At 35.7% G+C, this 72,089-nt stretch overlaps 5 protein-coding genes and 1 pseudogene across 5 annotated transcripts; all 6 read right to left on the bottom strand.

The window, feature by feature from the left end:
- Positions 1 to 34,195: 34,195 nt before the first annotated feature.
- LOC114176429 (fe(II)/2-oxoglutarate-dependent dioxygenase 4-like) lies at positions 34,196 to 36,151 on the bottom strand. Its single transcript, XM_028061472.2, has 3 exons — positions 35,541 to 36,151; positions 35,015 to 35,342; positions 34,196 to 34,775 (listed from the first exon to the last, which is right to left on the bottom strand). The coding sequence occupies exons 1-3, from the start codon at positions 36,023 to 36,025 to the stop codon at positions 34,515 to 34,517; spliced, it is 1,074 nt and encodes a 357-aa protein (XP_027917273.1). The 5' UTR covers positions 36,026 to 36,151; the 3' UTR covers positions 34,196 to 34,514.
- A 2,025-nt stretch (positions 36,152 to 38,176) lies between these two features.
- LOC114178067 (fe(II)/2-oxoglutarate-dependent dioxygenase 4-like) lies at positions 38,177 to 43,238 on the bottom strand. The gene is made up of 3 exons (XM_028063757.2): positions 42,730 to 43,238; positions 38,884 to 39,214; positions 38,177 to 38,622 (listed from the first exon to the last, which is right to left on the bottom strand). Exons 1-3 carry the CDS (start codon positions 43,218 to 43,220, stop codon positions 38,365 to 38,367), a joined length of 1,080 nt encoding a protein of 359 aa, XP_027919558.1. The 5' UTR covers positions 43,221 to 43,238; the 3' UTR covers positions 38,177 to 38,364.
- A 1,586-nt stretch (positions 43,239 to 44,824) lies between these two features.
- On the bottom strand, positions 44,825 to 46,308 carry LOC114175825 (fe(II)/2-oxoglutarate-dependent dioxygenase 4-like). Its single transcript, XM_028060642.2, has 3 exons — positions 45,778 to 46,308; positions 45,363 to 45,693; positions 44,825 to 45,223 (listed from the first exon to the last, which is right to left on the bottom strand). The coding sequence occupies exons 1-3, from the start codon at positions 46,245 to 46,247 to the stop codon at positions 44,966 to 44,968; spliced, it is 1,059 nt and encodes a 352-aa protein (XP_027916443.1). The 5' UTR covers positions 46,248 to 46,308; the 3' UTR covers positions 44,825 to 44,965.
- Positions 46,309 to 48,219: 1,911 nt separating this feature from the next.
- Positions 48,220 to 50,552, bottom strand: LOC114176781 (pentatricopeptide repeat-containing protein At2g13600-like). Its single transcript, XM_028061942.2, has one exon. It carries the CDS (start codon positions 50,407 to 50,409, stop codon positions 48,223 to 48,225), a length of 2,187 nt encoding a protein of 728 aa, XP_027917743.1. The 5' UTR covers positions 50,410 to 50,552; the 3' UTR covers positions 48,220 to 48,222.
- Positions 50,553 to 50,888: 336 nt separating this feature from the next.
- On the bottom strand, positions 50,889 to 51,514 carry LOC146887615 (uncharacterized; annotated as a pseudogene).
- Positions 51,515 to 58,420: 6,906 nt separating this feature from the next.
- MEE14 (maternal effect embryo arrest 14) lies at positions 58,421 to 59,897 on the bottom strand. The gene is made up of 3 exons (XM_028060836.2): positions 59,573 to 59,897; positions 59,289 to 59,362; positions 58,421 to 58,859 (listed from the first exon to the last, which is right to left on the bottom strand). The coding sequence occupies exons 1-3, from the start codon at positions 59,784 to 59,786 to the stop codon at positions 58,548 to 58,550; spliced, it is 600 nt and encodes a 199-aa protein (XP_027916637.1). The 5' UTR covers positions 59,787 to 59,897; the 3' UTR covers positions 58,421 to 58,547.
- Between the last annotated feature and the right edge of the window lie 12,192 nt (positions 59,898 to 72,089).

Raw genomic sequence — 72,089 nt, 5'->3', positions numbered from 1 at the left:
GGATATTAAATGGATTGGATTAGAGAAAAAAGTGGATTGGATAAAGAAAATTGAATTTTTTGCCTACCTCTACCTTTTCATGTGACCATACCACTTTTATGTTTCAATATAGATTAATTAGATTTTATAAAAAAATTACGAAAAAAGAAACATGATATTATCAAATACTTGGAAATAAGTAATAATTGTATAAATTTTAAATCACATTACCAAAGAACAATCAAATAAAAGTGAAAGAATTATATAAAATATTACCCAATTACATATAAATAAAATTTCATTACAACAAGAACATCCATGAATTTTGAAACTATCCATGTCGAAGGGCCTCCATGCGTTGCCTCTGAGCAGCCTCAAAAGCCAACCTTGCAGCCTCCATCTACTGCATGACCAACTGCTGCTGCTCCATAGATACTTCCTGACGCTGCATGGAAGCCTCATGCTACTGCATCATAGCATTACTTTGTTGGGTCAAGGCTGCCACCATAGCCTCTATCGCCCTTGCGATATCTGATGCATCGCCTCGAGGAGGTTGAGGATTTATATGAGGAGGTGTCATATCATTGGGCACACAGAAAAAAACCATCAGTTAAACTTGATTAGACGGTAAACTTAGCTACCAACACTAGGAAGACACAACGAAATCTAAGCAAGCACACAAGTTCACAAACTCTAAGGAACAACTGCTCTGATACCATAAATGTAACGTCCCATTTAATAAATAAGCTTAATTAAATGAAACATCACATAGAATAATATAAAGAGAAATGTCATGGAGTATAAGTGTCACTTCTTACAGATATCCAAAATGCTCGGAGAGAAAACTAAAGCACACCATGATGCCATTAACTAAACAGAATAAACATTTGACAGTATCCAAAATACATGATCATAAAGTAAGATAGTACATATGCCACAATGCCTTAAAAGAGTACTTAGAGTAAGGGGATCCATCCCAAAATTTGCTACACTGCAGAGTTTCTATCACCCTGGTGACCACTAGGGGTTTCCACATCTGCTCACATCAATAAATTGATGATCATTGCAAAAGGAAAAAACCGCACACAAGACAAACACAAGCAAACAGAAAGGGTAAACTAAAGTATAAATCAGTTTAACATGTTATGGCACACAAACACTTAAAACAGATCATAAACATGCAACAAGATAAGCAAACAATCATGTGATAGCAAACAAGTAAGACTCTAAGACTTGATTATCCGGATTCATATAATCAGTCAGATTCACTGGATGCTTGCACTTGTGGTGGCCTCTACTGCTCTGCTAAGCTATTGCCAATGGGTTTCACCCTACCACACACAATGTTAGCCTTCAAACATCTAAGGCCATTATCCTGCCAAAGATTAGGACCTCTTGCTACTCTCACCACTTGAGTTAGTACGCTCTACGTGAGACTAACCGACTCTTTAGAGCTTCAGGATACAATCCTTACTTGAATCCTTTCTTAATTATATACGCTGAGACACCACCACAAAACCTTACTAAGAGATTCGTGGAATTATGTCCATTACATGAGACACCACCACGAGCTCTCACCAAGAGGGTCATGGAATTACATCCATTACATGAAGCACCACCATGAGCTCTCACCAAGAGGTTCATGGAATTATGTCAGTCCCACAAGGCACCACGACGAGATCTCACCAAGAGGTTCATGGAATTACGTCCAACTCATACCATAGTCATGCTTCACCAACCAACCATAGATTTATCATGCATATCAATCTTATGCCCATATTCACCAAATCATCCATTCATGTTTCATATGCATAATCATACCAAACTCATCAATTCCAGCCCATAAACCATTTAGTACATGCATATTCAAACAATCCATGCTTTAAATAGAGCAATTCAATTAATCATGTGACCATCACCAAAAACAGAGAAGAAAATAGCACTTGAACACGTCCATGCCCTATTCTCACTAAAGCTACATGTAACATCCCGACCGGATATTACGAATTTAAATAATAAAATAGGGAAAAATTAATTACGCCGCATTTAATAAAACCTCATTTCCCAAAAACGCGAGAAATTTAAAACTTTATTTGCTATACCAATAATGAAAATCCAAAAAAAGTATTCGTCCATTATAAAATGAAAGTCCAATAACATAAATGTTTACAACTGATTCAAAAACATAAAATAAAATCCCCAAGCTTCCCCGCTCCGTGGCTAAGCCTCACCAGAACCACCTGCAACAACATCATCTGCTCACGTGTACCGCGTACACGATCAACGCCAAACACAAGCAGATAAGGTGAGCTTAACAATTTAATCATATAAAACACATATATTAATATTAATCACCAATATACACATATATTTATATCATCCCAACTCATCATAGAAATTCTCTCCTTTGATTCCACTTCGCATGGCCATAACCATGTTATTTGCGTTCTACATCTCCTAGTGAGTACTTCAAGATGACCTGCTGCCATACCTATCGGTCACAACCGATAGAGCACGTGCGGGAAACCATTGCTATGGATCACACACCGTAACGCCAGGTAGAGTTCCCAAATACAAACATAGTTCGTAACGTCCCAAGACTACCAAACTCGTCAGTCAACAACTAAGGAGGGCAATTTATCTGGACCTATCCGTATTTGCCATAACCAGCACACTCACACTGGAAACACTCGCTAACCCGAGTTACAACTCAAGAGTTCCTTGTGTTCAACCGCCATCCCGAGCCACAACTCAAGAGATGCTATTCTGAGCCACAACTCAAGGAATACCACGTGCTTTGACTCATATCCCCAGCTACAACTCAAGGGATACGTTTTGAGCTCAACTCAAGGAAGACCAACAATCCCACCTTTGAAGCATCACCAGAAGCCTTGTAGATCACGCCTACAGAACCAGCAACCCAACGTTGCAGTAGCAAAATCGCTTGGCGGGGGACACGTACCGTCAGGCGCTGCCAGCTCCTAGACCGCCTAGCAGGGGAGACGTGCCACCAGGCGCCAAACGCCTCTAATGCTATTGTTTCAGTAAGCATCACCTAGGGGAACAACCTTTACCGCCAAGCGCCACACACTTCAATACTCTACTGGTTTTGTAGCTATCGCTTGGCGTTCAAACACCACCGCCATGCGCTACACCAGTACTTACACAGTACTAGTTTTTAAGCACCCAGAACAAGGTAAAAATCAATCCTACTCTTATAAATAAGCATATCCACAATAAAGAATATAGGCTTCCAGAAATCAACATGACTCACATGCCTAATCTCAACTTAGATGGCTTCGTCATACGCGTACACAAGTATCACCCTATATCATATGCATCAATGCAATTAATATTGACACATATGCCTTCACCAATAACTAATTCTCCATATGTGACTAACCCAAAGGAACATTCAAATTGATACAAACTTACTACATAACCCAATCATGCTTCATTAGAAGTTACTAGGAATTATCAAGAGGTTATTCATGCATCTTAAAGACTCCAAAATCAGCAATATTGAGTAACGTATATCTCTAGCTACTGACCTCGAAACCAAATCTCCACCGTTCAAACTAAAGAACCACATGTTATGGACCACCTGTCAAAATTTCATCTAAATCGAACGTTTAATGAACCGGGAAATGTAGTTTTACAAAAACTGTGCGAACTAGAAAAACGATGGCGCCTAGCGCCTAGAATCGTCTGGCGCCTGGCAGTACAAATCCAGCGCCGGGCGGTTCCTGTTCCGCGAAAATACGAAAAACAACATTTTTCGTGAATCAGAACACCACACAGCTCTGGTATGGCGCCTGGCGGCCAATTGGGTGCCGCTAGGCGGTTCCTACACCTGCGAACCTTACCCCCTTCACAACAACTCTAATTTCCATCAATATAAGACTCCATAGGATACGATCCCAGTTATTAGGATTACGATTCATCCCTAACACTTCCCACTCACAAATTCATTCACATTTTCCCCTTAGATTGCTGCCACTATAGAAATTCCCAATTCATCAACCCTAAGATATATTCCTACTGTTTCATCCAATTTAGCCATTAATTAAATGAATATTAATGAAGTTTTACATCCTATCACCCCTTAACCATTAAAATTGGCTTTCCCTCCGATTAGAGTCATCCCACAACACTCAGAACACCAAAATTGAACCAAAATTTGGTTCGCCTCACCTGGTGGGTGTTCATCACCGCCAAGCAACTCAAGCAAAACCCATAAATTGGGTATAAGTCATGCGTCGCCTGGCGGCCAGGGCTGTGCCGCCTGGCGGTTCCACCTCTGGAACCCCAAAACTCCCCAAAAATGATGAGTCGCCTGGCGGCTGTGTATAGCCCGCTAGGCGGTTTCTGGAAATTTTCCAGAAACACAAATTTTATAAATTTAACAGTTTATATACAATCCAATGGCACATGCTTCCATACAGATTAGAGATACTTTTAAGGAAAAACGGGTTCAGCTCCCCTAACCTGGTTTCCTTAGCTTATTTTGGAATTTTTGTGAGTTCCCCATTGATCACCAATGCTCTTCCTTTGACTCTATCTCAATGCAGCTCCTTTCCTCGCTCAATCCTCACCAAACTCTCAATTTTTGTACTCCTCTCCCTCTACAACAATAAAAAATGCAGAAAACCTTTCCTCTCACCTAAATTTTCCCTTATAATAGTGACTTAATGATGGATTAATGTGCTAAAACGAAAATTACATTAAAAGTGGTATAATTGTCATTCAAAGTCCATCATTAGTTGTTTTTCCAGCCTCTTAGGCTGCCTTCACGTGGCTGCTAGGGTTCCCAACCCTTCTCCTCTTTGCCAAAAATAAGTTTAGCAAAAAGAAAGCTTAGTTTGAGTTAACCAAGGTTCAAACCCCTAACCATGCCCATGTCAAACCAATGCACAACCATTTAACCAATTCATGTTTCATGATGATCAACATAATTATATAATTATATTATCACTCAACATGATCAAGCATATTATTAAAAATAAGGGTTAAGTAATTGAGTTAAAAGGACTATATTCATTCATTTTTAAAGTTTAGAGACCAAAATACATTGAAGTTTCGGACAGGGACGAATTCCAATTTTGGATCAAAGTTTAGGGACTAAAAACATACTTAACCCTAAAAATAATAATAGTTAAATAACACACAAATGGCATACATAGGACTTGAACCTAATGCCTCTCATATAATAAAGTACTCTCAACCACTTGAGCTAGTACTTTTCCATGTCATACATGTCAATATTAAATGTCATAAAGGCTCCCACTACCCGTCTTTATTAATTAATTAATTATTTAATTAATTAAATTTCACAGGTCTTACACTACAAGCCCTCGCTCAGGCGAGAGAGGTTCTCTCACTCAAGCGAGCTCCTTTCGCCAAGCGAGAGCTCGAGCAGTGGAACAATGAGGTTTTCGCATGTTCTCGCTTAGGCGAGACCTCCTCGCCTGAGCGAGATGTTTTCTCGCTCAAAACGTGAGCTCGTTGCTTGAGCGACAACGCAAGCTAAAACCTGGGAGGGTTCCTGGTACTCTCGCTTAGGCGAGACCTGCTCGCTTGGGCGAGAATATCAAGTTTCTCCACTGTTCGCACAGACAAGCCAAGAAAACACCAAGAAAATAGTACAAGGCCACATCTAGTTCAATCTCATACAAGCATAAACATCAATCAAGCATTTTAAATCATGAAACAACAGCCAAACATCAACATATTACCAAAATTGCGAAAACCCTAGCTTCCCTTACCTTATCGAAAGCTACTATGAGGGATTTTGGCATGAGCATAAACGACACCTCAACTCCTAGAACAGATTCATGAGCTGGAAACAGTGGAACAAATTTAAAACGAGGTTACCAAGGTGAACCCTAGTTGGAATCACGAAAACAGAGCTAGAAAAGAGAAAGGTACGAGTTGAGAACCAACTTACGTGGAATAAAATGGAGTTCTTCTAGCTCAACGAAGAATGAAAGTCAAACCCTAGCAGAGCTCACGTAGGCAGTTCTAAGAGGGAGGAGGAAACTGATCTGTTTCTGGAAAATGAGACACCAAAAGTGAATTAGGACGGGAAAAGAGGTTTTGGGGACCCTGTAGGCCTGCCTTAGACCCAACAGATTAGGACAGGCCCTTAAACATTGGAGTAAAAAAATAAGTGGGTCTTACAACTTTAACATTCAATAAATATTCAAAATAAAAAATTCATTTAGAGTGAACTAGACCGATGATAAAAAGTTAATTTTTTAATTAAAATTAAAACAATAGTATGGGTCATACACTAACATTTAATAAATTAAAAAAAAAAAGTTCACTTAGAGTGAGTTAGACCAATACTAAAAAAATTAATTTTTTAATTAAAAATTAAAATTTAATCTGGATCAGACGACATTAACATTTAATAAATTTTTAAAAACAAAAATTCATTGAGTTGGTCATGCCAACGCTAAGAAGTTGAATTTTTAATTAAAAATCAAATAATAGCACGGATCAGGCTCACACTAACATTTAATAAATTGTAAAAAATAAAAAATTCAGATAACAAGAGTAACTACTGCAAGAATAACTACTATTATTTCAACATGAGTTCTACACCTCCAGAAAAACGCACATAGACTACTTATATATTCCACAAACTGCACATTCATATTTACCTTAATCTAACCAAATTTCGAGAATCTCCAGATAACCTGTATGTAAGAAGTAATTTTTCCCGGTGTTTATATCAAAAGATTTCGATATAAGAAAATCTTAAATATCATTCCTCATAGGACCTGAGGAAGAAGAAATACAATCAATCAGACATACCCATTAATTGTTTGAATAGTAGACTGCAAAAGGTCCTTTTTAAAAAAAAAAATGTCTAATAATTTCTCTTCCACCAAATCATCTAAATAATATAATATAGGTGAAAAAACTGATATCGGATGAGTTTTAACAAAGCAGTATAAACCAATAGAACATTCAATGAAGATATGTTGAATGGATTTCTTTTTACCTTTTTACGTAAAGAATACATAAGCATAAAACTAATCATATTTCCTCCTCCTTCGTATCAACCTGGAGCCTGTTATGCAAAAGTTTCCACAAAATTAATGTTTTTACGTTAAATCATGCCTTTGATTCGTGACACTACAACAATAGAGAAAAACTTCCTAACTACTTTTTTGATTCACCAACTCCAAAATCTTCCCAGCTCCAATTCAAAATATCATTATAAACAGGCACTTCAAAACTATGAATTTGCTGCATTATTTTATAACTTATTTATAAATAGAAATTGTAAAATAGAGTTGTTGAATAATTTTATTGAGTCACATACAACTAACAAAATATATATATTATTAATTTTATATGATTCTAAAAAAGGAATGAATAAAGTCTAGTATTTTAAATAACCTGCTTAAGATATTTCACTGATCATTTTCATTGACTAAAATCGAGTATTACCCTCTCCAAGTTATAATGAGTTCCAACCTCTATAGGTATCATGAGTATAAACTTCTTCAGGCTACATAGAATATTATTCTCTTTAGGTATCCTTCTTGACCTCCTTGTAAGATAAAGAACTCTCAACTAAAATAAACAGTTACAAGAATCACCCTCACAACACGAAAGTACAATATGGCTCAAGGTTACAACTTCACTTTGTGAAGAATTAACATAAATGTGTGTGTTTAATCCACTGTCTCACTATACACTATTAATATGACAATTTGATAACTTCAACATTTTAATACTTTGAAATCCTTCATTTTTCAATTGGTGTAATGTGACTTTAGAAGGGGAGATGAATATAGTCAGTAAAAAATTTAAACAATACATGCCCAAACAAACAAAAACATAAACTATTCAAAGTAACAACTAGGGATAAAGAAAATATACATGAAGGATTTATACTGGTTCACCTCCATCTAGGGCTACGTCCAATATCTTAAGCAACCTACTTAGGAAATTCCATTAATCAACACCTTTGACTAGACACGAGTTTCACTCCTCACCCGGTTACACAAGTAAAAACCTCTCCAAGCTACATTGAGTATCAACCTCTCCATGTATCCTTCCCAATCTCCCCCTAAGATTAGAAACTCTCAATTGCAATAAATAATAAAAAGACACTCTACAACAAGATTGTACAATTCAACTCACAAGTTATAGCTTCACTCAGCGAAGGATTTACAATATGTAAGCTCTCAACCCAATTCCCTAATCACTAATGATATGACAATTTCTTACACTTTGATGTTTTTAATTATTTATTTTTTTCATTAGTTCTTCTCGTATTTCTTTGCATCCTTTATATAGTTGATGCATTTGTTAGCCGTTGAGAATTTTACAAGACTTCAATTCTGAATCTACTGATGTTCTTCAAGACATATTCTTTCCTTTTATGAATGAGCTTAGACTTGATTTGAATTTTGTTCTTTCTTCAACATTCAAAATTGTCCTATTAAGGAAACTTTGTGCAATATGCTTTTGCATTTGAATTGTTAAAACAATATTTTTTCACATTCAATCAAATAGTTCCTTCATCAATCATTTCCTAATATTAATTTGATTTGAACACTTGGTTCAAAAGCTTTATTCTTTCATAATGTAATCATCACACGATAGTTTTCATGGATGTTATTGCTCGTATAATTACTTTTCTTTTTTTAATACATAGATCAATATATACATTATCATTATCATTATGAATCAGAGATTAAAGCTTTAAGCAAAATAATAAAGTATGTTATAATTCATTTTACTATTTATTATAAAGGTAGAAGAATCGTCTAATGACTTGGGCTATTTAGTGCTCAAACCTGGTAATTACAATTTGTCTACTCGTCTAATACCTGGACTTGTATACTTCATAGACTTATTTAATGCTAAGACTTGGCTTTTCATTTGCCAGACTTCTTGCTTTCGCTAATATATATGATATATGAATGTTAATCATTAAGCATACACAAGCAACAATACAGGTCGTATATTTTGATCTTCAAATCATATTGATCAATTACTCAACCTCATTATATTTGTTAGACGTTCTCTCTTGGTTGTCTAGCACAAGTTCACTTTTAACTAGAGACTCTCACCTGGTAATCTCTTTCCTGATACCCTAACTTTTTCACATATTACAACTACAATCACCATCCTCAATTGTCCAGGTCTCACACCATTGATAGGAGGTTATAGGTTATTTAGGCCTTAACACCACAACTATCAAGCGTTCCCATTCATACATATAAATCTATCTCTATACATATTTAATGTCATGCATACATCTTACTAAGCTATTTTTCTCATATTGTCTATATAATGCTTCTTTATAACATTTCAAGACCAAAAGTATCTACTAGACGATTACATGGTCTAATGTTCTACTAGACGAATACATGGTCTATTGTTCCATTTTGACGACCCTAGTCAATAGTGGCCCACTAGCTGACCCTAATATTTGATGCCCATTAGACAACTTAAGCCTCCAATTATCCATAAGACTACCCCTTCATTATCTTGTTACACCTTGGAATGATCCTTCCAAACCATTCTAACATTTCTCAATACTTCCTGAAATATTTCACAACAAGCATACAATCTTTCGCAAACCTAATTTCATTTTACAGAAACCATAGGTTATCATCAAAACAATGTGAATACCATTTCATACACTCAAACAACCAATAACAGAACACATGCTCATACATTTCACCAGACACAAAGTTTCCCTTACCTAGAAGTTAGTTATACTAGTTCTACTATCCCACTCTTAAAACCTTTTCGGCTTCTCAAAGCACCAAGACAACCACCCCTTGTCCCTTGAATCCTCTATACTTGATTGTCCATAAAAAAGTATACTCACTCTCAAAGGACTTCAATTCTATCCAGAGCTTTTCCAAAAAAACCTACTATAATCAAACCTCGTTTCTCGCTTATACAAAGGAGATCCATGCAAAACTCTAATCTATTCCTACGACACATGATAAAATTATCCTTTCTTTCTTATGACACTTGTATTCCACTTACTAGCTCACCCATGCAACACACGTTCCAAAACCATCGATGATGCAATCCTCCGCCTCACCCAAAATCAGTCCATCCTTACCACCTCCCAAAATGAGCTTCACTCCAATCTCGATTCCATCCTCCCCTAACCTTCTCAGGTCACCCTTTTTGACCCACAGCCTCACTCCTACCCCTCATGAAGCTCGATGTCCCCCGCTTTGATGGTCACGAAGCAACCAGTTGGATCTTTAAGATCAACCAATTCTTCGAGTATCATTCTACACCCGAAGAGGATAAACGTAAGGTGGCTTCCTTTTACATGGATGGTGTCACTCTTAGCTAGTAATAGTGGGTCCACAAAAATGGCATGATTCAGTTTTGGCCAACTTCCTTTAGGTCCTTGAAACCTGTTTTGCTCTATCCTACTATGAAGACCCTTGTAGCCCTCTTTTCAAGCTCACTCAATTCTGAATTTGAAAGATTGCCTAGTCGAGTTGTGGGTATTTCCTCTTCATCTCTCTTAAGGTGTTTAATTTCTCCTAAGATCAAACGAGAGCTTTTGGCTTTGCAACCACTAATCTTTACGCAGACTGCTACATTGGCTAAGCTACAAGAGGATAAGTTTCATGATCTACACGAATGCCCTAGAAATTGCTTTTCGTTTCAACCATCACCTTCTCCGCCATCCCGTCACCATCTCAAGGGCACCCTTCTCCCATTTTGTTACTCACACCTCCCAAGACCAACTACAAGAAGCTCTCACATGAGGAAATGTTAGCTCGTCGTGAGAAGGAATTGTATTACAACTATGACGAAAAGTTTCACCCTGATCACAAGTGCAAGGCTTTTTTCTTCCTTTTGGTTGCAAAGGAACCTGAGGATGACAACAATACTCCTTTGGACTCGTTGGCAGATCCTAAACCCCTTCTCGTTAACAATGAATACAATGAGCTCTCTTAAGCCTAAATGAGCTCTCCCAGTTGGGTATTACTAATTTTAAATAAATAAAATAAAATAGAAAGTCAAACTACATAAATTATAATGTCTTTCCCTAAAACGTGAAAAAATTAAAATCGTACAACAATCGTCATTTACAATAATTGTAAAATTAAACTCCAAGTCTTACACATTAAAAATTGTTTTTAAAACCAAATTACAACATAACTAAAATAAGTAGAAATCATAAAATTCCATGCTAGCTCACTCTGATCTATGCCCTACCAACACCACCTTTAACATCATCTCCTCCTGTGTAACGTATTACACGATTATTGTCAAACACAAGCATATAGGATGAGCTAACAGTATGAAGATATATATACACAACTTAAATTTATAAACATACACTCATAAAAGGAACTCTATCTTTTGATTCCACACCACATGGCCACCACCATGTTATCCATGGTTTGTATCTTTAGATGGTAACCTTAAGATCCCCTTTGCTCCCACACCTACAAGCCACAACTTGTAGAACATGTAAGACCCGTGAAATTTAATTAATTAAATAAATAATTAATTAATAAATGCGGGTAGGAGAATTAATTATGACATTAATTATGAGTGGAATGATGTGGAAAAGTACTAACTCATGTGGTTGAGAGCACTTTGGTTGTGTGAGAGGACTTGGGTTTGAGTCCTATGTATGCCCTTTTGTGTTATTATTCGTTGTTATTTTTAAAATGTGATAATCATGTTATGAAATAGTATGACAATTGAATTATGATTGTTAGCATGAAATCTGAATTGGTTAAGTGGTTGGATATTGATTTGGGGAATTGCATGGTTGTGGGTTCAAGTCTTGGAGAACTTACATTAAACTTTATTTTTGGTGTTTTTGGATTTGGGTTGAATATGAAAGGGTTGGAAGGAAATCCTAGTGGTATGGAAGCTGAGGGATGGCTGGAAAATAGCCATAATGAGTTGGTAAATGACAATAAACACCACTTAATAAGTAAATTATCGTCTTAAAGCATTTGGCTAGTTTTTAGGCATACTTTAAAAGGTAAAAGTGAGGTAAAGGGAAGGGTTTTGGCAAGCTGGAAACTATACCTAAAGAGAGAGCGAAAATCAGAGAGTGGGAGAGGTTCTGGTGTGATTTTCTAGACTGAATTGAGAGAAGGCTAAGGAGCCAATTGGTGAAGGGAGGATATTTACTCGTCAAGCTTTAAGTGGAGAACCACCAGGTTAGGCGAGCTGGACTTCGTTGTTTTTTTTATGTATTTGATAATAATGTTTGATGTATGATAGAATTGAATGCTTGTATGCTGCTAATTTCGTGAAATTCTGCGTTTCTGGAAATTTTCCAGAAACTGCCTGGCGGGTGATGAATCACCGCCAAGCAACACATCTATCTGGACTAGTTTTGTGGTTCTGGGGAAGGGACCGCCTGGGGGCACATTCCCGGCCGCCAGGCGATGCATAGAAAAATCACCTAAATGGCTGGGTGTGGATGAAGTGCCTGGCGGTGGCTAGTGAACCGCCAGGCGACGCGAGTTAATTCAGCTCGTTCTTGGTGTTCTAGGGTTCTGGGCTGTATCTGAACGTTGGAGAAGCTATCTGAGATCGTATAGAAGTGATCTTGATATTATTTTATGTTAAATTAATAGAGTTGGCAGACATGAATGGATAGAATAGTGGCAAAGTGTTGAGGGTTGAACACTTGGGGCTTGAGGTTGTGATTATTGCTTACGACCAGAATGCTTGAAAATTATTAATGATGCATGTATAGACTGTGTGGTATTATGGTCGCGAGAGGTTTGCGAGAGAAGGGATAGTACTAATCTGGAAGGGAGAAACAAAACAGAAGAAAAATGTGGAAGTAGGCAGGTGCGAAAATTCTGGAATTCTCCCAGACGTCTGATGCACCGCCTGGCGGCACGGGGATGGCCGCCAGGTGCCAACACAATGAATATGTTTTAAGTGGTTTTCCGTGACTGTAGCAGTGTTTTTGGAAATTCGACGTTTGGTTTTTGGTAAGTCAGTCTCTGGTTTAATTGCGAGGGGATAGGGTATTGTGATTTCACTAAGGTAATGTCACTTTTCTCTTACCTTATAAGTGAACTCGTGAATGTATAAGTTAGAGTTGTGAATGGTAATTAGACTCATGGGAGTATGTTAGCTCATGGGATATTTTAGTGCGATCAGGGCCTCGTTAACTGGTGTAACAGTATTGAATTGGAAAGACGTGAATGACACTCAATCATAGGTGAAAGTCTTGGGTGGAATTGTTTTATAGAGAGTTGTGGTAGGAAGGGAGAGTGATAAATGTTCGTCCAAGTAAACAGTATCATGCACTGAGTTAGAAGTATAATAGGTTGATGATGGGTGCGAGATTAAGATGCGAAGAGTACCTGACCAAAACCAGTACTGCATAAGTACTAATATAACGCCTGGCGATAGAGTTAGGTCTGCCAGACAATAACGAGGCAACAGTGAGGTTCTGGTGCAGGAGGCGCCTGGCGGCGGGGAGGTTCCGCCAGGCGGTAGCGAGAAAATCGTGGTTCATGAAACAGCGTCCGCCTGGCGGTAGGAATGGTCCCGCCGGGCGGTAGTTGTAAGTTTTATGGTTCTTGAGGCACTTGGCGCCTGGCGGTACGTGTCCCCCGCCAGGCGGTCTGGAAGCTGAGGCGCCTAGCGGTACGTGTTCCCCGCTAGACGGTTTGGCTACTGTAAGTTCTAGTTATTGGACTTTGTAGGGTGTTCTACAAGGCTTTTGGCGGTGCTTCAAAGGTAAGATTGCTGGGTTCCTCAAGTTGAGCTCAGAACGCATCCCTTAAGTTGAGCTCGGGATAGGGGTTAAGCACGTACATTCCTCGAGTTGAGCTCGGAATGGCATCCCTCGAGTTGAGCTCGGGATGGCAACCCTCGAGTTGAGCTCGGGATGGCGGATGAACATGAGGAACCCTTGAGTTGAGCTCGGGTTGGCGAGTGTTACCGGTGTGAGTGTGCTGGTTGTGGCCAGTACGGATGGGTCCAATTAGATTGCCCTCCTCAGTTGTTGACTGACGAGTTTGGAAGTCTTGGGACATTACGGACTATGTTCGTAATTGGGAACTCCACCTGGCGTTGCGATGTGTGATCCGTAGCATTGGTTCCCGCATGTGCTCTGTTGGTTGTGGCCGATAGGTTTGGCAGCAAATTACCTTGGGATAATCACTAGAAGAGGTAGAACCCGAATGGTTTGGTTGTGGCCAGACGTTAGAGAATTGATTAAGAGATAATACCTTGATACTTGTGGAGCTTATATCTGTTAATTGGTTATATGATATCTATTATGATGTATGTTGTTTTCATGAGCTCACCCTATCTGCTTGTGTTTGGCAATGATCGTGTACGCAGTACACGTGAGCAGAGGATGTTGATGCAGGTGGAGCCGGTGATGCTTAGTCGCGAGTAGGGGTTCTATTGGGGGAACTTCTTATATTTACTTTATTTGCTTTTGGAAACTGTTGTAAACCCTGATGGGTGAAATTATAATATTGTTATTTTGGTTTATGGAGTGGATGTTTATAAACTTTATCCGATCATTTAATAAAATTTAAATTTCCCGCATTTTTGGGAAATGAGGTTATTCATAAATGCGGCAGTATTATATTATTATTTGTTTTATATATTTTAAATCAGCAATATCCTGACGGGATGTTACAGAACACGTGCGGGAAAACTGCTACGGACCACACTCTGTAACGCCAAGTGGAGTTCCCAATACGAAGCATAGTTCGTATTTGTCCCAAGACTACCAAACTCGCCGGCTAACGCTGAAGAGGACAATCTTTCTAGGCCCATCCCTACCAGCCACAACTCGCACACTCACACCGGCAACACTCACAAATCCGAGCCACAACTCAAGGAATGCTCGTGTTCATCCGCCATCCCAAGCTACAACTCAAGGGATGTCAATCCGAGCCACAACTCAAGGAATGTCACGTGTTTACTCTCTATCTCAAGGCACAACTCAAGGGATACCGTTCCGAGCTACAACTCAAGGAACTCTCCAACAAGTCGATCTTTAAGGTATCACCCAAAGTCTGGTAGACAATGCACATCTAAAGCACACAAGCCACAAGTCGTGTAAAACTCTAAATCTCCTTTTGTACATGAAACCACTATTCCAAGCACACCATACAAATACTTGACCATGGACCTGGGATATACATGCTTCCACGAACTTGCTCGCTCACGATCCTGCCTCTTCGAACCTCTCCACCCGTAATCCAACTCTACGAACCTCCCCGCCCGTAGTGCAACATATGTGATTCAACAACTATGAACCTCCCCACTCGCACCATCCCTCAAGTGTGAGCACGGAATATAGGAACCTCCCCATTCGTATCCTCACACGAGAGCATCATAATATGAACCTCCCTACTCATATTATCACGTGTTCAACACCAGTCATGAACCTACCCGCTCATGGCACTATCAAACATCTCTTGGTTCAAGTCCACATCACAACCATAAAATATGCAAGCAAAAAGAGCACATTGCCCTTTGCGCTATCGCCTGACGTTACCTATAAGCCGCCAGATGAAATGCTAGCGCACATCGCTTGGCGAAACCCTCTCGTCGTCGGGCGCCAAACAAAAATAGAGTCATTATCTTAGTGGCTATCGCCTGGAGGTTCATTCCTCACCGTCAGGTGCCACGCGCTCCAAGGACTTCCTTGGTACTCCTATCGCTTGGCATCCACCACTATGACGCTAGGCGTTATACCAGTAACAACTCGTTGCTGGTTTAGCACCCCAAAATAGGTTAGATTCAATCTTCTTACAATTATGCATGTCCACAATGAAGAATATATATATTTTTCCAGACTTAACTTTGATAGCTTTAACATACTTGTACACAAATATCACATATTAAACATGTATTTGGCCAACATACCAAATCAATCAATTCCACACCCATAATATTCCTCTAAGTAATTCATGCCAACTCTTGAAATTATTCTATCATGCACAATTCACATATTAATTCAATCACAATAACCATCCATAATTATAACCAAGAATTACACCTCTATAATGTCCCAAGTATAGTCAGTTAACTTATTTACAAAAACAAAGTCTCAAGTCATTTCATAACAATCAAGTACTCTCAAACACGCACTCTACAACAAGTGTTGTCCATATTATTTGAATACAAGCCTAAGTTTCAAGGAGAAAAGACTAAGGTTGTGAATTACATCATGGCTTAAATGGAGAAGGACTAATATAAGGGCCCAATGCTTTGTAAAATTGGCTGACCAAATTTTGTCTTAGCTTAACCAATTAACGGGCTTTAGTTTTGCTTTATTTTCAAGTTGTAAAAATTTGAACTCATCACACACCCACACTTATCCTTTTGCACTCCTGGGCAAAATTGAACAATTTCAAAACTTTTTCTGAGGTCTTTTATTCCATATTTTCAGTGGATTAAAGAAATGAATACCAATGGAAACAGATCAATCTTCTAGAAAACATGTTGTCATGCACAAACAAATGGATAAAATTCTGTTTTTCACACATGAGTTAATCTTTTGAGTTTACAAGATAATCAAATATGAAAGAGAAACACTCAAGTCAAATGTATATTTTCTCACCAAGATTCGGTCAAGTGTTTTGGCTTGTGTTTTCACTCAAAATACCCATGCAAGTAAATACTCTCAATGCTTAGCAAGACTCTAATATTCACAGCTTTCAGAAAACATGCATTCAAAAATCATGAGGACTTTTCACAGGTTATAATGAGGCCAAGGCAAAGGTAGGAAAAACTTTAGGATTTGTGTGTTTTTGAAATAGTAAGGAAGAAAGAGTTATGGAGCACAGTTTCAAAAACAATCTTTACTTCTTCTTCTTTTTTTTCTCTTTTTCAGACAGCAATCATTTTTCATTTCAACACTCTGTCATCAACAATTATTTCCTTTTTGCCATTTTTACAACTTTGTGGGGGAAATACTCACCCCCACACTTTATTCCTCAACCAATCTCAACATAATCCACTAGCTCCTTCTTTCTCCCTAAGGTAAGGAAAAAAATGGTCTTTTTCTTTTTAAGGTTTAACAGTATGCTCAAAACAAGAAAAAGAGGTTTAAGCTCAAGAGGCTACCAATGGATCAATGTTATGGTTAGCTTATTTGGCCAAGTAGCTAAAAACAAGAAATGCCTCAGTCATATCAAATCATGCATGTTCACTTAAGATGCAAAACAACAGAATCAAGCTAAACATTTGAGTACCAACAAGACATGAGCAAATCACACAAGAAAAATAGGAATGACACATGGTAGTTCATCCTTACAATAAAGCTCAAAACTCACAAGGTCAAAAACTCTTTCACAAAAGATTTATTCCAGAAACTCTCAAATCAACTCAATTAGTAAATCACAGAAACAATCCATTCATAGCACATGACTTTTATTTTCCCAGAATTATGATCGTTCCAATTAGTAAATCAAATCCAAAAATCCAATGTCAATATGTTTTATTGAAAACAGAAACATTTTTTTTTAATAAAAACAAACAGAAAACAAAATTAGAAAAGAAAAAAAAACAAAACAAATAGAAAACAAATCAGAAAAGGGGGAAATCTCCCCACACCCCCACACTTTATCCATGCATTGTCCTCAATGTATTCAATATGTATAAAATGCAAAGAAAAAGTATGAAGTGTACTTACCTCCTCAAGGTGGAAGGTATGAGGGAGAAGTCAAGTTCATCCCATCCATCGTCTTGTTCAGCATATCTTGATTTTCATTGAATATCCGAAGACGATGCCCATTAACTTTAAAAGTTCTTGCTGAAGATTCTTCCTTGATCTCCACTGCCCCATAAGGGAAGACTTCTGTAACAATGTATGGTCCTTCCCAAGTAGAACGCAACTTACCACTCATGTGACCAAGCTTGGATTTGTATAGTAACACCTTTTGGCCTACCTTGAAATCCTTTCTAGCCACAAGCTTTTGGTCATGGAACTTCTTGGTTTTCTCTTTGTAGAACTTTGAATTTTCATAGGCTGTAAGCCTAATCTCCTCTAGTTCTTGCAACTGAAGTTTTCGCTCATTTCCTGCTTCTTCCAAATCCAAGTTGCATGCTTTCACGGCCCAATAGGCCCGATGTTCAATCTCCACAGGTAGATGACAAGCCTTTCCAAAAACCACCCTGAAAGGTGACATACCTATAGGTGTTTTGTAGGCTGTCCTGTGTGCCCAAAGTGCTTCATCCAATCTTGTGGCCCAACCCTTTCGACTAGGCTTCACTACTTTCTCTAGTATCTTTTTAATCTCTCTGTTAGAGATCTCTGCTTGTCCATTGGTTTGGGGGTGATATGGTGTAGCAATGCGATGTGTCACCCCATACTTCTTCAACATGTTCTCAAGTAGCCTATTACAGAAATGAGTCCCCTGGTCACTGATGATGGCTCGTGGTATCCCAAATCTGCAGAAAATGTTAGACCTGACAAAACTCATAACAACTCGAGAATCATTAGTCCTTGTAGCTATAGCCTCCACCCATTTGGAGACATAGTCTACAGCAAGCAAAATATAAGAAAACCCAAAAGAAGGAGGAAAAGGACCCATAAAATCAATACCCCAAATATCAAATACCTCACAATATAGCATGGGTTGTTGAGGCATTTCATCCCTTCTTGTAATGGATCTCGCTGCCCTTTGGCACTGCTCACAATTTTCATATACCCTTTGTGCATCTTTAAAAATGGTAGGCCAATATAATCCACAATCCAACACCTTCCTACCTGTTCTTTGTGTGCCATAATGTCCACCAAAAGGAGACGAATGACAGAACTCAAGCACATGAGGTATCTCGATATCTGGAACACACCTCCTTATGACTTGGTCACTACCAATGCGCCATAAGATTGGGTCTTCCCAGATATAGTATTTTGCCTCACTTTTTAGCTTGATTCTTTCATATTTGGAGAAGGAAGGAGGAATAGCAGAAACAACCAAATAATTAACAATGTCAGCAAACCAAGGTTCAGGAAACATATCTTTCACAGCAGTCAATGCTATGAGGACTTCATCAGGAAAGTCATCCTTAATAGGAATGTTATCTTCTCCATTTTCAATCCTGTTAAGATGATCGGCTACCAAGTTATGTGCTCCACTTCTGTCTAGAATCTCAATGTCAAACTCTTGGAGCAGTAGCATCCATCTGATCAACCTTGGTTTCGAATCTGCTTTCTTCAGAAGGAATTTTAATGCTGCATGATCAGTATAAACAATTACCTTGGAACCAAGTATATACGGTCTGAATTTGTCCAAGGCAAACACAACAGCCAATAATTCCTTCTCAGTCGTGGTGTAGTTAGCATGCGCTGTGTCCAACGTTCTGGAAGCATAATATATCACATGTGATAGCTTCCCATCTTTTTGTGCAAGCACCGCTCCTACTGCAAAGTTTGATGCATCACACATCAGCTCGAACGGTAATGTCCAGTCAGGTGGCTGGATGATAGGAGTGGTGGTAAGCGCCTTTTTCAATGTATCAAACGCATCTTTGCACCTCTCTCCAAAGTCAAATACTACATCCTTTTGCAACAAGTTGGAGAGAGGGTTGGCTATCTTGCTGAAGTCCTTGATAAACCTCTTGTAAAATCCTGCATGTCCAAGAAAAGATCGAACCTCTTTCACAGAAGAGGGGTAAGGCAATTGTGAAATAATATCAATTTTAGCAGGATCTACAGATATACCATTCTTGGAAACAACGTGACCTAAAACTATACCTTGTTCCACCATAAAATGACATTTTTCAAAATTTAGAACAAGGTTAGTTTCTTCACATCTCTCCAAGACTCTAGCAAGATTAGACAAGCAGTGATCAAAAGATGAACCATATACACTAAAATCATCCATAAAAACCTCAATACAATGCTCCAACAAATCTGTAAAAATACTCATCATACATCGCTGAAATGTTCCAGGAGCATTGCAAAGGCCAAATGGCATTTTCCTATAAGCATATGTACCGAATGGACAAGTAAAAGTAGTCTTATGTTGATCCTCTGGGGCAATACAAATCTGAAAATACCCAGAGAATCCATCAAGAAAACAGTAATGAGACTTACCTGCCAATCGATCTAGCATCTGGTCCATGAATGGTAAAGGAAAGTGGTCCTTCCTGGTGGCCTGGTTTAGTCTTCTATAATCAATACAGACCCTCCAGCTATTCTGAATACGAGTAGGAATCAACTCGTTCTTCTCATTCTTGACCACGGTGATCCCAGATTTCTTGGGGACCACATGTACAGGACTCACCCAAGTGCTGTCAGAAATGGGATATATAATACCTGCTTGTAGCAACTTGGTGACTTCTTTCTTCACAACTTCCATCAGCTGAGGATTCAGTCTCCTCTAAGGTTGCCTCACTGGCTTAGCATCCTCCTCCAAGAGTATTCTATGCATGCAGAAAGAAGGACTAATACCAGGAATATCTGCCAAAGTCCAGCCTATTGCTCGCTTGTGATCTTTGATAACCTGCAATAGCTTTTGTTCCTGCTCATCAGTAAGCAAGGCAGATATAATAACAGGGAGTTTCCCATCCCTTTCAAGATAAACATATTTCAAATGAGATGGTAAAGGTTTCAACTCCAAAGTGGGTGGCTGTTCCACAGATGGCAACATTTTACTGCCTAAGGTAATTTCAGCCACCTCAGCATCACACTTGGACGCCACAGAGGTATCAAATAGTGAAACCGCGTCCTCAACATCACCTGTTTTACAATTTTCTCCTTCGTCTAAAATTGAGCCCGAAATATTCGAAAAAGAAAAATCCAAAGAAGAAGAAAAACCAGATAAAACGTCCAAAAGTCCAAAAGCATAATTGTTCACTACATTACTCAATAAATCAATACAAAACAAAGAATGGTCTTCAATTGGGTGCTTCATGGCTTCTAGCACGTTGAACTGCACCTTCTCATCTCCTATCTCCATAGTTAAGGATCCTGCATGCACGTCTATCTTGGTACGTGCTGTCATCATGAATGGTCTTCCCAAGATGATTGTGGTTGAACTCATTCCTTCATCATCCTTCATGTCCAAGATATAGAAATCTGCAGGAAAAATTAACTTGTCCACACGGACAAGCACATCTTCTAGCACACCTGCAGGGTTAACTGTGCTACGGTTGGCCAATTGAATGACCACACCAGTAGACTTAAGAGGTCCAAGATGAAGTGAAGTAAAAACAGATAAAGGCATTACATTAATAGAAGCTCCTAAATCTAACATAGCATTGTCAAACTTAGTACTTCCTATAATGCAGGGAACAGAAAACATACCTGGATCCTTACACTTTTGCGGCATTCTGACTGCAGGCTTCTTAATTAAGCTAGAGACATTTCTTCCCATGTTCACTACCTCTTTGTCCATAATACGCCTTTTATGTGTACATAATTCTTTGAGAAACTTGGCGTATTTAGGAATTTGTCTCACAGCATCCAACAAAGGAATGTTTATCTCCACTTTCTTGAAAGTATTCAGGATTTCTTTGTCTAACTCCTCCATCTTTTTAGTTTTTGGTTTCAAACGGTTTGGATAGGGAGGAGGAGGAGAATAAGGAGAAGGATTTTCAGAGGAAGTATTAGGGGATACCAACCTGGAGTTATCACTGGGTGCAGACATCTCAGATGTTGCTTGTGTTGCTTCATCTGATCTTCCTCTTTCATCATTAGGTACAACTTCATTGTCCTTATCTTCATCTTCTTGGGCATCCCCAAGACCTTGTATTTGCTTACCCGATCTTAAAGTAATAGCACTTACATTTCTCGGGTTGATTACAGTTTGTGCAGGCAAATTGCTTGAGCCTTGTTGAGACTTCATCTGATTTAACTCATTTGCCATTTGTCCAATCTGGTTTTGCAAGTTTTGATTGGTTGCTTCCATCGTTTGTTTCAACTCATTGATTTGTCCCTTCATCATGTCAGCCATCATTTTCATCATTGCCTCCATGTTTGAATCACCAGAGGTTGCCGCTGGTTGTGGTTGTTGCCTCTGTTGAGGTGGAACATAGACTTGTTGGTGTTGAGGCTGTTGATTTCCCCATTTCTGGCTGGGATATTCCTTCCAATCTGGGTTGTACTTGTTGGAGGACAGATCATGGTTGTATTGCTGCCGAGGTGGTCTATTATTGCCATAGATGTTTGCAGCATATGCCTGAGGTTGTTCATTGTCTAACGTCCCTGTCTCTTTTAACATAGAACAAGCCTCTGTAGGATGATTAGTAGAAGCACAAATTCCACATAAAGTAGAAGGGATAGGCTTTTTCTGTAAGTCTGTCAAGGTCCTTACCATGGCTGCTAAGTCATCCAACTTCCCTTCTAATTTCTTGTGATCTGCAACATATGAAGCTTCTACTCCATGGGTTCCCTTCAATAGAGTTATAGAATTACTCCTTGTGGAAAATTGTTGATGGTTCGATGCCATAGTTTCAATCAATTGTCTTGCATTTGTTGGCGTTTTGTCCATCAATGACCCTCCACTTGCAGCATCTATCATTTGTCTATCCATGATACTCAATCCCTCATAAAAGTATTGAATGAGGAGATGCTCGTTTATTTGGTGATGAGGACAGGAAGCACACAACTTTTTGAATCTTTCCCAATACTCGTGAAGACTTTCTCTTTCTTGTTGCCTTATCCCATAAATATCTTTGCGAATAGCAGCAACTCTAGATGCTGGAAAAAACTTTTCCAGAAATAATCTTTTCAGAGTCTCCCAGGTATTGATGGATCCTGGCGGAAGGCAGTATAACCAATTCTTAGCGGCATCTTGCAATGAGAATGGAAAAGCCTTAAGCTTGATATGTTCCTCTGTCACTGTTGTAGGTCTCATGGATGAACAAACAACATGAAATTCCTTCAAATGATGGTATGGGTCTTCTCCTGCTAATCCATGGAATTTGGGTAAAAGATGGATTAACCCAGACTTAAGCTCACATTCTCCATCTGGATATTGGATGCACATGTTTTGTGTAATTGCTGCATCCGGTGAAGCCAACTCTCTTATTGTTCTTTCTTCCATTCTATCTTCTTGAATTTCTGGTTCAGGTGATGGATCAGAAGATATGTTAATCACCAGAGGTGATTCTAGTGGTACACTTTCAGTGGTAGGTTCAGATGATGATGGTGCTCCTTCAGTAGAACACCTGAGTTCAAGTCTCCTACGTGATTTACGCAAGTTCCTTTCAAGTTCTGAATCAAGTTGATAAAATTGACCCGGATTGGCCCGAGTCATGCACTATGCAAGTCCACCTGAAAGTGTTTCCCTGTGTGTTTTTTTTTCTTCCTATTCTTGTTTTGGAGAAAGATTTCAAGAAAGAAATGAGTTAAGATGTCGTTGGGTCTACTCCCAGGAAAGAGAGGTGCGTCACAATGGACAACTTAAATACCAAGTCTTTCCTAGACAGAGTTTTCCAAACTAGTCTCAAAAATTTCTTAAAAGAAATTCTTAATCAAAACAAAAATAGAACTTTGCTTGGAGTATATTAACAGAAAACTAGATACTACAAAATAACAAACTATATCAAACGTATATGCGTAAAATAAATAATAAAGAAAAATAAAAAATAAAAAATAAAATAAAATAAAATAAATAAAATAAATAAAAACAGAATCAAAATAAAAGAAATACTAACCGTATTCCCCGGCAGCGGCGCCAAATTTGATATCGCTGTCGTTAGGCGATCAAATTACCACTACTTTAGCAACTTCAGTATTGCCAGTTTGTAGTGAAGAAAATAGTTAGGGTTAAGATAACCCTGAGTCGTCTCACAACGAATACGGAATTGATCTCAAATATTTGATTCTCAAAAATGCAATTTAAAACTAGCAACTATAAAAATAGGGGGGGTTTTTTTATGTAAAGAAAATGACACGGAAGATTGTAAACACAGTAATAGTAAATAGGTCAATTCCACTGCTTTTTCTAAATAAGATTCTTCATTGGTTATCTAGAGATTATTGTTAAATTAATTATTGTTGTTGATTTACAAATCAATCAATGTAAAGACTCAATTCATTTGTTGGCATCCTCACTTTTAATCAAAGTACAGTCTCAATTAAAAGTGAGAATTGTTAGATTGTCCATAGTAAATTCAATCAAAGTACAGTCTCAATTAATTTTACTATGCCTAATCATGTCTATTCCTTTGTTTCTTTACCAAATAGAAAACTTAATTAATCAAAGTAAAGTCTTGACTAATTTTAGTTAAAGTAATTACCTCTAATCAAATTAAAGTCTCAATTATTGGCAAAAACTTATTTAATCAAATGAAAGTTTCTAAACAAAATCAAAGTAAAGTCTCAATTTTATTTAAAAACCTCTTAACTCATATGATTAGCATGCATGTAGATTTAAAATCATTATTCTCTATTCGATTAAGAAGCAAAGGACATAGATAAACAAAAACCACAACAATAATCAAAATAACAAAACATATAAATTCATCTAACCTCAGAATCCATTTAAGAAATTACAGTGGAATCAACCCTTAAAAGCTTAGCCCTCCATGGCTTTGATGGAATACATGATGATATGAAAGAAAGAAAATAAAAGAAAGAATGAGAGATGTGGTGGAGACGGTATCTGCCAAAACCAGAGAGTTCTAAGTGTCTAAGTTGTGAGTTGTAAAATTGTCAGTTTCCCTCTTCTGCTCCCTTAAGTCTCTTTATATAAGGTTCCACTGGACTTTGGGCTTTATCTGTCAGTTGCTAAAATCTTTTATTTTTATTTAATTAATTAACAACTCAATTTCTGTCCAATTTCCAATTCTGCCCCTCTTATTTAAGCATTTTTACAAAATTGACCAGAATTTGACTGCTGACTTTGACCAGTTGACCAGAGTTGACCAGTTGACCAGTTTGACTGTCCAATAGCAGCCTGACACGTGGCGCAGAGTGTCTCTCTCCAGAACTAGGGTTTCACTCTCACACTCTTCTCCTTGGCTGCGCGGCTGACGGCGGCTGCTCCGGCTTCTTCTCCGGCGAGGTGGTGTTCGTTGTCGCAGCGGTGGCTGACGCGCTCGCGGGAAGAAGAACTCGCGGTGGTGGCAGTCGGAGGCGCGACGGAGCTGCGGAGAAGCTTCGCGGAGGTTGTTCGTGTGCGCTGCAGAGCTGCCATGGTGGTGCGCGATGGTGTTCATGGAGGTGGCGTGAAGCTGCGTAGATGCAGGTGTAAGCGCGGTGGCTGCGTGGACGTTGTTGCAGAAGGTTGCGAGAATGGAGAGGATGGTTCGTGACGGCGGCGCGAAGGCGAGAAGATGGTGCTGTGTGCGGTGGTGCGCGAGGAAGTTTGACGGAACTGCGGAGAAGACGGAGGCGCGAATGGAGGAAGATGGTGGCGTTTTGCGCGAGTGGCCGCGGAAATGGAGCACGCGATTTGTGGTGGAACTCCGGCGAGTTGACGGTGGTGGCCGCGGGAGAAGATGGTGGCGCGAAGAAGACGGAGGCGCGGTGGTGGTAGGTGCGCGAACTGTGGCGGCCGGAGATGGCGGCGGCGGCTGCCATGGTGATGGAAGGTGGTAGGGAAACTAGGGTTAGGGTTTTGGGAGATGAAGATGATGACGTGGCAGAATCTGATTGGTTAATTTGGTGAGGTAGGATTATGACACGTGGCTTGTTCTGGTTGGCTAATTTTAAGAGGTGGGGATTGCCACATGGCATGATCTGGTTGAGTGGAGTTTAAGTGGTAGGAGGGGTGCAACTTAGTGAAAACTGGGGGTGCAGAACAGGTTTTTGGTGGTCCACTTTAAAAGGAGTGTGCAAGTAAAAACTGGGGGTGCATTTAGCTCCTGATTTATTCTTTTTCAGAATTTCTTGATTTTGGACTTATTTTGTAACTTTGAACATTTTAAAATCACACTATTAATTGACCAAAAATAAATTTCAGCTGCATTAACAAACGTTAGAATATCCAATAATATTTTATGCAACTAAAATCAATTTTTTACGCCACTTTTACCAAACTTACTCAATAAATCCAATAATCACAAATCCTAATTAAATCAATCTTTAAGAACAGAAAAATCAATTAAATCCCCAAATTTAAATATTAAATGAGGGCAAAAATTTGAACTCATCAGGCTCATTTGCCAACTTAAGAATAAGCCTTTAGGAGACCAAGAGGATGAAATAGCTGAATGATTTTTGGGTGACTTTTGGGCTGCCAAATTTGTAGTTACAATCAACCACTAAGTAGTGAGATCATAAATATCTTAAGTGAGATGTAATTGCAATTTATGGGTCTTTTGTAATTATAGTGGTTAAAGCTTCTTTATAAGCTGAACCATTTTATCAATGAAGACAAGTTAAGTTTTATTCAGAAAATTAGAATGTATCTCTTTTATTTTAGCGAAAGTGATTCTCCTAAGTTCTTGAGTGATTCAAGAAAATTTGGCTTTATCAAAGGACTTTCCACCTTAGTCTGTTGCCTCCCTTAGAAAGAGTGATTATTTCCTTCCACCTTTCATATTCACATATTCTTTAACTCGAAATCAAAAACTCACTTCTTTCCTAATTTATCACAGAGTCATTGTAATATCCAGACGAGATTTTAATTTAAAATAATAAAACAAAAACATAATAATAATACTTCATTTATTATAAATTGTTTCCCAAAAACTGCGGAAATTTAAATCTTTATTACACTGATAAAACCAAATCCAATCCAAATATTTATTAAACACAATACCTTATCAACTTAGTCTTATTATAAAGCAAAGTTCTGTAATTCAAATGATTACAAGAAAATCCTTAAAACTCATAAAAATGATAAAATGTTGCCATAAAGTTTCCAAACTAGCCCACGCTCCGGTTCTACGCTCCACCAATACCACTTGTAACATCATCTGCTCCCGTGTACCGCATACACGATCATCGCCAAACACACACAGATAGGGTGAGTTAAAGGAATATAAACATATGCAACAATTTATATAACAAAACACACACATTAAAGGAACTTCATCCTTTGGTCTCATCACACATGGCCACCACCATGTAATCCATGTTCTACGTCTTTGGTTGATAGTCTCAAGCTATCGTTGTTGTCCAACCTACAAGCCACCACTTGTAGAACACATGCGGGAACACTCGCTATTTCGTGCCACAACTCAAAGAATGCTCGTGTTACCCTCTATCCTAGGCCACAACTCTAGAAATAATCCAGCATCTGACCCTTGAGATATCGCCTAAAGCCTCGTAGACCACGCACATCCAACACAAGCAAAACATAATGTCTGCTTCATCAAAAATTGCTGGCTCTCCACACGAGTCGCCCGACACAAAAGGCTTCCAGACCGCCTGGCGGGGCACACATGCCGCCAGACGCCAAGTGCCTCTGATGCTACTATTTCTACAAGCATCGCCTGATGGGACAACCCCTAACGCCAAGAGCCACACGCTTCAATTCTCTACTGGTTTCATAGCTATCGCCTGGCGGTCAAACACCACCGCTGGGTGCTACACCAGTACTTACGCAATACTGATTTTTAAGCACCCAGAACAAAGTAAAATCAATCCATTCACATTTTATTTATATATTCCCCCTTTAAAACCATGTTAGCATTCAATTCTAACTTATGAATAACGCATGCTCGAACAAATATAAGCAGCAACACTCTAACAATTTAAGCACATGATCCTATGCACCAATGCAAATTAATATTGACACATATGCATTCACCAATAACCAATTCTCAACATGTGACTAACCCAAAGGGACATTCGAATTGATAGAGACTTACGACATAACCCAATCATGCTTTATTAGAGGTTACTTGAAATTATCAAGAGCTTATTCATGTATTTTAAAGATTCCACAACAATATTGAGTAACGTATATCTCTAGCTATTGACCTCCAAATCAAATCTCTACCGTTCAAAGTGAAGAACCACATGTTATGGACAACCTGTCAAAATTTCACCTAAATCAGACAGTTAACGAACCGAGAAATGCAGTTTTACGAAAATTGTGCGAATTAGAAAAACGATGGCGCCTAGCGCCCAGAAATCAGGAACCTGGCACCTGGCGGTACAAAACCAGCACTGGGCTGTTCTTGTTCCGCTAAAAAACGAAAAACACCATTTTTCGTGAATCAGAACACCACACATCTCTGGTATGGCGCCTGGTGGCCAATTGGGTGTCGCCAAGCGGTTCCTACAACTCTTCCCTTGCGCTTGCGAACCTCAGCTTTTCCCAGTTTCCCCTGGCATGCGGATTTCCATCAATTCTCACGCAATCCAGCTTCTAATTATAATGATTCGTATCCTCCACGCATCCATTATAATGCAAGACTAACAAGTTATAGCTCCCCTAACCTGGATTCCTTTGCTTAGTTTTGGAACATTTTTCAAGGTCTTGTGCACCACAACACAATCCAGCCCTTGTCTCCTTCCAAGATTGCTTCCAAACCTTGCCATCCTCTCCAAAAAAAAAAAACAAAAATACTCTCCCTTTGTAACCCTTTCCTTTGGCAGCTCCAAAAACCCATCATTTTTCCCTCAATTGGTCATTTAATTAGGTGTTAATGAAGGTTAATGTTCCTAAAACGAATATTGGCATTTAAATTAGCTTAATGGTCATTCAATGGTTGTCTTATGATGATTTTCCATCCTTCCCTTGGCTTCAAGGTTTCTTGCTTTTGATATTCATGCCAAAACTAATTATAGAAAAAATAAAGTTTAATGTGAAGCTACCAAGGTTTGAACTCATAACCATGCAACGTCCAATCGATACACAACCATTTAACCAATTCATGCTTTGTGATAATTCTTATCACTAGTGCAGTAAGGGCTTTTTGCCCCGGTTATTTTTCACATTTTGCCTCGGGTCTCGAACCGAGGCATATTGGGGCGAGGCCAAAATGTACCCCTTTTGGCCTCGGTTATCACCCGAAGCCATATACCCATTTTTATGCTTCGGTTGTTTCAAAACCGGTGCCATATACCCAGTTTCATTCTCCGGCGGCGATCCACTCTCCACCACCTCATCTCCCGCAATCATCACTGATAGAAAGGCAACCTTTCTTCCAAAACCGCACCACCCATTTCCGCCTCTCCTCCCCTCGCCCCACCTTCTTCAAACCCACATCAATCAAATGCGCCACCCAACTCCACACCCAACCCCCACCCCTCACCCACGCCCAAGATCGCGTCTTCAACTTCGTCGCCGGCCCCGCCACCCTCCCGGAAAAGGTTCTCCTCCGTGCCCAATCCGAGCTCTACAACTGGGGCGGATCTGACATGAGCGGAGTATTCGCACCCTCCTCCAGATCCCGTCGGAGTATTCTGTCCTCTTCCTCCAGAGCGGCGCCACAACCTAGTTCGCCGCTGTGCCGCTCAACCTCTGCTCCCCTGACGACGTCGTCGACTTCATCGTCACGAGCTCCACCAGGAAGAAAGTGGCACACAGGAACAGTTCCAGGCTTAACCTTAAGCCACTTTTGCGAAGAGAGAGAGAGAGAGTGCGCGAGAGAGAGAGCGAGGGGAAGGAGTTGCAGAGGGGAAGAAAAATGGTTCGCGAAATTCGAACCCTAAATAAACCCTATGGCTTCGGTTGTTAGGGGAACCGAAGCCATAGACCCCCTTTTGGCACCGGGTCTCCTTGGACCGAGGCCAAACAGCCAACGTCCAACCACTTTTTGGCTTCGGGTCTTACTGGATCGAGGCCTATACCACCATTTGGCACCGGTTTTGGGCAAACCGGGGCCTATACCCCTTTTTGGCTTCAGGTATTTGGAGAACCGAGACCTAAAACTTGGCTGAAATTGCAAAAATGCCACCGCACCATTATATGCTTCGGTTCCTGACCAACCGAGGCATATAAGGCGAGGTAAAATGAGAATTCTGCACTAGTGTATAATTCTAAGGTTTTATTATCACTCAACATGATCATGCACATAATTAAAACAATAACAATTAAATAACACATAAATGACATACATAGGACTCGAACCTAAGTCTTCTCATACAATCAAGTACTTTCAACCATTTGAGCTAATACTTTTTCCACATCATAACAATCTCCATTAAATGCCATAAAGGCTCCCCTACCCGTATTTATTAAGTAATTATTTATTTAATTATTTAAATTTCACGGGTCTTATAGTTATAACCCTCGTTCTACGCATCCAAAATTAGTGTTTCTTAAGCCTAAATTAAAGTTCAGAACATGAACTTTCACATCATTTTGGAATCACATTAATTGGAGTTCTACAACTCAAGATATCGACATTTCAAATATACTGTCCAGAATGGAATCTCAACATCTTTCTAATCCACCTTTTCACTAAGTTTCCAAGTTTCCTACAGGTTCTAACCCTAAATATCCTAAGTCAGTCCTTGTGAAAATGAGGTTCACATTACACCCCCTTTGGACCTCAGGATATTTCAATCCACCAGCTCAAACGTATTTTCCAGACCAATTTGGCTACTACTTATTTTCACATATAGATTTTACCCAATTATTCCCCATCTCAACCACATACAATTACCCCCCCCCCCCCCCCTCACTTATATCCCCACCTCTCCTCCTTGCTTAACAAATACCAATCACTTTCCTTTTCCCTTATGTCTTTACAACCACCTTGCCCAACTGACCATCATATACACAATTTACCCAACTCTTCCCTTATCAATGCGTGTCCCTACTGTTACCCCCATTTCCAAAAATGTGATATTGAAAAACAAATTGATGAACTCCTCCACATGGGACTAATACAGCTAAGCCACTACCTTTTTCCTCTTCAGTTCTACTTGTAAAAAAAAGATGGTACTTGGAGGTTTTGTGTGGATTTTCGAGCCCTAAATTCTATTTCTATGAAAGATAGATTTCTCTTACCCATTATTGACAAACTTTTGGATGAATTGGGAGGTGCTAAGTTATTTTCCAAGCTGGACTTCGTCAAGGATTCCATCAAATCTAAATGCATGACGCTAATATCCATAACACTACATTTCGCACCCATAGGGACTATTATGAGTTTCAGGTCATGCCCTTTCGTCTTTCCAACGCCTCATCTACATTTCCAAGCAACGATGAATGAATTGTTGAATCCCTTCCTTTGCAAATTTGTCATCGTTTTCTTCGACGATATCTTGGTTTATCACCTTGGACACTCACTTGAATCATCTAGAGAGCACGTTTCAGACCTTGCTTCAGGATTAGTTTTTTCTCAAAGGTTCCAAATGCCTCTTTGCTTAGCAGTAACTTGACTATTTAGGTCATATTGTATCTGCTCAAAGGGTGGTAGCAGATCCTTCTAAAATTCAAGCAATGGTGTAGTGACCATCACCTACTTCCTTTAAAGCTTTACATGGCTTTCTTTGTTTGACAGGGTTTTATCATTGTTTCATAAAGGATTATCCTTTTATTGCTACTTCATTGATGACCCTTCTAAAAAAGAATCGCTTCAATTGGAGCCCTATGACCCAATATGCTTTTGATTAGGTAAAACAAACAATGACAAAAGCCCCGGTTTTCGCTCTTCCGAATTTCATGATTTCATTTCAACTTGAGACTAATGTATTAGGTTCTGTTATAGGTGTTGTTCTAATGCAACATGATTTAGCAAACCTTTCTACGTTAGACTACTTTGTTCTTCCACTTATGTTCGCGAATTACAAGCCATCACTTCTATTATGAAGAAACGACACCATTACTTATTGGGCCATCCCTTTGTTATTCTTATGGACCACCGTAGTCTTAAGGACCTAATGTTCCAAGTGGTTGAGACTCTAGAGTAGCGAGTTTACCTTTCCAAATTGTTGGGGTATGACTATACTATACAATATAGAGCCCGAAAACATAATGTGGTTGCAAACACCTTCTCGTCCTACTAATACTAGCCAGGGTCGCTTTTTCATTCTTTTTATGCCTCACTTCCTTTTCCTGGACAAATTACGCCAATCTCTTCAAGATAGCCCTAAATTTGTCTCACTATTGGCTAATATACGAAGCAAGCCACTTTTCCACTTTACAACATCCACAATGATCTTCTGTTGTATGATGGCAAGATATGGTTAAATCAGGACAACCCTTTTATCCCTCTTCTTTTAAAGGAATGCCACACTACACCCTTGGGAGGTCATATGGGACTTTCCAAAACTTTGGCACATATTTAGGGCAACTTATTTTGGTAGGGCGTGTGTTTAATGTTTCATACTTTCGTTTCTCAGTGTTCAACTTGTCAACATACTAAGTAAGAAACTCATAAACGAGTTGGTTTATTACTACCCCTATCACTTCCTCATGACACTTGGGAAGATCTTTCCCTTGATTTCATCACGGGATTACCTCCTTCCTGGGTCATTCTATAATCTTTGTAGTTGGTCATTGTTTCTCTAAAGGTGCTCATTTTGGTACCCTTCCCACTCATTTCACTACATTTAAGTCGCCCAACTCTTCATGGACATGGTTTGCAAGCACTATGGCATCCCACACAGTCTGGTTTCTAACCGTGATCCAATTTTTATCAATAGATTCTAGCGTGAATTATTTCATCTATGTGGTACAAAGTTGTGCATGAGCACATATTATCATCCCGAAACTAATGGGCAGACTGAAGTTATAAATCGCACACTAGAATAATATCTTTGTTCTTTTGTTCACTCCCACCCTTCCCACTAGGGCATTTACATTTCTCTTGCTGAATGGTATTATAATACATCGATCCACTATGCTACTGAGACCTCTCCTTTCCAGATTACATTTGGCAAACCTCCTCCATCTATCCCTTTTTATTTAACGAGTTCTTTTGTAGAGGTAGTGGATTCATTGCTTACAACTCACCAGGATCTCCTTGCTCAATTGCACACGAAGCTTGTGCAAGCACAATTGACCATGAAAGAGATCGTAGACCGTCATCGCAAAGATGTCTCTTTCAACGTGGATGATTGGGTCTATGTTCGTCTATGACCAAATCGACAACATTCTCTCCATTCTCTTGTTGATTTCCCTCCCTAGCCAAAGGATAATAAGCTCATTATTGAGCCACTTGCATTTTTGGACACCGATATGGACTCTTCAATTTCTCCACCTACAAAGTTTGTTTTAGTCCAATGGAAAGGACTTGCACCTGAAGACTGAACTTGGGAGCGTTGGCTAACCTTGTTTTTGACTATCACCTTGAGGGCAAGGTGTCTTTTGTAGCAGTGGGTATTGATAGCAACGACCCTATAAGCTTTGGTCCAAAGATGTGTTGGATATGATTCCAACGAAGAAAATATGAGAAATGGGCCAAGATGCCAAAGTATCTCTATGACTGTCACTAAGTAGAAATATTTTCAAGTGATTTAGTATTTCTTAATTTGTTATTATTTCTTATATTTGCCGACTTGTGAATTCTATTATAGATTCATTTATGTACGTCATATTTTCTGTTTCCATAAATCACAAATAGTCAATCATTAACAACGTGATCTTTGTTAAATACTCAAGGCATGAACTGAATGAGAGAAGAAGAATTTTCATCCTCTTTCTTTGTTATTTGTAGGAGCTCCTTTATCCTTGATATCAAGGCAGCTTATACTTATCAGTTTCTCTTCTTAGACTCTTGATCTATCTTAGAATATCTCATTGTCTACAACTCACTTACCTCGTTTACGCCTTATCGGTCACAATCTCTACTATTTTTATTTTTTTTCTTATACCTGACTCCTCTAATCAATCACTTCTGCTATTTCCTTGTTCTTTAATAGTCTATTTGGAGTCATACGTCTTCATACTCGTCTAATCCTGTACCATATAATCCTTGGTCTTACAGAAAAGGAATAACAAGGAGTAATTGGTATACTCGTTTGTAACCAAAGGTTTTATTATAGTAGAACATTATGACTTAAGAGAGAATTAAACAGTCAGAGTTATAGATAAACTAGTATAAATCTATTGCGTTGATATCCTTTTAATTCTTTATCTACTGGATAACAATTTGCGATAAAATGTATAGTGGTTACATCATATTCCTTTTTCTAGTATCTGTCAGCTACTTTAATAAGGAAAGATGTTGTGTTTTGAGAAATTTTGTTAATGTGGTTTTCAGGCGTAGAGAGAGTTTACCATGAGAAACAATTTTTTAAACTTAAGTAAAGCATATAGATGATTATGTGAATCATTACCAACTGAAATTGCTCTTAGGAGAATTAGTACAACAATAAATCATTAAAATAATATTTCTGAATAACTGAAACTTCTCTTAAGATAATTAGTACAACACTAAATCATTAAAATAAGATTTCTGAATAACTGAATTTACTTTGACATTTACAACAAAAATTGAGGAAGCTCACGCAAGTAATTGCTTTTCCTGTCAATACAGTCACAAACATTTTTCCAATCACTTGCACGTAATGCTTGTCATAAGACACCAACACCTTCCAAAGTAATTTAGTATTTCTCAGGGCTTATGGTTTGGATAACATTAGAGAATGCATTCTATATAATGGAAGGTAAATATGGTTTTGTTACTCTACTAGAAGTATTTACAATACATATAAACTTGAAGTTCACATATTCTTCAATTTATGAACTTGGATTCAGTCACTTGGAAAACTTGAAATGATAAATTTGGAGGTTTTCAACATTGGATTTGGAAAAATTACTACGCATTCTTGCCGTACGGAACTTGCCCCAGTTGAGTGATCTATATTTAGGAGGGTTTTTATCATCAAGCAACTCTTCAAAGGGCATCACATCAGTATAGAGTGCAGGTTTTAGAAAGAACGGAACTGAAAACCTATCTTTCTCAGAGTTCACCACAACTCTGTGCTCCACACTTTCATAAGCATCATTGCTCCAAATCTACATTCACAAAACATAGAACTTATCAAACTAAACACTCAGTCTGAATATTCTACGCTATCAGACTAAATTGGAACATTTTTAATGAACTTGTCAGACGAAACTAAAACATACAAGATGACATGACAGACGAATCAAACAGACAAAACGAAAGTAAAATCAAACGAAATGAAAAACAGAAGAAATTAGTAACCTCAAACAGAGAGAGTGAAAATATTCCCTTGAGAAAACTTTGATACCTGGATCATATCACCAACATTAATGATGAATGAATTGAAAATGGGCTTGACTCGAATCCACTCTCCATCTGATTTTCTCCTTACTTCTAGACCACCAACTTCATCTTGAGCAAGCACAGTCAAAACACCAGTGTCCTTGTGGTGTCCAAGGCCAAGAGCCAGATGAGGGTAGGGGCAAGGTGGATAATAGTTGAGTCTGATATTGCTGGTGTTATGTGTGAAGTATCTGCGAAACCTATTTGCCTCTAAGCCTAGGCTCAGGGCAACAAGTTCCATCAACTTGTAAGCAAGTTTCTCCACTTCTTGTGCATATTCTTTGCATGCTTCTCTGGCATCACATCAGTGTTTCTCTGTTAGTATATGATGAGAGTTTAGATACATCACATAAGATCTTAGAGCCAAATTTAATCCTCACCTTTGTAAAACAAATACAACATAGAGACAGAATTGAAGGTGTAGATTTTTTACAGTATATGAAATTAAACTCAAATTTAATAGCAGAAATATATTATGGGCATTGAATTACTTGAAATCTGGAGGATTGTGAGGCCAGCGATTATCCCATTGGAACTGAAAGCTTTGCTCATCATCATGTGGAAGTAAAGGTGGTATAAAAGTGGGTTCCTGCACATTGAAATCGTAGATTTCTTTCCAGTCCCTAACATTTTTGGTATGTTCTGCTTCAAAGTACCCCAACACGTTAACTGCGTCCCTTCTCACCTTCAGTTTTTCTTCCAAATCAAGTGAAAAAAACTTCCTTGCAGCCTCTTCAATCCTCTGTCTTTTATCCAAAGGAACCTTATGATTGATCACCTGAAAGAAACCCCACTCCTTGCATGCACTGCCTATTTCTTGGACTAAGTCTTGGATACAAGAAACTGGGATGGTGTCTTCTTCGGTTTGGTAGTTTATGGGAGACAGATCAATCAGAGGGATGCCTTCGGCCACGATCACTGATGATTTTGGCCTGTGTTCTGGTGCCTGAACAAAAGCAAAGTCTATCTCTCCCATGTTGCTTGTTGCTGTAAATTACAGCCTGTATTGTTTTATTTTGTTTGATCCAAAGATGTCTGATACTCAATGTTTTGTGTTGAGATTGTATGCATTGAACCTGGACTAGTATGTTATGATACCACGCCTCTTGTGTTTGTATACTAATAAGGCTGTGTTTAGTTTTCAGTGGTCAGAATATTAAAAGAGAATAAAATAAGAAAAGTTACTTTCCTGCTGTAAAGTTAATTTTGTAGGGTTTAAATGAGTTTTAAAGTAAATTTTTGAAGATGTATAAGACTAATCCAAAATTTATGTGCAAAATTTGTTATTGGTTAGAATTATTGTATCATTTGGCGTCAAAGTGATATTGAATTACTTATTAATGTCTTTGAGATGTATATGGTTTAGCCTCGGAGGTATGTTGAAAATTTCATATTTTACAAACTGGTTTTATAGTGTTAAATTAAATTTAAAAATTCACTTCTTAACATCAAATGTTACTATTATAAACTTATTCCCAAAGTGAAATTTAATTGAAGGTATGTTTGTCGATAACAATCCTTTCTTGCTTTTTGTCATATTTTCCAGAGGTTTGAAACCTAGGAAACTCTAATATGGTGGTGTGACCATGTTTTCTTGCTTTCGACTCAATACGGACACACACACAATCAGAGTGCGTACGATGCAGTGTTTGATACCTTGTTCGTAGACACGCTTGAGTCAAAATTAATTTACATAATTTGAACTTAATTTTATAAATCGATTAGGTATAAAAATTATTTAAATGATATACTTTTATTTTATTTTTAAATTATAAATATTAAGTAAATTTTGTATGCTTAACTTTTTTTACTATAATAAATTAAGATGAGTATATCTAATGAAACTATCAAACAAGAAGATGAAACAAAACCTCTTTGGAAATACGTTTCAAAGATGAAACAAAAAAATTGGCATGTCAACTTAGGATAAGTCAACTTTAGTCAACAAGTTGACCTTAGTCAAAAGTCAACAAGTCAACCATGATTTAGTCAACAAATTGACCCTAATTAAAAGTTAACAAGTCAACCAATGTTAAGTCAACCAAGTCAACTAAGAGAAATTCAAACATAATTAAATCTAAAACAATGGAAGAGATTAGGTAACTCCCATATGGATTCTCCTCTTGAGCCACCATCCTTGATAGAGGTCAAGCCTATATCAATTAGTATCAGTTATGTCATGCTAGTTAGAGTTGGCTTTAAAAGCCAATGCTTAACAAATTAGCATCCATGATTTTAGGATGGCATACATGTATGACACAAAGCTGACACTTTGAACTATTTAACTTAGGCTTTTTCTTATTAACGTCGATAATTATAAGCTGACACTTTTTTATTTCCGCAATATGTTATATTCAATGTTATAACTATAAAACTATCTAACATAAGAAGAAAAAATAAAAGAAAATGTTAAAAATATTTCACCTAAATATCGTCTTACTTTACATCTTATAATATAAATGAAAATATACAAAAATTTAAAAAACAAAATTCAATTCTCCCTTTTTATAATATTTACTATTACAAAAATTCAAATTTCAAACTCTTAATGGAAAAATGGTGAATGGAATTGAATGTGTCAGGTAAGACGTCTTCCACGTAATTAAACTTAAATATTTGAAAAGAAAATGTTCTTACCGCGCACAATAGTCCCATATTGCTTACAAATCGAGGCCTAAGGCGATTTAAATATCCCTTCCTCCTTCCACCTTTTGAGGCGCCTTTCAAGGATAAAATTGTGACGGGCAAGCTCCAAAGCAGAAAAAATGTACCTTGGATGTATGGTGATTGATAGTGATTCTATCATTGAGGCTTATGTTCCTACCATACCCAATCATGACGGAGTCATGCTCTAAGGAGAACAATACCTTGGTTATATGGTGATTCTATCACCGAACTTGGGACCGAAATAGAAAACATTATCATTAATAATAATTTCATTTAAGTATAATATAACTACTTTTAGTGAAATATACTTAATAGATAATTGATGTATTTGATCCTCCAAACAAGGTTGGAACAAGACACACATTAATTAGTACATCAAAACTTAAAAGGGTACTAGGTAGTTGTAAAAATAAAATCAAGGTGATAATCGTTAATTGTGAAAAAGTCCAAATGCAATAGATAAACATGATAAATGATACTTGATTCTTTTATTCAATAATACTTCATATATGAGGCACACTAGGAAATTTATAAGCAAATTTGATTACATCCATTCATTTCCAAAATAGTGTTTTTATCAATGGTTCTACATATTATACCCAATTTCTAATTTACATGCATAAGATAAATATTATCGTTAATGTGCTATCATTTTATCTTATAATCGTAAATTTGAATGTTATCCACCTTATGTTTCTTGAAATTAGTGTTGAATCTATGGACAAGAAACTTGCCCCATTTGTATGTCCTATATTTGGAAGGGTTTTGATCATTTATCAACTCGTCCAAAGGCTTGACTTCAGTTTCTTGTGCAGGGAAGAAAAAGAATGGAATAGAAAATCTTTCTTTCTCTGAGTTCACCACCACTCTATGCTCTGGACTCTCATACGCATCGTTACTCCAAACCTGTACAAACAACTCCAAAACATTTAGTTAACATTTCTCTTTATTAAAAAAAATAGATTTTAAACTTAACTCATGATATTGATCAATCTTACAAAATTAACTTATAAAGTGAGATTTACACTTAGTTATACTTATCTCTACTCGATTTAAAATTTTTAATACCCTCTCTTATGAAAGAAAAATATAATTAAAACACATTTTTCAATAAAAAAATTATCATCTTATGTTATATTTATTAACTTTAATAGCAAACTATACTACCTGAACAATATCACCGAGGTTGATAATGTAAGCATTTGGGATGGGTTTAATTCTTATCCATTCTTCATATGCTTTGTGTTTCACTTCAAGTCCTTCAACCTCATCTTGTCCAAGAATGGTTAAGGCTCCAGGATCTTTATGACGACCAACACCAAGGGCTAGATGAGGATTAGGGCATGGAGGATAATGGTTGAAACGAATAAAACTAGTTTGATCTTTCATAAAATATTCCTCAAACCTTTTTGCTTCAAGCCCTAAACTCAAAGCTATAAGCTCCATTAACTTAAATGATAACTTTTCCATCTCTTCAACATACTCCTGGATTATATCCCTGGCCATATTCATGTTCACACAAAATACAAGAAAAAAAGAAACTTTAATTTAACTAGAATTTGACATGAAAAATAATAATTGTTAGCAATAAAAAATGTTATATTTCACTACATGTAAAAAAATTCTAGAAGAAAACTCTAGAAATGTGGAGATAATTTCAGGAACTTTCATAAATATTTATTAAAAGTCATGGAAAAAATACTAGAATAATTAAGAAATTAGTAGCCGCCATTTGTATTGTGGAAAAAACTTAACAATGTAGAGACTTGGAGGTTATGAATGGATGAAATGGCCCTTACCTAAACATAAGAGTTCTTCCATCAGTATAAGAAAATGCCTAAATATAACCAATTTTAGAAACAAAAAGTAATTAATCACTATAGTGACAAATTTAGATACAAATTTTTAAACTAAGATTATTGGTATCTAAAATAGTCTATATTATGAATAAAAAATTATAATTGGATTGTGAATTAGTCGCTAAATTGGTCACTAATATTAACTACAAAGGTTTTGCCTACCAAAGAAATTAGTGTCTAAATTGGTCACTTATTCTAGATATAATCAGCATAAAAAGTCTTGTACTTTACTACAAAATTGTCATCCCTTTAACTTTCTATGTCAATTTTAAGTATAATCACTATAGAAAGTCTTGTACTTTATTTTAAAAGTGTCAACGCTCCCACTTTCTATGTCAGTTCTAGTGATACCTGACATAGAAAGTTTTGTCATATTTATAATTTGTTACCATTTCACTTATTATGTCATATGGATTATAATTGTCATAATAAGTTGTTATAAAACCCAATTTTTGCACTAATAAATGGATATGACTTGATCAATGCTAAAGAAGATGACTTGTTTAGTACTTGTTGGGCTTAAGCAACTTACACGATCGTCCACATGTTTGAAACATGAAAATATATCAATATTCAATTTTGAATGTTATAAAGAAGAAGTAAATCCAAAAGTGTGGATCAAGAAAATGGAGAAAGAAATTAAAATGATGGAAAAGAATGATGTTGGATAACTCATAGATTGTCCACACTAAAAAAATGTCACTAGATTTTGATGAGTTTATAAAACAAAAGTTCAATTATGATGACACCATACAAAAGAATAAGGTAAGATTAGTCTTTAAGGATATTCGCAACAACCAAGGTTTGACTACAATGAAATCTTTACCTCAATGGACCCTAAATATACTTAGAGATTTAATAGCTTTTGCAACACGAAAAGGTTGGAGCATACACCAATTGATGCCAAGTCAAACCTTTTGAAATGTGCTTGAGGAAAACATAGGCTTTATAATCAAAGGCAGCGAAGCTAAAGTATTTAAACTAAAAAGAGTTTATATGGAGTAAATCAAGCAACCCCAAAGCATGGTAAAGCATAATTCATTGGTACTTTACCAATTTTGCTCATTCTTATTACTTGTGAATCCTTAATTGATAAAGTATGATAGAGCATTATAAGTTGACAATTAATAAACTTGTTATTTCATAGTCACATAACTAGATATCATGGATCCTTCAAGCCTTTTGTGAAGATTCATGCAAAGAAAGTTAACTTCATGCTAAAGTTATTAAAAGAATTTTAAGATATTTAAAAGATAAAAAGGAGTTTAATATATGGTACAAAGTTGACTAACTACTCTGATAGAGACCGGACAAAGTCGATAGACGATATGAATAGTACATTAGTTTATGCTTGTTCACTTGGATCAAGATTTTTCTCCTTCACATTTAAAATCAAGCAACTAAAGTAAGTGTAGCTTAATCAACATTTGAAACAAAGTATATGGCAATTATATAAACTACAAAATTCACAATTTGATTGAGGAGGATTGAGGTAGGTTAATTGGTTAATATGTTTTGAATTTTTGTTTTTGTTAAAATTTATAATTTCAACATATATTTTGTTAGATACATTAGAGTAAAATTTTTAAGAGACTATATTATTTAATATTTAAAGAGTTTAATGATTTAAGATTTCAAGTATACACATTAGAATAATGAAGTGCATTGATTAATAGTTATAATATAACTACCTTTTAATAACTTTTGTATTATGTTGGTTTAGAAGTTCAATGTACGTAATCTGGTACCGACCAGTAGAAGATTAACCTACATTGGGGTTGGATAGACATGTCAAAGTAAGCCAATCCGACTCACACGGGTTGGTCCACCACGAACCGAGTTGAAAATGAGTGAACCCAACCCGGCTCACTTTCTGGTGAGTCAGAAATTTTGTAACCCGGCTCAACCCACCACGGGTTGGTGGGTTAAGTGGGTTGACTTACCAACCCACCTAAAAAAAGGTTTTTTTTTAGTATTTAAATATTTAAATAAATTTTTAAATAACCCATGAGATAACAATCATAGTAAAATCAAGAACCAATATTTTGATCATGCTCACCACCAATATATGAAGAATTATTTTCAAGAAAATATCCATTAGTCTAAGAAAGCATGACTAATATTACAAATTTTCTGTCATGCTATTCAACAAAATATAAATAAAAAAATTATACATTTTTTTCATGCTAATTTAGAAAAAATTGTTTATAAGACGGTTACTTGAATAATTTACTATAAAGATTATAGTTAAAGATTAAAGTATCAACATATATATATATAACTTGAGAATCAAATTAATTAAACATTCAAACTATTCAAATATAATTAAGTAACAAACTAGCATTTAAAAATATGAAATTGTGAACACATATAATAGGAGTAATAAATAATTACTAAAAAAAATAAAAAAATTTAAAAAATTTAAAAAAATTAAAAAAATTTTAAAAAAATTTAAAAAATTTAAAAAAATTTAAAAAAATTATAAAAAAATGTTTGTGGGTTAAATGGGCCAATCCACCTTCAACCCAACTCGAACCCGTTTAACCCATAGATTAAGTGAGCCAGATTAACTCACGGATTGAAACCCATTTTGACATCTCTAGGGTTGGAGCCTATTTGAACAATTAAAAGTACTCTCAACACAACTATGTTTCGGTTAGATTAAATCATTATTAGGTTATTGTGTTATTGTACTCCCATGAATATTCTAAAAAAAACAATTATTTTTACACCCCCACTTTTACTCTCTCCTTCATTATGACAATTATAAATGATAACAAGATAATATATTAAATTATTTAATTAAAATATAGGTTAAAACTAAAAAATTAATATAATCAATTATATTCTAAAATGTTAAAAAATATTTTTAAAATTTAACTCAATCTTATAAAATTAACATGGACTTGTATATTTTGTAAACTGATGATATTATTTGTAAATGTGGTGGGTCACTTTATCATCTCAACCATTAACAAGGTGAGTGAAGAATTTTACTGACGACAAGGCAACCAAAGGTGTCCTAAATATTACTCTAATATTAGCCGTACAAGAGGTTCCTTAGCCATTCCTATCAATCTTCTCAAATTTTTTCCATTTTATTCAATCTTTCTTTGGAATTCACCCTATTTTACAAAGTGAAGATATGAATTACCTGAAGTTGGGAGGGTATGGAGGTGATGTATTAGTCCATTGAGTGAGTCGATCATCGTGTTCATCAGCACTGAGAGGAACCAAAGTGGGGTCTTTGGCTAGAAAATCAAACACTTCTTTCCAGTCCCTAACGTTCTTGGTATGCTCAGTATCATAATAACCCACGGCACTCTTCTCATCTCTTCTAACCTTCCTCTTCTCCTCCAGAGTCTGACCAAAGAACATCCTCGAACCTTGCTCAATGTTTTGTCTGAGAGTGATGGGAACCCCATGGTTGATTACCTGGAAGAAACCCCATTCCTTGCATGCACTTCCTATCTCCTTCACTAACCCTTCAATGGAAGATGGATCTGAAACTGCGTGGTTGGTTATTGGGGAGAGATCTATAACAGGAATGTTTTGAGTTTGGAGGGTATGCAACTTTGGCCTGTGTTCCAGGTCTTGGATGAAAGCAGGGTCTACCTCTCCCATTATTGTTGTTGCTCTGATCATAGAGTTCTTTGCCGACTGCGGATATATATATATATATAAACAAAACTAAAGTAATAATAATAATAACGTTCTAATAAATTAATTAATATTTTAATTTATCACTTCTAACTTTTCACTCAACTTTTAAGAAGAGTTGCGAGAAGTGTGAAGAGAAAGGATTGGGTTAGGATAGGAAAATCCAAGAAACAGACAAACGATGTGTCTGTCAGACCCAGTCATCCTCTGATCTCTTCTCCTACCTAATTTGTTCTTTCTCAGAATTAAAAAAATAATTGTGTACGTGAATTATCCCACAGCAAGAACACAATAAATAACGTCAAAATCCTCTTTACTGTTACTAAGCTTGATGTAGCACCAAGAAAAAAACTAACATTTCATGCTTCAATTCTAAACTATTATATCAAATTCTGGTTGGCCTAGTAGTCATTGATGTACCAAAATTTGGCTTTTGTGTTGGACGTTGTCGGTGGACAGATAAAGGGCGTTTAATTTGAAAAATATTTTCTATTTATGTTTTTGGTTTTATTTTTAATTACAGAAGTATTATTTTTTCAACTTTACTTTTAATTTCAAAAGGCTTCCATAAGAATGACCGATCAATATTTTCTATATAAAGTTTTTGAAAAAATCAAAATCAACATAATCATTTTGAAGATAAATATGAAAATAAAAAATGTTATCCTTTGTCACGCTCAATAGTCTCATATTATTTACGAGTTGAGATTAAAGATAATTTAAATACTCTTTCATTTTTTTATACCCAAACTCCTTTTTAAAGACAAAATCATGATGCTCGAATGCGGGATAATTGACTTTAATGACGATTAGTTTATGGACTTCAGACCGGAACATACTGTGAGGCCGAAAACGAGGTTCTACAAACAAACTATCGGTTCCCTTAAGTCCTCCATAGAGGATGAACCCTCATTCTCCATATACCTCATTCTTCCTCCTTCGACTCCTCTTTGAGGTGCCTTTTAAGGACAAAACTATGATAGAACTCTAGGTTCCAAAACGGACAATACATCAAATACACAATGATTCATCCTAACGATGACATTCGATGGACTTGAGATCAAAATATGTTCTATGTAAGACCCGTGGAAATTAATTAATTAATTAATAAATACGGGTGGTGGGAATTTTGATGTCATTAAATGTTAATTGGTATGATGTGAAAAAGTACTAACTCAAGTGATTTTAATTAATTGTATGTAAGGACTTAAGTTCAAATCCTATGTATTCCAGTTGTGTTATATTTGGTTTGTTATTATTTTGATAAAATGTTTGGGCGTGTTAAGTGATAGTATAATAATAGAATTATAATAATTATCAAGAAACATAATTGGTTGAGTTGGTTGTGCATTTAAATTGTGAATGAGTGGTCATGGGTTCAATAAATTTTTATAAAAAAGAAAACATTATTTGTAAAAATTGAATCTATTATGTTAATCATGAAAACTGAAAATGGATGCACACTAAAATTGAATCTATTATGTTCGGTAGCTATTACGGTGAACAAATAGTTTACATCATCGACAAGGCCCTGTAAAACGATACTTACTCAACACTATAAAACTTGAAACAGTAAAAACAATCAAGGATCCATGCAATTTCAATATTTTTCTTTTATTATATGCTCCTTCCACACATAACATTCACTAGTTCTGTTTACTGCATAATAAGATCAGAGTGCAGAAAATCAGAAACATTCCAGGGCCTCGGATAAGATATTTTGTTATCCTTCAAGTTATCTTATAGTGATAAATCTGAATGTTCTCCACATTTTGTTTCTTGAAATTGCTTCCCTTTCTACGAACAAGAAACTTGCCCCATTTGTATGGCCTATATTTTGGAGGGTTTTTCTCATCAGTCAATTCCTCCAAAGGCTTCACTTCGGTGTCGTGTGCAGGGAAGAAGAAAAATGGAATGGAAAACCTTTCTTTCTCAGAGTTAACCATCACTCTGTGTTCCACACTCTCATACAAGTCATTGCTCCAAACCTGCATTAACAAACTATAACTATCACCTTCTAATGTTTCATAAACTACTGCATTCTGCAGATTCAATAATATTCAACACTATTAACTTCAATGAAATTTCAACATCTTCCATATCTTTACACAGTTTCAGCAACCCCACCTGAATGATATCACCAACATTGATTATGTATGCATCTGGGGTAGGTTTCACTCGAACCCACTCTTGATCTGCTTTGCGTTTGACTTGAAGTCCACCAACCTCATCCTGTGCAAGAAGGGTCAAGGCTCCAGCGTCCTTATGCCGACCAACACCAAGGGCTAGGTGAGGACAAGGGCATGGAGGATAGTGGTTCAGACGAATAAAACTGGTTTGATCTTTCATGAAAAACTCTTCAAACCTCTTTGCCTCAAGGCCTAAGCTCAGAGCAATGAGCTCCATCAACCTAAAGGACAACTTTTCCATCTCTTCGATGTACTCTTCGATTATATCCCTATCCATGTACACATATTCACATCATTTATACGCAAGTACTTCACTAATTTGACAGGTTTTATACAAAGTGAAGCTGAATTACCTAAAGTTTGGTGGGTACTGAGGGGATTGATTAGTCCAGTGAGTGATTCGATCGTCATGTTCATCAGAAGTGACAGGAATGAAAGTGGGGTCTTTGACTTGAAAATCAAACACTTCTTTCCAGTCCCTAACGTTTTTGGTGTGTTCTGTGTCATAGTAACCATATGGAGAAAACTCATTTCTTCTAACCTTCCTCTTCTCCTCCAGAGTCTGACCAAAGAACATCCTTGAACCTTGCTCAATGTTTTGTCTGAGAGTGATGGGAACCCCATGGTTGATTACTTGGAAGAAACCCCATTCCTTGCATGCACTTCCTATCTCCTTCACTAACCCTTCAATGGAAGATGGATCTGAAACTGAGTCGTGGGTTATCGGGGAGAGATCTATCACTGGAATTTCTTCAGCTTGGATAGTATTCAACTTTGGTCTGTGTTGTGGGTCTTGGATGAAAGCAGGGTCTACCTCTCCCATTGTTGTTGTTAGCTCTGATGATTGAGTTTTGTGCAGAGTGCAGAGTTTATGAATATTGTATCTGATGTTAAAACAAAACTTTAGTTTTTAAGTATTAAATGTTTTGTCATAACCTATGAAAATTACTTATGAAAAAGTCATCTGAAGTTAGTTAGAATTCACTTAATCATGACTAAATTTGCTTTTTTAAGTTGAACTGAATTAAATTGGATTATGACACAATGTTTAATATGTTTGAATAGTTTGTAAAATGGATTAGTTAGAAAAAAAACGGTATTCTAAATCGGTGTGGATTAATTTTTGCTTAATTGGTTTAATCAACAATTCATATAAACTTAGCTTAAATCCATTCAATAACTTATAATTCGACTCAATCTTAAAAGAAAAATTATAATTTGAAAAATAAAAAATTTGTAGAATCTTGGCATCCGAATGTTTTGGCAGCTCTAAGTTAAGTAAACAATAAGAAATGAAATAATTTAGAAAATAAATGCTTTGCGGAGATAGTAAGTGTTTATGTGATTGTGATGGCTTCTTGCAGTGCAGATACATTGAATCCGGACAGTGTGCTTCTCGTTGTTTTCTGTGAAAAGATAACGAAAGGAAATTATTTTAGCCTCAGAGTTTGCCTCTAGGGTTAATCTTCTATTAAAAAAACCTAAGTCTAAAAAAACCAATCCTAATTTTATATAGAGGGATCTAGTTATTATTGCATGTTGTTTTTTATCGTGTTTATAGAATAATCATAAAATTTTAAGATGGTTTATCGAATACTGTTTAGGATATTTTCTAAAAATATGGTAATAGATCATGTTATTCTATTATTTTTAGGTTTATTAGCGAATTGTCAACATTAGATACTTCTGTTTATTAAATAAAATATTAATTAATTAAAAAGTAGGTATTTATGTCGGGGGAAAATTCCTAAATTAAAAATTCCATATAAAACCACGACTTTGTTTACTGAGGATAATTTCTTAAAATGGTTTTGATGAATGCATCTCATACACAATGTTTATGTGTAATATTTGTATGCAGTTATTAATATATTATTTTTAAGAGAAAAAATAAATAAAACTATTAGGGTTTATTGTTTGAGATTAAGAAGAAAAGTTGCGAGAAGAAGTCTGAAGAGAAAGGATTGGGTTAGGATAGGAAAATCCAAGAAACAGACAAACAATGTGTCTGTCAGTCCCAGTCATCCTCTGATCCCTTTCTCTGGCCTATTTTGTTCTTTCTCAGAATTTAAAAATAAAATAAAATATAAAAAAAACACTTGCGTACGTGAATTATCCCACAATATGAGTTCTAATCTCAATCTCAACCCATCATATTACGGAATTTAACAATACGACACAGTAAATAATGTCAAAACCCTCTTTTCAAAGTGCAACAGAGAAACACTATGAATAATACAATATGAAAATAAAAATTATGTTCTACTTCTACTATTAAGTGTTATGACATGCATCTCTAATTTTTTTCCTTAATATACTTTTTCTGAAAGTGGAGTAATAATACCATGTGCTTTGACATTCCATTATTATTAGGAGAATAATTCTTTTATGCAAATGGATGCTTGTTTTCATTAGTGAAACTCATAATAGAAATGTACCTCAGCTGTTAATACAGCAATACGTTTCTCACTACTACACAGACTCTTCTACATGTAAGACATAGTAGAATAAGATATAAAGCTTTACATTCAAGTTCTTATGTTACTCTTCAAATGTTTTCAAAAAATCATTCATGTTAACTACCTTCACAGGGTAAAATGAACCTATGCATTGTCCAACTTCAAATCCAACAGGCAGACTATTGTGTGAAGGGAGTGTTATTGCTTTAAAACCAAAACTGGGCTTGCACCAATATTGGACAAACAATTATGCTTTTCGGGAGGTTGTGTATGCCCAGAAAAAATTAGGTCAATCTTGAAGAAAAATCAGATCAGAAAGAATAGGTGGTCTCAGAATTGTTACCCAAAATTGCTGCTATGAAGAAAATTGAAGGGTATAATAGAGTTAATGGTAGATGTTATATGATCTACAGTTGCATAAATAACATCAGAATAAGGATGGGTTTTATCTTCTACAGAGAATAGATGAATATCGTTATTCAATTCTATCCAGCTGCACCCTGGATCTTTTCTTAATTCCAAACTCTGCAATCTTTTCCTAAGCTTTGTCTTCTGTCCCCATCTACCTAGTATGGCATACATGTTGGAGAGAACAACAAAAGCAAAAGTAGGGTTGGGATCCATACTGAACAACTTCTCAGCAGCTCTCTCCCCCACTTCCATATCCTTCCAGAACCATGAAGCATTAAGCAAAGCTCCCCAAATTATTGCATCTGCTTCAATCGGCATTTTTATGATAAACTCTTCGGCTTCTTTTACGTGGCCTGATCGACCAAGGAGATCCACCACACATGTGTAATGTTCTATTGTCGGGGTTAAGCCATAGCATCTTTGCATTGTGTGGAAAATTCTCAAACCTTCGCCAACTAGACCGGCATGGTTACAAGCAGAGAGAACACCAACAAAAGTAGCTGCATTTGGAACAACTCCTTGATGTGACATTGAGCGGAAGAGTAAAACTGCCTCAGATCCCAGTCCGTGATATGCATAACCATTTATAAGAGCTGTCCATGCTGCTACATTGGGTGAAAAAATGCTGTTGAATGAGCTTTGAGCATCAGCCAAGTGACCACATTTGGAATAGAAATCTACAAGAGCAGTCCCGACATAAACATTTTCTTGGAATGGCGTTTTGATTAAGTGAGCATGAAGTAACTGTCCCTGTCGAAAAGAACAAAGACAAGAGCAAGCCCGAAATAAGACAGAGAATGTTGATCTACTGTAGTCAACTGACATTCTGCGCATAGCCACATATAAATTCAATGCCTCCTTGTGCCGACCATTAATGATATAACCCGACATCATTGAGTTCCATGTGACGTAGTTCCTTTCACCTTTAGTTTTGTCAAAAAGCTTCACGGCTTCAACAAGTTCTCCACTTTTGGAATACACAGAAATCATAGTATTTAAAGATGTTAAGGTCTTGGGACTCATTTTCTCAAAAATCCTTTTTGATTTTTCGAACTGACCACTCATAGCATAACCTTTGATCATCAAATTAAATGAAACAGGATTTGTATCTCTCAAATCATTAAAGACAAATTCAGCTTCTTCCATCCTTCCTTTTGAGACAAGGCCCCCAATCAGTGAGTTAGCAACATTCAAACAAGCTTCTCCCTCCATGCTCTCATAAACTCTCTTAGCATCATCCATAGCTTCACAATCACAATAAAACTCAGTAAGCGCACCACCAATTGAGTTATCAAAATCAAACCCACCCTTAATGCAAAGCCCATGAACAACCCTCCCTACACACAGATCCCCAAGTCTAGCGCAAACCCTCACCACACAATCCAAAGTGAACTCATTAGGCACCACCTCAAAACTCCTTCTCATACACCCAAACAAATCCAAAGCCCTCTCACACCCACCTTCCCTCTTAGCATACCCTGAGATCAATGTAGTCCAAGCCACAACATCCCGGGTCGGCATTTTCTCAAACATGTCCGTAGCATCATCCATCATGTCACGCTGCACATAACCCGCAAGCATCAAACTCCACAACACTTGGTTCCCATCTCGCAGCTCCTCAAAAACCACATCAGCTTCTCTGATACCACAGCATTGCACACAAAAATACAGCAAAGCACTCCCCACAAGGCCAAACCTCTCATAACCAGATTTCAAAAGCAGGGAATGAACCTGCTTTCCAAGAAGCAAGGACTCAGAACGCGCACACGCGCTCAACACCGCAGAGAAAGAAACCTCATTGAGCGTGACACTGGAGCGGTGCATGAGGGAAACAAGGGTCAAAGCCTCTGGGTACCTCCCCCATTGGGAGTACCCAGAAATCATGGTGTTCCAGGAAGAAACTGTTCGGTGTTGCATTTGATCGAACAGGTGGCGGGCTTCTTCGAGATTGCCCATTTTGAAGCGTTGAGCGATGGAAATGTTGGTGGAGATCATGTAGCCAACATGGGGCTCCGAAGATTGCGACTGTGTCGTGAAAAGTCGGAATCTTTCTTTCCGTTTCCAACGGTTGCGCTTCCAGGTGCCCACAAAGTTGATACGGAGAAACAGAGGCATTGTGTAGAAGGGGGAGAAGTAAGCATGGCCTTGGTGAAGTGAAGGTGCAACTGCGTCAAGTAAATTATGGAAACAAATTGGGAATTATTTATGGTAAACTCTCTTTTATACCACAAAAAGCAAAAGGCAAATTCTATTCTAACATGAACTGCTATTACTGTACAAGTTAATCATGGTTAAACCCATTACAATATTAAATACTTACATAGCTCTTTCAAGTAAAATTAAAACGACACTTTTAATTAGTTGTGGATTTGAAAGTGTGGAAAAGAATGAATTTGATGGAAGGGAGGAAACAAATATATTGTTTGTATTAAGGAAAAAAAAATTGAAAATAAAGAAAAAGGTATAAGATTTGTAAATAATTTAATCGTTGTGATAAATAAAAAAAAAGTTATTTTAATAGATTAAATTATAAAATTATCACCTTGATACATAAAACTAATTTAAATTAAAATATTTATATGGTGTGACTCTCTTTATGGTAAACTCTCTTTTATACCACAAATACAAAGGTGAAACACATATTCCACTACTAATACAAAGGTGAAACACATATTCCAATCACATACAACCATTATATTTTGTGTTGGAACACCCTTTCTTCCAATAAATCTTGGTTGTTCACCAGGGGTTACCACACAAGGAACATGTGTACCATCAATTGCTCCTATGGTGTTTTTGAAAAAAAGGCCAATATCGTTGATCATTGTGAATTTTTTTATAACTATCACGAGATAAATGATCTTTTGGTTTGATATACTCCATTGACAATTTAAGGCAATCAATTAACACCTTATGAAAGTGCCTACTTATTGTCTCTCTAAAGTGTTGCCACCATTTCTTCAACACCCATACAATTAGTGGGTGTTAATCCATGATTAGCTAAATTTGTACATAGTTAATGAAAAGTATGTTTTTCCATACGAAACATCTCATAACAACGAATAGGATGACCTTGTAAGATTTCATGCTCCCATGAATGACCTGTGTGATTGTTAGTTCTACATGGTTCTTTACATAAATATTTTACTGAGTACTCACCCACAAGTGCACTCACATAAGATGCGTTTTCCATTAGGTCATCATCATCATCATCATACATGGTTCTTTCACCAATTGATACTTTTTTAATTGGCTAATGGACCTACAAGAAAATATTAGACAAAAGTGAACATATGAATGTCTAGAGCTGTCAAAATGGGTTGGAATTCACGAGCCAACCCGGCTCACCACGGGTTCAGGCCGGGTTGGGTTGAATTTTTTTTACAAATTTCAATACGTGTTGATTTTTGACCTGACTCACCTGGAACTCACCGGGTTGGGTTCAGGCCGGCTCACCACGGGTTCAGGCCGGGTCCATGTTTTCTACACTTTTAGAGCCTTTATTCATGCTTATTGAGTTTGGGATTGGCACAATTTCTTAATCTGTGTGTATGTGAAATTGAAAGAGGATGTTTGTTATGCTTCATGGCATAATGAAGCCGTGTTAATTTTTGCATAGTTGGTTAATTTGGGTTTCATGAGAGTAAATTGGATAAGATTATTAATTTGGTAACATGTGATTGGTGGATTTTCAGTAGAATCAAGGAATCAATACATTTTGAATTTTGTTCAATTAAGTTTCACTATTAGATTTTAGTAATTTTGTGTTGAAATTGAATCTGCCAACCCCCCCCCTCTTGTCTTATAGGCGTTGTGTTTGTTTGGAAAATAAAGCTTTGAACAAGAACATTGGTCGTTGAGAGACGACTCTGGTTGGTTACCACATATTGCATTTATCTGTTTTAATTTGGTGGGGTACGACCTCTATCACCTGGCTAGATCAAAAAGTTTGAAATTATGTGCTTTTTTTTTGGTAAATTCGTGGTGCACCTTGGAAGATGAAAAGTTGAGGTAGATGCATTGTATACTACCAAAACTACCTTATGACTTCTTTTTATTACTTTGCCTTTTAAGGGAAAATAGAGAGTTTTTGTCTAAGTTAAAAATTGGGGTTTTAGGGAGAGAAAAAGGAAGAAAGCAACGCAAGAGTGAAATCAAGGGAGGAGTAGAGCAAAGCTAAGGTGATTTTATTGTAGGAATTCTGGGTAAGGGGAACTACACCATGCATCTAAGTTATTTTCTGTTTATGTGATTGCTTGGTCTTGGATACGATAAGAACGTGTTTTACTTGGAGGAAAAACAATAGGAATTTGTGTTTTGGTGTAAGAACTTGTTTTATGGACGTGTGTTGGGCAATAAGGTTTCTCCATGGAAGTGTAATGGAAGCTATATTCATTTTTTGTTTGAATTGTGATGAGGTATGGCATTACGTGGTATTCCTTCTATTGTGGATGGTTAAATTTGATGGGTTAAGGGATAAATTTTAAGAAGACAAATTTTGACACTATTTTGTGAATGAATCAATGGTGCAAACTAGGTTACTCTTTTTTTTATCATCTTGAAGTTTTGAGAATGTGGTATACGCAATGATTATGATTGGTTTATTTCTTCTTTTCTTGAAATTGTTATTTTTGGTGATAGAGAAGGAGGCCATTGGGTGGTAAATTGGTTGAAATATTATAATTTTTGTGTGTTGATATCTATGGTTCTCAAGACATGACAAATTTCATGAAGCATGTTGGTAAATTTTACTTATAACAATTTTTTGCTGGCTATGAATTTTGGCATTTGGGCTTTGGAATAATTTTTTTAATATCTGATAATGAAAGTTTAGGGAATGGTGTAGGAGAGAAATCTAGTTTTTTTTTTTATGGAAATTGCATTGGAGATGATAATTGTTTTGGAGTTAACATTGGTCAAATTGGGTGAAAGGTTTATGAAAAATATAACTTAATGTGCAAATTTTATCTTGGATTTTATTGGTGTAGTAAAAACAGTAGGAATTCATGATGTTGTGTCAATGAGTGGTTGAGTAAGTACTTGGTTGAATTGGTGTGTTGCAATGGTGAATTATATGCATGAAGTGGAAGGTTGGGAAGCTAAGAATGGGATATTGTGAAGTTTTGTGTATGGTGAATGAATTGCGATGTTGCTTTATATTTGTGTGCCTTTAAAATGACTAAATGAAGTGTAATTACGCTGTTTTTCATATTTTTGGGAGTTTCTACGGGTCACCGAGTGCTAAGCGACATGTTTTAGGAAAGGTGTTGTGTTGATATTTTGTTGTGATAAATTGTGATAGACTCTATTTGCAATATTTTTTATGTTGAGCATGATGAATGATGTATGTTAAGAATAATGATGAGGATTGTATGATGTCAATGTATTGTGATACATGTGATGATGAGGCCTTGATGTGCATGTGTGTTTATTAACCATGCATGTGGATAATCATGAGCTTGTTGATTGATGTGTGATCATGATAAGATGGTGTATACTTGGATATGAATGTTTGGGAAGGTATCTCTGCATAAATTGTACTGGAGGTGCACTTTGTCGGAGCTCTCGATAATAGTAATGGGAAGTGGTGCACTTCGCGGGGGCTCGATAAGAGTAATGAGAAGTTGTGTACTTCGTCGAGGCTTAATAAGAGTAATGGGAAATTGTGGACTTTGTTGGGGCTCTTAATATGAGTAATGGGAAGTGGTATACTTTGTCGAGGCTCGCTATGAGAGAATTGGGTAGTGTCATCTTTGGTAAATTGCATATGAGATTTGGTTGGGTGGTTAATGATGAGATAATGCCATTTCGTTTAATATTACTTGGTGGTAATATATTGATGATTAATGTGGTGGCTTTGAGAACATGTGATAGTTGATAGCTTGGATGAGTTATGATATATTATGGTAATTCTTGGTGAGTTGTATGTTGATTTACATTAATATGTGATATGTTACATGTTTAACTCACCCTTACATATTGTGGTTGTGGTTTTCACCTACGATGACCGTGTAACTTGGATTATACGAGAGTAAATGATGTTGTAGATACAATTGGAGAATCTTAACCTTGAGGAGCTCATGAGGATGTTTTTGGGAGCTTTTTTGTCTTTCATTTGAAAACATTCCTTCGAATAAAATTGTAATAATTAGTTGTTGTGAGGTTTAAACTCAGAGGATTTGTATTAAGTCTTGTTTTGATGATTTAATCTAATTGGTTGGTTGAACCATATTTTGTTTTGATGAATAAAGTTGTTTCAGATTAATCTTCTGACAGGTGTTATTTTGAGTTAAAATTATTTTAAAAATTATTATTTAATAGGATCGTATTAGTGTTGTGTTTTGAAGTTTAAAAAAAATTTTTACGTGGCATCCTGAAAGGGGTGTTACACAATACATGTGAGTGTACCTAATGCACTTTACTCTTCACACCAATTCTAGCAATGAACAACACACAACACCACAACCTCCACCATAGGTTTTCATCAAATGCAAAAACAACAAACTCTCAATCACTACTCTAATCACACATCAAAGGACAACACAACTCGTCTTAGTTCAAAAATCCACAAAGCCAACCACTCCATTCACAAGATTTTAATGGAAAATTCAATGATTGTGTCATGTTTAACAAAGGATCTCTACAACAAGAATATCTTCAAGGAATCTCTAAATTTTAATGGTGTTAGTGTAGTGCATGCATGCAAAATCTCTACTATTTTTACCAAATTTGGCCTAGTAGTCTTTGTGGTGGGTTGACCAGATTGTTGACGGTGTGTCTGGGCCCCAAATCACCATAAGGAGAAAATCCACCTGCAAAAACTCTAATGTTCAAGTTAGTAAGAGATTTAAAAGTAAGTATATGAATAAAATGATTACGAGATTCTTATATTCCCTGTGATAGGATGTATTTATAGCTTTTTAGGCCTACCAATAATAGGTTAATGGGCTCTATTATTATTAACAAATTTTGTTTATATAATAAATAATAGGTTAAATTATGTTTTTGGTCCTCATTAACGTAGCATAATATTGATTTGATTCCTTTATTTTTATTTATCTCAATTTGGTCCCTATTTTGAAAAATTTGATACAATCAAGTCTTTTCTGCCAGTGTTGTAGTAACAGCTTTAAAGAGGTATTACGTGTCAGTTCTTGGATTTTTATTTATTTATTTTTTTAAAATTAAAAAAAAATAAAAATTTGCCACGTATCAAGCTGACATTGTGCTACGTGATAGTGACAGTGTGATGTGACAGTGGGCATGTCACGTGTCACTAGTACACCAGGTGTCATTTCCTTATTCTCAATTTGGTCCTTATATTTTTATTTGTCTCAATTTAGTCCCAATTTTTGTAAAAGTTGAGCAATTTTTTCTCTCTCCAAATTAAAACTAAATTTAATTTTTATATGAATGGTACGCAAATATTTCTATCAAAATTGATATTTCTAGTAAATATTTTTAACAAGATTAAGTTTATTTAAATGTACATTTTACATTAAACTTTATTTAAAATTATTTTAAAGTTGTTAATAAAAAATAATGCTAATAGAAAAAAATTTAAATAATTATATTGATATTTTATTACATCATACCTTAATATATTTTTTATTTGAATTTATATTTCAAATAATTGTATATTTTTAAAATGTATAAAGTTCAATAATTTTCATACAAATATTTAGGTTAGTGTAAAAATAACAATTATATAAATTCAAATGTAAAATTTTAAAATAATTTTAACAAGTTTATATAACAATTGAAAACAAATAAATTTAAAATTTGAAAACAATTTTAAATAAAATTGAATGTGAAATACAAATTTAAATAAACTTAGTTTTGTTAAAAATATATAATAAAAATATCAATTTGAATAAAGTTATTAAATTTAATAGAAATATTTGTATAATATTCATATAAAAATTAATTTTTTTTTTCAATTTGGAGAGGTATGATATTAGTGACACTAGCTCTCCTGAGGTTTAGAAAACTACAAGTAACACCTTTAGCAAGGTTTAAAATCCCAAAAATACAAAAATAGCACAGTTAAAAACATCTATTTCGGTAGTGTTAGATCATTATGAATTATTTAATTTAACAACCAATATTCATACACTCAAAAATATCTATAAACAAGATTAGTCAAATATAATAATTTAAACATATTGTCACATAATACAAAAATAATACCTAATCCATTTATCAAATATCTAAAAAGATGAAAAATAGTGATCATATAAGATTGTTTGTTTCTTATCTTTATAATATTAATAGAAACTTATGCAATAAATCTACTAGTTTATGTGGACTTTTAGACATCATTGTATTTATACTTATTAACACTCTGTTAAAGGCTATGTCAAATTACGTTAGAGACAAAAAAAAATGTATTTCAAATTGGATACCTCACTGATACATATTATACAAGTGTCGTAAAATACATGTCAAACACAAGGACAAACCATTTTGTGAGATGTGTCCGAGCTTCATAAATTATGCCAGAGCTTCTATATGTATTTGTAAAGCAATTCAAATTGTTTTTGCTTGGCACCCTCATCCTAACCAAGTTCTCCCTTACCAAACTAAGACCTTTGGTTCAACAACCTATGTGAATGTTGTTAGCATAAGTGACCTTAGTGTATGGATTTGATGGAGCTAGTGTAATAAATCATGTGAGATTGATAAAGACTTAACGAAGAATTGAAGTGATTGGTAATTGATCAAGCTTAGGGTTTGTTAAATCTGAAAATGATGAAGATCACAAAACTTAAATATTAGACTCAACTCGTAAACTTATGAGATAGGATCTTAATATATTAATAAAGAATTTGACATAGTATAAGTTTATAATACAAACAAATCTTAAGTGTAAATATTTATAGATAATGATATTTTAATTTTTTTTTTAATACAACACTTTAATCACCCTTCAAATCTAAGGATGATTAGAATAATAGTTAAAAATAAGTTAAAAAAATGAGTTAACATTTCATTATCCAATATTTATTTGGGTTAAGTATATTTTCAATTTCTAAACTTTGACACAAAATTGAAATTCATTCACGTCCAAAACCTTGATATATTTTAGTCCTCAAATGAATGAATGTAATCCTTTTAACCTAATTATCTTTAATGTTTTTGACACATCAATTACGTTTTCCATCAAATGTTGTATCAAATGTTTTGAACAACTCAATAAAATGTTAGTATGAAATATTATTTAACAAAAATTTAATGTAATTAAATTTAAAAAATTATATATTTTTATTTTTAAAGTTTAAGAATCAAAATATATAAAAAGAAATAAGTTCAATTTAATTTCAAAGTTTAGAGAATAAAAATAATTTGATCATATTTATTTTCTCCAATTTAAATTGCATATTATTGAACTACTTTTAATCAAAGAAAAGTTTTATGCTAAAACAAAATTTACAAAATATTTTGAATATATTTTGATAGTGCATATGTTAACTTCAAATTGCATTTGACTATCTTCATCAAACGTTCATTTTAAGAAAACCTCTTCACATTGTATCCTTCAAGTTGAAACTTCATCTGCCACTTACATTAGATGTTGGTTTTGAAAAATTCTTCAGGAATTTTATATACACATATCAACAATTTCTTTATACTCTAAAGGATTGAATGCATAACCAAAGAACTTGGAATAAATTGAATGATTATTGATCAGAAAACATCTCTCACAAGACCACCAGCTTCTTTTGGGAAGACTTTCCATACTAAAATGACAATAAAAATGTATATCAAGTCTACACAATCAACTTAAACAAACCATCACTAGAGATATTGAAATCAAAATGTTATATACTCTCTTTTTGCATGTTATACAAAAATGAATATAAGAAAATCAGTAGATTGAAAACTATAAAAATATTTTGTAATTCCTTCAAAATAAACTAATAAACTATGAGAAAGAGGATAATGAACTATGAGAAAGAGGATGTTCAACTAAGAAAAGTTAGATATCAAAAGTTTGAACATAAGAAATTTCTAGAGAATGACACTTAGATATCAAAAGCCATCCATAATTGTTTTCAACAAACTCAATTTCCGTGATAAATTTGATAATTTTTCAATATTAAAAATATGTTTAAGTAACTCCAAATTGTCACAGAAAACAATACCATTATCCAAAGTTAACTACATCAGAAAAAACAAATACCAAAATATCTACATCTATTCCATTCACATGGAGGTATATGTACGTATGTATGGCAATGATGATTGATGCATCAATCTGTTTCATGATCAGGTGCAGGAGAATACCATGCAGGGTGCCTTCCCATGGTTCTTAGAAGCTTAGTGTACGGTGAATCAGGCATTTTTGCTTCTTCCTCTTCCCTCAGTTGTTCATCAGATTTTGGCAACCCATCAGGTATAGGACACTGTCTCTCACCTTCTTCTGATTTCACATCCTTACTCAACTTTATGCCATCTTTCTTCACTTTCTGCATGCCTGCAATCCCATGCAAACATCCTATTAAGGATTTCACACCACCAGTCTCCAGAATCAACCTCTCTATGTCTTCTTTTGGGGACTCTTTCTGTATCATTAAGGCCAACAACACATTTCTTATCAAATTCAAGCTCCAGCCATTCACAGTTGATGCTCTTTCAAAAATGAACACACCTTGGGAATTTCAAAATTATTCAATGTTTATTTAAAGAATACTTTGTAAGCGTATTAAATCTACCTTAATCAGTTTATTACTTTACAAGAAAAATGTTACTCTGATATAGCAGTAAGCTTCCATTTCTCATTTCTGGGCTACAATACAAGTTCCCTTTAACTCTATATCATATATTTATTTACAGTGTTTGAAAAAGGGAAGAGAAATCAAAAGAGGGGAAAAGTTGAAAATTGAATTAAAAATTAAAAACTTGGGAATTCTAAATTTTTTATTTCTATAATTAATTAAAGGCTACACAAAGTTCATCAATAAATAACACAAGGTATGGAAATAAGAACATACTTCAAGATCTTTCAGCTCAAAATAAGCCTGCCAGCAGCTGTAGGATTGCTCACCTTCAAGAGTTAAACAATAATCTGCAAAATTCAAAACACAGCACGAACGATGAATTCAAATCATTCAACAACAGAGCATGATGAAAACCATAGTGAGATTTCACTGTTTATTTTTAAAGGGAAAAAACATCAAAAGGAGTTAATAAATCAGTAAAGAAAAATTTAAACCGAAATCTCAACTAAAAGGGGTCTTGTGATTCATAAAAAAAAAAAAAAAATCAAATTTTAAACCTGAGAGCTCTCTCTCGGATTTTTCGATCAGAGGAGGGTCTTTAACGGCTCTTTCGAACTTGGTTCGGCTAAAAGGTTCGAGCTTGGGGATGTAGGGTTGGTTCCTGGATGAAGAACAAACAACAAAGGAAGCGTGTCTGGTCGAGGAGGTTCGGTTGCTATGGGCGTCGAGAAACAGAGGAGTACAACATGGACGAAGCAGCGTTGCCTTCATCGTGTTCGATAAATCTAACTATGTGAAACAGTGTTGTGTTTTCTTAACAAAGAGGAGAAGGAGAACAGAGAGAAACTGAAAGACAGATAAGGCTATTGAATAATGATCTGAGTCACAACAGCATATTATTAATAGAAAGTTTCTGCACTTGGATAAGGATGAGGTCGTTATATATTTTAATATTAGTATCTTTCTCTTCTTTTTTTAATTCTAGTTCCAAAACACTAATCGAGAATATTAAAATTTATTTTATGTATCTTTCTTTTTTAAAAATTATTATTTTTAGTAGGAAACAAGTTAAATCGGATTCAAATTTAATATTTTAAAATTTATATTTGATTATCTAATCTAACGAGATTACAAGTTAATTTAATCAGATTTTTTAGATTGTAAATTTATGCTAATTACTTTTTTGTGAAAAAAATTATTATTTTTTAAATAAATATATAAATATAGTAAATTTTTAAATAAAAAATGACATGTATAATTTTAATGATACTTATTATAATGAATCATGATTTTATATAATTTACTATTAAATTTTAACAAAATAAATCATATTAAAAATAAAATTTAAATTTTAAAATATATTCACAAATTTATAAATATTAAATATAATTTTGAATTAAATTTTAAATTTTAAATTAAATATTTTATTCAATTTTATTTATCTGACATTATTCTTTCGATTATTTAATTTAATTCAACCGAATGTTCATTCTAATTTTTACAGTTTTTCGTTTGAGAAGGTTTTTCTTAAAAATTACTTAAAAATTATAGATTTGTTTAGATACGTTTTTATAAATATTCAAATAAAACCACGATGCGATACAATTAAAAATCAATATAGTAAATGTATTTATATGCTTTTTCCTAAAATGTTTTAACTAAAATTCATGACGTGATCTTTAAGTTGAAAAGAGTTGCAGTTGGATATAATATTTCATTTCAAGAAGATTAGTTTAAGTATTAAATAAAAAAAAATATAGAACTAAATAAATATGAAATACTAAAAATTCTGAAAAAAAAAAGAAAGAGCATAGAAGATAATTAATGCTAACACTCCTTTTGAAAAAGTGGTGTTTGGTGCACTTTTTTGATGGGTGTTAGTTTGTTTTGTAACGGAAATAGTGAGAGACGAATAGGAAAAGCGCGATTTGATTTGCAGAAATACGACTAATTCTTTTGTCTATTCTATGCTCGGCTGGATATTTTAGAACTGCTTTAGATATTTATTCACTTCTTCTTCTTCATGCCATTTTTTGTCTTTTAGTTAGTATTTATCTATTTCTTATAATACATTGTTTTTTCTGTTTGACTTTTTTTTTAAATTGTATTCGTGTTTTCCTTTTTTAAAATGTATTTAATAGACATGATGTCTTCTAATTTTTTATGAATTTTCATCTTCTAATAACTATAGTTATGTGAGTATTTAAAGAAAAAGACATATTTCCTTGAAGACGTTTTACCTTGTATGATTAATCATTTATTGTAAATTTATATGTTAAACTTTTATAAAATTTAATGTTTATAGATATTTATCAAAATATAATTGATTTGAGATTGGAAAAAAAACGAAAATTTAAATTTGTACCCCACAAAATACTAGGATATGGTTTTAAATGGAGTTTCGATATATGTAAGACCTTCTTTGAAGGAAGGCGGCCTCCAAGAAGATAAAAGACAAAATAACTGTAATATTCTTCACTTCTTTTATTCAATGAAATATTCACATACAAATAGTAAGGAAATGGTCTAACGGCACCAGGTACGTCACCACTACTCGGAAAACAAATCTAGGATATATCATAAACACCCAAGAGAAATAATACTCCGCACCCCAACTCACGTGCACCTCCTCCCCCACTAATCAGTAGCATAGTCTTCTAGATACTTAGGCCTGAATCTATTACGTTTGGGCTTGACATGTGTAATTGGGTTTTCTATCTCAAAGTCCTTTGAACTTACTGGTTCACCATTCTCATTTAGGTTCATAACATCCTGTTCCCCTTCCACAATTACCTTGTCCTCAAGGTGTAAACTAGGGAACTCGGCGAGCAATTCCTGAATAGACTCCCAAGTTGAGTCTTTTGGATACAATCCTTGCCATTGAATTAAAGCTTGAGTGTTTCCAGAACCTTCTACCTCACGCCAATCCAAAATTGCTAATGGATGAATCTTGGGCTAGTTATTATGCGCCTCTTCCAGTAATGAGAGACTAGGCTCTGTAACATCTCCATGACATGGTTTCAGTTTGGAAACATGAAATATTGGATGAATTTTGGATTTCGGGGGTAAGGCTAGCTCGAAAGCCACTTCACCTATTTGTCTAGTAACAGTAAAAGGGCCATAATAAAATTTTGCCAACTTTTGAATTCGCGAACGCCCCACTGATACTTGTCAATAAGGCCTTAATTTAACAAATACTTGGTCACCCACCTTAAACGAGTGTTGGAGGCGCTTCTTATCAGCATAAAGCTTCATTGAATCTTGAGCTTTACGTAGTTTAGAATGCAACTTTGCTAGGAGCATTTCACAGTTGGACATTTCTGCGTCCACAACTTCATTTTGACTGGTTCCCGCAATATATTGAGGTAAAGTTAGTGCAGGTTTGTTGTAGACCACTTCAAAGGGAGTCATATCGGTGGAACTATGTTTGGCGGTGTTGTAGTGCCATTCAGCCTAGTGTAAGTATTTTCCCCATTGCTTAGGTCGATCATGAACAAAAGCTCCAAGGTATTGTTGCAAAACCTTATTCACGGCCTCTGTTTGGCCATCACTTTGAGGATGATAAGTCGTGGACATCCGTAATTTAATGCCGCTGAGCCGAAAAAGTTCTTGCCAAAATTTGCTCATGAAGATGGGGTCACGATCTGATACGATACTCTTAGGCATTCCATGAAGTTTGCACACCAGAATAGCAAATAGTTCTGCAACTACAATTGTAGTGAAGGCGGTGGGAAGCATTCCAAAGTGGGCAGCCTTAGAGAAACAGTCAACCACAACCAAGATAACAGTGTAGTTTTGGAAAGAAGGGAGCCCTATGATAAATTCCAGAGAAATGTCCTCCCATACAACCGTGGGTAGAGGTATGGGTTGCAGCAACCCATAAGGCAATTGTGAGGGTGACTTTATTTGTTGACACGTAATACATTTCTTTACGTATTTTGTGACATCGTGTTTCATGCCCATCCAATAAAAGTTTTCACTAAGTCTCCCATAGGTCCGGTGGACTCCCGCATGACCCGCCATAGGTGTAGAATGGAATTCTTCGAGCAACACTTGCTTGAGAGGAGAGTTAGCTGCGATGAAAATTCTGCCTTTGTAAAATAAGACTCATTGGATGATCTTGTACTCCGGATGTTGAGTTGGGCAGCGAAGGACCGCTTGATACTGGTCTTTTAAGATAGGGTTGGAGGAATACTAGCTTGTATTTTGGACACAAGGTCACATCGGGGTACTGTAAGTCCTAACAATTGTGGTTCATCTTCATGCATTCTACTTAGGGCATTTGCCACACAATTTGCAGCTCCAGGTTTATACACAATCTCATATGAAAAACCCATCAACTTGGATAAATAATATTGTTGTTCAGGTGTTTGCACCACTTGAGTCATGAGTTCACGGAGACTTAGTTGATCTGTGTAAATGGTGAATTTTTTGCCCAACAAATATGTCCTCCATTTTTTTATTGCCGCCGTTATAGCATGTAATTCTCTAACATAGGTTGAAGCTGATAAAAGCTTTGGGCAAAACTTCTTACTAAAATAGCAAATGGGATGACCCTTTTGCAATAACATTGCACTCATACCTTCTCCTGATGCATCGGTTTCCAAAACAAAGTCTTCCTAAAAATTTGGAAGGGCTAACACCGGAGCTTGAGACATAACAGTCTTCAATTCGTCAAAAGCTAATTGAGCCTCGTTAGACCAAACAAAGGCATCTTTCTTGAGCAGATTTGTTAGAGGAGCAGCAATAGAGGCATAATGACAAATAAACTTGCGGTAAAAACTAGTCAACCCGAGGAAACCCCGTAACTACTTCAATGAAGAAGGTGTCGGCCAACCTTGCATTGCCCTGATTTTCTCTGGATCTGGTCCCACCCCATGCCTAGAAATGATGTGCCTAAGATAATTGATGGAATCCTGTCCAAACAAACACTTGGACTTCTTGAGAAAGAATTGATTGGAAATCAAACATTGGAAAACAATATCCAAATGCGAAAGATGCTCCTCCAAGGATTTACTGTAGATCAATATGTCGTCAAAGAAGACTATAACAAATCTTCTCAAATGTGGTTGGAACTAGAGATGGCAAATGAACCCGTCCCCGTGGGTATTGTCCGAACCCGTCCCCGTTTTGACGGGGAATCTCCGCATTGACTGGGTATGGGTATGGGTATGAGGAATCCCCAACTTTTTCAATTGGGTATGGGGATGGGTATGGGGATGTACATATCCCCGCCATAATACTCACCCCCGCCATATCTTTGTCTCCATTTAAATTATTAAAATATTCATAATTAATTAAGTAACTATATATATATATATATATATATATATATATACTTTCTATTTTTTATTTCTTTTAATTATTTGGTTTGTCATGAAACTCATTCGCATCTCTAATATATTTTTTATCTTATCATAACCTTTATGTAATTATGTTAAAATGATTTATGTTAATTAAAAAAATTTTATGCCTCACATTTGAATATTTCTATTATTTTTTAATATTTTTATTTATTATATATTTTCCTTTCACATGAGAATGTTTATACTCTCAATTTAAGGTAATATAAAAAAATTCTTTACTTATTATTATTAATTTTTGTTTAATTTGAAGAACTCTTTTGTTTCATTAAAATAATTTTTGTTATTTTTCAACTATTGAGTATATATGTTGATATTTGAAAAGTTTTCTTAGTTCTCTAAGGTATTTTTCATCTTATCGTACCTTAATTATATATTTGATTTCCTTTGTGCGATTTCTTTCGATAGTCTCTCAAATTACTTCTAAAACACACATTTGTTAGTTTTTTAATATTTTTATTTATTGTTTATTTTCATCATGTAGAATAATATTTCGATATATTCTATCTAATTATTTTTTTATTTTATAACTTATTATTAATCATACTGTAATTTTTCACTTTAAATTATGTTTGAAGTGGTTAAAATTATATATATATATATATATATATAATGATATTTAAGAATAATATATGATAATTCACTACAAGAAAAACATGAAATAGTGACTGATTTAGTCAATAACCCATATCAATCACTGTTTTTCGTCATTGGTGGTAGTAGTTGATTTATTGTCTAAATCAGTGATTAAATTAGTGATTGAATCGGTACTTGATTTAGTGACCAATTTAATTACTAATTTATTTGTAATTTAGTGACAAATTTTTCGGGCACTAATGATATTTCTATTTAATTTTAACCACTTCAAACATAATTTATTAATTTGTTCTCTAAGGTATTTTTCATCTTATCATACCTTAATTATACATTTGATTTCCTTTGTGTGATTTCTTTCGATAGTTTCTCAAATTATTTCTAAAACACACATTTGTTAGTTTTTTAATATTTTTATTTATTGTTTATTTTCATCATGTAGAATAATATTTCGATATATTCTATCTAATTTCTTTATTTTATAACTCATTATTAATCATATTGTAATTTTTTTCACTTTAAATTATGTTTGAAGTGGTTAAAATTATATATATATATATATATATATATATATATATATATATATATATATAAAATGATATTTAGGAATAATATATGATAATTCACTACAAGAAAAACATGAAATAGTGACTAATTTAGTCATTAACCCATATCAATCACTAATTTTCGTCATTGGTGGTAGTAGTTGATTTATTATCTGAATCAGTGATTAAATTAGTGACCGGTTCAATGATTGAATCGATACTTGATTCAATGACCAATTTAATTACTAATTTATTTGTAATTTAGTGACAAATTTTTTGGGCACTAATGATATTTCTATTTAATTTTAACCACTTCAAACATAATTTAATAATTTGTTCTCTAAGATATTTTTCATCTTATCATACCTTAATTATACATTTGATTTCCTTTCTGCGATTTCTTTCGATAGTCTCTCAAATTATTTCTAAAACACACATTTGTTAGTTTTTTAATATTTTTATTTATTGTTTATTTTCATCATGTAGAATAATATTTTGATATATTCTATCTTTTTTTTTTATTTTATAACTCATTATTAATCATAATGTAATTTTTCCACTTTAATTGTATAAACAACTTTTATTTACTACAATATAAAAATTTAATGTAATTGCTATGAATATTTTTTGTCACTATCCAACATATATTGAAGTTCAAAAGATACAAAATCTATGTCAAAATTTTATTATTGTGTTTATTATTTGTTCTTTGTGTCATTTTGATCAAGTGATGTATTATAACTTTTATTAGTGTATAAAAAAGAGATTCATTAGAATTTTAAAAATTGAACTAAACAAACATTTAAAATATATTTTAATTTGAATATTTGTTTTCCTTTTATATTTTTTTGAAATATTTTTTAATTTTATCAACTAAGTTTCATTAATGTTGTAGTTTGCAAATTTAATAAATATTTTGGTTCTCATGAAATTTTATTTGGTATTCAAATATAAAATGTAGACAATTATAATTTATGTCAAAGTATTTGATATGGAAGAAACAATCATCCTCTTAATATTGAATATTTGATAATATTATGTTTTCTTTACCGTAATTTTTTTCTCTTATAAAAATTAATATTGAAGTTGTTAGAACACAGGTACGGGTATGGGTACGAGATTATACCCGTTACCCGGTGGGGATGGGGATGGAAAAAAAGTTTGATACCCGTTGGGTTTGGGTATGGGGATGGGGATGAATTTTTTCTGTGGGGATGGGTATGGGATAGCGAAACCCGTTCCCGCCCCGCCCCGTTGCCATCCCTAGTTGGAACAACATATTCATTGTTGACTAAAATGAGGCAGGGGCATTGCATAGTCCGAAGGGCATGACCACGAATTTATAATGCCCTTCGTGAGTTCGGAAAGCAGTTTTTGGTATGTCAACTGGGCTCATGCGGATTTGGTGGTAACCGGATCTCAAATCCAACTTGGAGAACCATTGAGTTCCATGTAATTCGTCAATCAACTCATCTATTGAAGGAATTGGGAAATGATCTTTTACCATGATGGCATTTAGGGCTCTATAATCAACGCAAAACTACCATGTTCCATCTTTTTTGCGTACTAATAATACCAAAGAAGAGAAAGCGCTAGTACTTCTCTGAATAAGGCCTTCATTCATCATATCTTTGATTTGTCTTTCTATCTCATGCTTCTAAAAATAAGGGTACCGATACGGTCTAACATTTACTGGATTGGACCCTTCAAGGAGTGGAATATGATGATTAATCTCACGAATAGGGGGAAGACCATGTGGTTCAACAAACAATTGAGGGTATTTGCCAAGTAGATCGCAAATATCGGGTATGACTTGAGGAGAAGGTTGCTCCATGGGAGAAGGTATCAGTTGTAATTGGAACATTTCCGCAATTCCATCGGTGACCATCAAACATCTCAATTGATGCGAGGAAGCCTCTTGCGGAGCTTCGCGAGTTTGGCCTTCCAACTGCACCATTTCGCCATCCTTAATAAACTTCATTGTCAGTTTTTCATAGTCTGTAAGTACCGGCCCCAAGGTAGTAAGCCATTGAACTCCCAATACCAGCTCTACTCCACTTAATGGCAAAACAAATAGGTCAACTAGAAATTTGTGTGTCCCTAGATGTAAGGGAACTTGCTTGCACACAGATTTACAAGAAAGCTCATCACCGTTGCCAACAAGGACATGGAACCCTTGCGCTGGAACCGCTTGAAGACCTAAGAACTTAGTCTTTCAATCTTATATGAAATTGTGAGTGCTGCCACTGTCCACCAAAACTGCAATGGATGAGGACTGGATGTGGCCCAAAACTCTCAGTGTCTGCGGAATGGAATGGCCCAATAAGGCATTGAAACTAATTTGGGCTGCAACATTATCTAGTGGATCGGGTGGGTCAGCTTGATCTTGAGTTTCAGCCTGTAATAAACGGGTCAAATCCCCCTCTGCATCTTCCGATTCAACAATCAATAACAGAAATTGCTTCTTACATTTGTGTCCAGGTTTGTACTTGTCATCACAATTGTCAACACCCAATTTTGTCCGGGTGATACCTTTATTATTATTATTATTATTATTATTATTATTATTTCCTTATCTTATTTTACTTTTATTTTGATTTGTCATTTCATCTTCTTTTGCTTTTATTTTATTTTTATTTTATTTTTATTTTTATTTTTATTTTATTTTTATTTTTGTTTTAAAAAAAAAAGAAAAGGAAAGAGAAGACCAAAAGGTTAACGTAAGGTTTCTGATAGCTATGGGTGGGAGCTAGCTGTCATGGTTTAGGGTCATGATGGCTGAAGAAGGAAGGAGCAGGAAGCAACATCTGCTTTCAGCCTTATCCCACGTCTCGAGGTGGGAAAGGAACAGAGGAGAGGCACAACAAATATCATCAGAGATCCCTTCATTCAGCACCTTCACCTTCTTCACTGAAAGAGGGCTTTTTCTCATTCTGTTCTCTACAAGATGAAAAACAACACCTTCACTCATTCTGTTCATGACTTCCCAATCAGTTTCCATCATCGCCAACCATCAGTTTCAGCTGCATTTTCCCTTTTTTCTCATCCACTTTCATCTTAATCATTCACCTGTACAAAAATACAAAACAGAGACCCAAGAAAGACCCACGGGAAAATCCCCTCCATTCACGTCCTCACTTTCACCTCAGACTCATTCTCCATTCCAATCCCGCAGCATCCTAGTCCAATCCCGCAACATTCCCATTTGTAGAACACCACCTCAACATCACAACACCACCCCATCCTGCAAACAAAACACAAAGCAAAAAACCAGAATCACAACCCCAACCCTGCAATCCAATACCGCACCGGATCAGAACCCCCATTCCAGTCTCATTTTCTCCAATCAATCACATCTGATCAAACCCAAACGGAAAAATAGAGAAAAGAGGCCGCCGGCGGGTTGGAGCTTTGAGCAGAGAAACGTGTTCACGCCGACAGTGCTCTCTATAAGCGATAACGGCGTCGTGGCGGCAGTCCCGCTCGCGGTGGTCTAAGCTGGCAAACGCGAGGCCGGAGCGGCATGGCGTGCGACGACGGAGCTCCGGGATCTGGCGTATCGCAGGAGCGCGTAGGAGAAGAAACGAGAAGAGAGACGATTCGCGGAGTTGGGTTCTCGTCGGCGATCCTTCCGATGGTGACTGGCGTCGACGGCGGCGTGTCGCGGCGTGTCTCGCCGGCCTTGGAACTTGCGACCGCGACACCTGCTGCTGGAATATTGGTGGTTTGAGGCAGTGGAGAAGGGGGTCTCGCGCGTTGGAGAAGAAAAAAAGGAAGTGTGTCACCGGTGAGTGGTGGTCGGCGTCGTCGCCGGCGTCCTTGGCCCGCCGGAATGGGTGCGACGTTGGTGATGGTCATTGTCGGTGTTGGTTTCGTGTGGGAGAGAGAAATAAGAAACCCTCGTGGTTTCTCTTTGAGAAGAAAGGGGTTAGGGTTGTCACACCCTTTTATTGTTATTGGATCTGCCCCCATTGTTCTCCCTTTGCACCTTCCACCTTAGTATTTGCACCCCTTTTGTGTGGTTTGAATTTGTGTTTGCTCAGCACACTCCTCTGATTACTGCACGCACCCTACATCATTTTATGTCTCACTTCACGCACACCGTTAGTTTACTTTGTGCACCTCCATAATTGCTAATTTCACATCCCATGTTTTGTTGGTCTTGTTTTAGGTCTGATTATGTTTACTTCATGCACCTCACACATTACTCATGCACCCTATTATTATTATTATTATTATTATTATTATTATTTTCTTTCACTTTTGTCCTTTTTGTTATTAAATTTTCTTTTATCCTTTATTTTTTATTTATCTATTATTTTTTTTTCTTCTAAAAAAAAGAGAAAACAAAATATTTTAAACTATAAAAATTACAAAAAAATAGAAAAAAATTTAAAAAATGAAAATATTCTCTTTTGCTTTATTGTGTCTGTCCGGTCGCTCGCGTCGTGTGACACATATTTTCAAGTAATTCAAAAAATACAAAATTTTTAAAGTACAAAAATATCAACATTTTCAAGCAAAAAGTCTTTTTTAAGAACTACGTAATCTTTGATTCTCCAATGTGAGATACGTAGGAGCAAGGCCAGTCCTTGTCATGTTCACCTCTCAAAAATTAAATCATTTTCCAAATAGTTTTTCAAGTATTTTTTAAAGAACTACGTAACCCTGATTTCTCATTTTTAATGAGAATACGTAGGACCAAGGTCAATCCTTGTCGGGCCCAAAAAATTAAAAAATATTTTTTTGTTTCTTTTTAGCATTTTTGTCTTATTATTTTTGGGGAAAATTAATATTTTGAAAATCACATCAACTTTGCATTTTTAATCAAAGGTACCGCCCTCGGGCGGGCGCAGTAGGGTGTTAACACTTTCCCTACGCGTAACCGACTCCTGGATCCAAAATCTGGTTTTTCGCATACTTGTTTTATTTTTATGGTTTTCCATAGTTTTCCAGAATAATTATGGTGGCGACTCCCAAATCTTTTTTAATTTCGTTTTCTTTTTCGGTTCGCTTTCCCGTCGCGATTCCAGTTGCGACAGCTGGCGACTTCACTGGGGACGCTAGAGAGTCAAGCCATTTAATTAGATATGCAAACTTGATGTGATTTTCCTAATGTTTTCTTTCCCCATTTCTTTCATTTGTTTATTCTTGTCTTTATATGTGTTTGTATATATTTTATTTTTGGATTAATTGTGTGTGAATTACTTTGCTTATTTTGATATATATGGAATTGCTCTACTTGCCTGGGAAATTTTCTGGTTGTTTTGCAGGTGGGGGTTTGGGTATGCATCATTCTCCCTTCACACACACATTGTGCATATCATGAGTGGGGCTCTATTCCCGGGTCTGTGTAACTTAGAATTAGAGGGGATTGTGTAGCAGTGCCATAGTGGATGAACTTCCCAAGTGGTTATTGTGAGAACTCCAACTAGAGTTTGCTTGTTTCCTTAGTACTCTCACTCCTTGTTGTATACCAACTATTGTGGGAAATATCATGAAGTGGGCCATAGCTCTAGTGACCTTGATCCTTAAGTTTAGGGAACCATCCCGGTGAGCACACGTACTTCACCCTAGACCTTAAGCGCCAAACCTCTATTGAGCACAAAGGGAGATTTCTTGCTTTAATCATCATCTTATGGTGTGCATAATGTACATGTGAATAAGTGCCTATTTAGGCGCAATCACGCATAGCATTTTTATATCATACATCACATCTCATGAAAATAAGCGCCTCTTGAGGCATAAACATGCATTTCATTATGTCACTTTGCATTCATGCATTTCATTATGTCACTCTGCATATCATGCATGGTATTTCCAAATGAGTGTATCACATTCCATCATCATATCATGGGAATAAATGCCTCTTAAGGCACATGCATTACATCTCATGTAGGTTTTTTGTTTTTAATTAGTTGCATATCATGCATGGTGCTCTTTAATCGCATCGACATACAAGTGAGTAAGTGCCTTTTGGGCACAAACTTGTGTTGCAATTGTTGTTTTTAGTCATAGTGGCATGTACATAGTTTTTTTTAATCCATATCATGCATCTCACCTCATATGAATAAACAGACTCTGCAAAAGAGAGGAAGGAAATAAGAAAGGTTGTTACATTTTGAGTCACTTGTTTTTCTCGTAGATCATCAAATTCACTTCTTGAAAAAAAAAAGAATAATGGGGTGTCACGCTTTTCTGGGGTCAAAAGTTTAATCAAGAATAACGACTTGACTTTTTCTTTTGAGATGTTCGTGTGCGCATGGTTTGAAACAGTCCATCCTTCGGCTTCCCTACAATGAAGGTTTGCCCTATCAACATTGACATTACCCAAGTTGATAAACATAAACCCTTAGAGTTGGTAGATTTTCTAAGTTTATCCTTGTCTACACTTGTTGGGTGGTCCTTGAATCCATCGAGACAAAAAAAATCATTAAAAAAAAGAGAAATTGCGAAAAGAAGAAAATAAAGTTTGCTAGACTGAAAACCAAAAAAGGCAGTTTTGGCAAAAAAAACATGTTTTGGTCAAATCAGTAGGTTGAATGAATAGATAATGTTTGATATCATATCTT

The sequence above is a fragment of the Vigna unguiculata genome, chromosome 3, assembly GCF_037176805.1.
Source record: "Vigna unguiculata cultivar grain cowpea cultivar isolate G323 ecotype 2 chromosome 3, ASM3717680v1, whole genome shotgun sequence".
Classification (NCBI taxonomy): Eukaryota; Viridiplantae; Streptophyta; class Magnoliopsida; order Fabales; family Fabaceae; genus Vigna; species Vigna unguiculata.
This window is presented reverse-complemented; position numbering and strand designations above follow the sequence as displayed.

Coding starts and splice junctions, on each gene's coding strand:
- LOC114176429 (XM_028061472.2), bottom strand. CDS start 36,025: ATGGGAGAGATAGACTTTGCTTTTGTTCAGGCACCAGAACACAGGCCA. Junction 35,343..35,540: donor CACAATCCTCCAGATTTCAA/GTAATTCAATGC, acceptor ATGTGATGCCAG/AGAAGCATGCAAAGAATATG. Junction 34,776..35,014: donor ATGTTGGTGATATGATCCAG/GTATCAAAGTTT, acceptor TTGTGAATGTAG/ATTTGGAGCAATGATGCTTA.
- LOC114178067 (XM_028063757.2), bottom strand. CDS start 43,220: ATGATCAGAGCAACAACAATAATGGGAGAGGTAGACCCTGCTTTCATC. Junction 39,215..42,729: donor CCATACCCTCCCAACTTCAG/GTAATTCATATC, acceptor GAATATGGCCAG/GGATATAATCCAGGAGTATG. Junction 38,623..38,883: donor ACCTCGGTGATATTGTTCAG/GTAGTATAGTTT, acceptor TTGTTTGTACAG/GTTTGGAGTAACGATGCGTA.
- LOC114175825 (XM_028060642.2), bottom strand. CDS start 46,247: ATGGGAGAGGTAGACCCTGCTTTCATCCAAGACCCACAACACAGACCA. Junction 45,694..45,777: donor CAGTACCCACCAAACTTTAG/GTAATTCAGCTT, acceptor GTACATGGATAG/GGATATAATCGAAGAGTACA. Junction 45,224..45,362: donor ATGTTGGTGATATCATTCAG/GTGGGGTTGCTG, acceptor TTGTTAATGCAG/GTTTGGAGCAATGACTTGTA.
- LOC114176781 (XM_028061942.2), bottom strand. CDS start 50,409: ATGCCTCTGTTTCTCCGTATCAACTTTGTGGGCACCTGGAAGCGCAAC.
- MEE14 (XM_028060836.2), bottom strand. CDS start 59,786: ATGAAGGCAACGCTGCTTCGTCCATGTTGTACTCCTCTGTTTCTCGAC. Junction 59,363..59,572: donor ATCCGAGAGAGAGCTCTCAG/GTTTAAAATTTG, acceptor TGAATTTTGCAG/ATTATTGTTTAACTCTTGAA. Junction 58,860..59,288: donor TTGAGCTGAAAGATCTTGAA/GTATGTTCTTAT, acceptor TTAATGATACAG/AAAGAGTCCCCAAAAGAAGA.